Here is a 72,089-nt window from a genome sequence, read left to right as displayed (position 1 = left end):
CTTCAGGAATGAATCACTCCAGGGTTAACAGTAGACCTCAAGCAAGGACTACCATTGACCCTTGTGTGATCCATTCCTGTCGCGGGCGCTAGGCCTACCCACACAAGTGAGGTATCCTTTTTATCGGGAGACTTGGGAGGACGCTGGGTGGAAGGAAATTTGGGGCTCCTCTCAGATTCCAGAACTTTCTGTCACCGAAATGTGAGGAAAACTTTTTTTTTTAGCCACTTTTTGAGGTTTGCAAAGGATTCTGGGTAACAGAACCTGGTCAGAGCCCCGCAAGTCACCCCATCTTGGATTCCCCTAGGTCTCTAGTTTTCAAAAATGCACAGTTTTGGTAGGTTTCCCTAGGTGCCGGCTGAGCTAGAGGCCAAAATCTACAGGTAGGCACTTTGCAAAAAACACCTCTGTTTTCTTTCAAAATATTTGATGTGTCCACGTTGCGTTTTGGGGCATTTCCTGTCGCGGGCGCTAGGCCTACCCACACAAGTGAGGTATCATTTATATCGGGAGACTTTTGGGGACGCTGGGTGGAAGGAAATTTGTGGCTCCTCTCAGATTCCAGAACTTTCTGTCACCGAAATGTGAGGAAAACCTGTTTTTTTTGCCACTTTTTGAGGTTTGCAAAGGATTCTGGGTAACAGAACCTGGTCAGAGCCCCGCAAGTCACCCCATCTTGGATTTCCCTAGGTCTCTAGTTTTCAAAAATGCACAGGTTTGGTAGGTTTCCCTAGGTGCCGGCTGAGCTAGAGGCCAAAATCTACAGGTAGGAACTTTGCAAAAAACAGCTCTGTATTTTGTCAAAAAATGGGATGTGTCCACATTGCGTTTTGGGGCATTTCCTGTCGCGGGCGCTAGGCGTACCCACACAAGTGAGGTATCATTTTTATCGGGAGACTTGGGGGAACGCTGGGTAGAAGGAAATTTGTGGCTCCTCTCAGATTCCAGAACTTTCTGTCACCGAAATGTGAGGAAAACTTGTTTTTTTAGCCACTTTTTGAGGTTTGCAAAGGATTCTGGGTAACAGAACCTGGTCAGAGCCCCACAAGTCACCCCATCTTGGATTCCCCTAGGTCTCTAGTTTTCAAAAATGCACAGTTTTGGTAGGTTTCCCTAGGTGCCGGCTGAGCTAGAGGCCAAAATCTACAGGTAGGCACTTTGCAAAAAACACCTCTGTTTTCTTTCAAAATATTTGATGTGTCCACGTTGCGTTTTGGGCATTTCCTGTCGCGGGCGCTAGGCCTACCCACACAAGTGAGGTATCATTTATATCGGGAGACTTTTGGGGACGCTGGGTGGAAGGAAATTTGTGGCTCCTCTCAGATTCCAGAACTTTCTGTCACCGAAATGTGAGGAAAACCTGTTTTTTTTGCCACTTTTTGAGGTTTGCAAAGGATTCTGGGTAACAGAACCTGGTCAGAGCCCCGCAAGTCACCCCATCTTGGATTTCCCTCGGTCTCTAGTTTTCAAAAATGCACAGGTTTGGTAGGTTTCCCTATGTGCCGGCTGAGCTAGAGGCCAAAATCTACAGGTAGGCACTTTGCAAAAAACAGCTCTGTATTTTGTCAAAAAATGGGATGTGTCCACGTTGTGTTTTGGGGCATTTCCTGTCGCAGGCGCTAGGCCTACCCACACAAGTGAGGTATCATTTCTATCGGGAGACTTGGGGGAACGCTGGGTGGAAGGAAATTTGTGGCTCCTCTCAGATTCCACAACTTTCTGTCACCGAAATGTGAGGAAAACTTGTTTTTTTAGCCACTTTTTGAGGTTTGCAAAGGATTCTAGGTAACAGAACCTGGTCAGAGCCCCGCAAGTCACCCCATCTTGGATTCCCCTAGGTCTCTAGTTTTCAAAAATGCACAGATTTGGTAGGTTTCCCTATGTGCCGGCTGCGCTAGAGGCCAAAATCTACAGGTAGGCACTTTGCAAAAAACAGCTCTGTATTTTGTCAAAAAATGGGATGTGTCCACGTTGTGTTTTGGGGCATTTCCTGTCGCGGGCGCTAGGCCTACCCACACAAGTGAGGTATCATTTTTATCAGGAGACTTGGGGAAACGCTGGGTGGAAGGAAATTTGTGGCTCCTCTCAGATTCCAGAACTTTCTGTCACCGAAATGTGAGGAAAACTTGTTTTTTTAGCCACTTTTTGAGGTTTGCAAAGGATTCTGGGTAACAGAACCTGGTCAGAGCCCCGCAAGTCACCCCATCTTGGATTCCCCTAGGTCTCTAGTTTTAAAAAATGCACAGGTTTGGTAGGTTTCCTTATGTGCCGGCTGAGCTAGAGGCCAAAATCTACAGGTAGGCACTTTGCAAAAAACATCTCTGTATTTTGTCAAAAAATGGGATGTGTCCACGTTGTGTTTTGGGGCATTTCCTGTCGCGGGCGCTAGGCCTACCCACACAAGTGAGGTATCATTTTTATCGGGAGACTTGGGGGAATGCTGGGTTGAAGGAAATTTGTGGCTCCTCTCAGATTCCAGAACTTTCTGTCACCGAAATGTGAGGAAAATTTGTTTTTTTAGCCACTTTTTGAGGTTTGCAAAGGATTCTGGGTAACATAACCTGGTCAGAACCCCACAAGTCACCCCATCTCGGATTCCCCTAGGTCTCTAGTTTTCAAAAATGCACAGGTTTGGTAGGTTTCCCTATGTGCCGGCTGAGCTAGAGGCCAAAATCTACAGGTGGGCACTTTGCAAAAAACAGCTCTGTATTTTGTAAAAAAATGGGATGTGTCCACGTTGTGTTTTGGGGCATTTCCTGTCGCGGGCGCTAGGCCTACCCACACAAGTGAGGTATCATTTTTATCAGGAGACTTGGGGGGAACGCTGGGTGGAAGGAAATTTGTGGCTGCTCTCAGATTCCACAACTTTCTGTCACCGAAATGTGAGGAAAACTTGTTTTTTTAGCCACTTTTTGAGGTTTGCAAAGGATTCTGGGTAACAGAACCTGGTCAGAGCCCCATGAGTCACCCCATCTTGGATTACCCTAGGTCTCCAGTTTTAAAAAATGCACAGGTTTTGTAGGTTTACCTATGTGCCGGCTGAGCTAGAGGCCAAAATCTACAGGTAGGCACTATGCAAAAAACAGCTCTGTATTTTGTCAAAAAATGGGATGTGTCCACGTTGTGTTTTGGGGCATTTCCTGTCGCGGGCGCTAGGCCTACCCACACAAGTGAGGTATAATTTTTATCGAGAGACTTGGGGGAACGCTGGGTGGAAGGAAATTTGAGGCTCCTCTCAGATTCCAGAACTTCTGTCACCGAAATGTGAGGAAAACTTGTTTTTTTAGCCACTTTTTGAGGTTTGCAAAGGATTCTGGGTAACAGAACCTGGTCAGAGCCCCACGAGTCACCCCATCTTGGATTCCCCTAGGTCTCTAGTTTTAAAAAATGCACAGGTTTGGTAGGTTTCCCTATGTGCCGGCTGAGCTAGAGGCCAAAATCTACAGGTAGGCACTTTGCAAAAAACAGCTCTGTATTTTGTCAAAAAATGGGATGTGTCCACGTTGTGTTTTGGGGCATTTCCTGTCACGGGCGCTAGGCCTACCCACACAAGTGAGGTATCATTTTTATCGGGAGACTTGGGGGAACGCTGGGTGGAAGGATATTTGTGGCTCCTCTCAGATTCCAGAACTTTCTGTCACCGAAATGTGAGAAAAACTTGTTTTTTTTAGCCACTTTTTGAGGTTTGCAAAGGATTCTGGGTAACAGAACCTGGTCAGAGCCCCACGAGTCACCTCATCTTGGATTCCCCTAGGTCTCTCGTTTTCAAAAGTGCACAGGTTTGATAGGTTTCCCTATGTGCCGGCTGAGCTAGAGGCCAAAATCTACAGGTAGGCACTTTGCAAAAAACAGCATTGTATTTTGTCAATAAATGGGATGTGTCCACGTTGTGTTTTGGGGCATTTCCTGTCGCGGGCGCTAAGCCTACCCACACAAGTGAGCTATCATTTTTATCGGGAGACGTGGGGGAACGCTGGGTGGAAGGAAATTTGTGGCTCCTTCCAGATTCCAGAACTTTCTGTCACCGAAATTTGAGAAAAACTTGTTTTTTTTAGCCACTTTTTGAGGTTTGCAAAGGATTCTGGGTAACAGAACCTGGTCAGAGCCCCACGAGTCACCCCATCTTGGATTCCGCTAGGTCTCTAGTTTTAAAAAATGCACAGGTTTGGTAGGTTTCCCTACGTGCTGGCTGAGCTAGAGGCCAAAATCTACAGGCAGGCACTTTGCAAAAAACAGCTCTGTATTTTGTCAAAAAATGGGATGTGTCCACGTTGTTTTTTGGGGCATTTCCTGTCGCGGGGGCTAGGCCTACCCACACAAGTGAGGTATAATTTTTATCGGGAGACTTGTGGGAACATAGAATAGCAAAACAAGTGTTATTGCCCCTTATCTTTCTCTACATTTTTTCCTTCCAAATATAAGAGAGTGTGTAAAAAAGACGTCTATTTGAGAAATGCCCTGCAATTCACATGCTAGTATGGGCACCTCGGAATTCAGAGATGTGGAAATAACCACTTCTCCTCAAAACCTTATCTTGATCCCATTTTGGAAATGCAAAGGTTTTCTTGATACCTCTTTTTCACTCTTCATATTTCAGCAAATGAATTGCTGTATACCCCGTATAGAATGAAAACCAACTGCAGGGTGCAGCTCATTTATTGGCTCTGGGTACCTAGGGTTCTTGCTGAACCTACAAGACCTTTATATCCCCGCAACCAGAAGAGTCCAGCAGACAAAACGGTATATTGCTTTCAGAAATCTGACATCGCAGGAAAAAGTTACAGAGTAAAACATAAAGAAAAATGGCTGTTGTTTTCAGCTCAATTTCAATATTTTTTTATTTCAGCTGTTATTTTCTGTAGGAAAACCTTGTAGGATCTACACAAATGACCCCTTGCTGAATTCAGAATTTTGTCTAGTTTTCAGAAATGTTTAGCTGTCCGGGATCCAGCATTGGTTTCACACCCATTCCTGTCACTAACTGGAAGGTGGTTGAAAGCACCAAAAATTGTAAAAATGGGGTATGTCCCAGTAAAATGCCAAATTTGTGTTGGAAAATGTGGTTTTCTGATTCAAGTCTGCCCGTTCCTGAAAGGTGGGAAGATAGTGATATCAGCACCAGAAACCCTTTGTTGATGGCTTTTTCAGGGGAAAAACCACAAGCCTTCTTCGGCGGCCCTTTTTTCCCATTTTTTTGGAAAAAACGAAATTTTCACTGTATTTTGGCTATTTTCTTGGTCTCCTCCAGGGTAAACCACAAACTCTGGGTACCATTAGAATCCCTAGGATGTTGGAAAAAGAGGACGCAAATTTGGCGTGGTCAGCTTATGTGGACAAAAAGTTATGAAGCCCTAAGCGCGAACTACCCCAAATAGCCAAAAAAGGGCTCAGCACTGGGGAGGAAAAGGCCCAGCAGCTAAGGGGTTAATGTCTTAGGTTGTTGTACTTTTACTTCTTGCATCCTCTGTTAACATTATCAGCTGCTAACTTAATAAACAGCCCTCAATACGGCTGTATAAATACAGGCATAGTAATATAGGCACAGTGAATATAATGCTGTATTCAAATATATTTTATGTATAATTCTGATTATTGGTGTCGTTTTTAAAACAGTAGAAAATGAAAGCATTAGGCAAGCAATTTATGGTAATGGTCACTCAAACGATATTTTGAAGCGCTGTTTTTCAAACATTTTCTTTTATTGTCATTCACGTAATTCTTTCCTTATAATATGTATCCCGTGCATCAATTTCACTTTAAAATACATCAAAAATAGAAAAGACAATGACGCTTTCTGCAGTATTTCTAAAGCTGTTTTAAGTGGAAAAAGGTATTTAGTATTTTTAATAAGCATCTTCAATACTATTGAGTTGGTTTCTTTGTTCATATCACAAGATTAATTATGCTGTCAGGCACTTTCAAGGCCTGCTTAACAAAGATTCAGTGATATAATGGTGTGCTGCGCGTTGCCTTTTTTCTGCATAGCAATCACAATCAGCATTAGACAATTTAAAACCCTTTCACAAGCCGGAAGTTCTGAAGAGCCTTTTAATCAACAAATGTAATTCTGCAAACAACCAGCTACAGCCTCTTTCGTGTTTTTCAGAATATCTCGCAAAGGAAGTATGAGTGTTGCCTTTATAAACTATGTAACCAGTAAACATCTGTGGCAATCTTGCAACATATGCAGAACCCGGATATCCTTGAAAGTAAGATAAAAGTTTTATTTTTTATTTTTTTATTTTTATCGTATCTTAAATCTGACAAACTACTATTTTCCATGGGACGTCCATGCCCATTAGCATTAGCAAAATTCAGAAGCTACGAAGAAACACTTTCCACATAGTAATCATTGAATTCTATATTTTGTGTAGTATCACATTTACCATAAGGAGACAGAATACCCTATATACGACCTCTGCGAGCACAACATGTTACTGATGCCATCATTACTTGAGTAGTCAGTGATAGTATCTCTCGTAAGTACGAATTCCAGTGGCCAGTAACAATCCTTGCGAATAGCACACATCTTTATGAGTAATATATAAACTTTTGGCCAGTACTCACCATTGAGAAAATCCCAAATCCCTGTGGATAGTTAAACTCCCAGTGTACAGTTCACACTGCTTAAGCCTGTAAAAAGACTTGCAATTATATATCCCAGTGCTCAGTGCACATCTATGTCACAAAGGGACATCCCAGTCACCTGTACATTGTTCAGTGGTCAAACAGATGCCTGTCAGCAGGCATACTCAGTTAATCAGCGATCAGCTCTGTTGGAAGTGGAGATATAGCTGGGCAGTACGCCGTGAGCCAGACAGATCCTTTGCTACTGTCATTTGATTGGCTCTCATCAATGAGAATTATGCCACTCCTTCACAGAAGGTTTGCAAACTGGGCGTGTTGCCATGTGATCCTGTGTCTTTCCATGTTAAGGAAAGAAAGGCACCTTCAACTTTCACTGTCTTCTGAGTGGGATTCTGTTCTATCATTGTGGATCTTTCTTGATCTTTTAGGATAATGATTATAGATGAACACAAATATCACCCTTTCTGAGTTTGGGGTTGCTGCTTTTGAAGGAAGGTCTTTTGGTTGCTGTTCAGTGCACTTTTTATTCTTTTGGTATACTCCATTTCTTCAAGATTTGTGCCTAATTTGAGCACTTGGGACAAATTGTGCGAAACACTGTAGCAAATACGAAACAGGCCTATCCTTAGGTCGGTGACCCATCACTTTTGATCTTCTTAAATAAAACAAGTTGAGGTCCAAGCAAGACCAGTGCAAATAGATAATGTTTGGGGTCCAAATGAAAAATAAAGGGCCAAGAAAAAAATAGTGCACGAGGGATGACCTTATACATCAAGAAGCATGTTGCAAGAGATTAGAAAGCCCCTCAGATTGCTAGATGTTGTAGGCTGTAGATAGAAAACATACACAACAGTAAGAAGACCTCCTTGATGTTGAGAACATATCAGATTTCTAAATGGGAAGGGTCAATCAGGAAGGCTTGCAGGTATCAACAGCTGAGTGTGCCAATTTTGGAGAAAAGTGTTGCAGGAATCCATAGTTGTTGACAGTGAAGTTTGAGAGCGTTCTTTTCACTCCCTAATTACTCTTCACTCTCCCTCATTAGTTTCTTTAATTCCGGAAACTTTTCTTTTTCCATAGTGAGAAATATGACGACACAGTACTGAAAGGTCTATGTGGCATGTAACCTGGCAATGTATTTATCAGGTTGTGCAAACAAACATATGGGGGAGGGGCAGTCCTGTTTGTTAGAATTTGATATTTTGAATAGAGAAAATGTGTTTTCCATATCCGTCATTGAAAACTAGGCTTGTTTTTAAAATGAATATGATTTTTTTGAATTAGGATAATTTAACAGTATTTCCATATGGGAACTGTGGGGCAGTGAGAGAAAAATCCTTAGAAGCCTTAAGGGAAAAAATGATCCATATTATTATTTTAAATATCATGCAGTAAATATATACGATGTGTAATGAAAATCAGCTAGTCTACAGAATCACACAGTAAGCATATAGCAGAAAACATATCTTAATATACCAGGTTGTGATACGTTTTATCAAACTTACTGCAACATATCGGGTTGCACAATCTGTAAGCCTTCAAGCATAAATACAAGCTATTTCTCCTGGTTCCTCTCTAATCCAAAGAAGGATTTGGAGTATCTTTTTTTAATATCACTGTCACTCAATAAAATCATAACCTGTAAACTAACCCCTCTTTGAACAAAAAGTACACTGCAATCCCTGGCAAACTTTAACATCAGAAGTAAGACTTAAATAGAAAGCTATTTTACACTGCATAACGTGGGTGCCATTGTAAGGTGTTGCAAAGTCAACATAGTATTACAAATATCACAGGGATTCCATGGTGCTGCTGCTGCCGGCCCTTCATCTTAATACTCCACAGGTGAATGAGAACAGGCCCTGAGTGTGTGTTTGCCAAAAAGGATTGGAGAAGTGAGCGCTACTGCATGCCTACCCTTGCATTTTCATTCTCCCCTGTATTTGTTACATAATATGAAGCATGTAGAATGATTGGACTATACCACTGATCTGTAAGTCGTGTGCTTGACTGGATAGTCCTGGTGGAGGATGGGTGGAAGATGGGCATTGCTTTGTAGTCCGCCTACAAACAGCTCGAGCTGACTTTAAAAAAGTTCAATTAGATGAACAGTGAGTTTTGGGTCAGCTATTAGGTTTCACTTACTTTTTATCGTTCGCATTGCTTGCATGAGCGGTTCAACATTTTGTGGATGAAAACATGTTCCCATCTGTTTTCCCCTTAGGTCGGACATCATGTACTACTGTAGCTATGACTTAACTAGTGTCTTGCAATTTTTGGTCAGGGTGTATTCTTTGATGTATTTTCTTTGCTTGCACAGCAACATTTTGATTTCATGATTTATGGTCATTATATTTCTGCTTTTTGTTCTCCTCATAAACAATGCACATCAAAGCACATGCCATATTATGTAGTAATGTAACAAAAAAATAAAGCACACTACCTTTAAACAACTCTGTCTATTGCCTCGGATGTCAACAATGTATTAAACTAAACAAATTAGTAGCTATACCTATTAGTTTATTTTCATTTAATGTCTGTATATATTAAATGTACTTTACTGCACCTGCCACTTTAGTTGTTACTTAAAAAAACAACTGTACCGCTGTTCATCCACGTCATCAAATGCATTGCATAGCACGTATAAATCCTAGTAAAATTCACTAGTAACCTATGTGTTTATAATTCGCTCTTTCCTTTCAATGTGTTTATGGCAAGTCTAAAATTGTGCCACATTTCCTATCATCTTTTCCAATAGAGGAACATGAGAGGAGAGTGACTTGCACCACATAAATGTTTAGATGTATCACTGTTTAACCACTGCGATGTGTTTTGCATGTTCACTTTCACTTAAAACTTTAAGAAATACAAAACAAACATGGAACACAAAGCCTTACTCACAAAGTCAACATGATTGTAGCGCTAGTGTCAGATGCACAGAAACAGTGGGGGAGATGTCTCATCTTCACGAAACTTCTCATAGTATAGATTACCGCACCATTTCTTTCACTGTTTTTGGGTGACACATTTCACGTTTGCGTCCATTACTGACACAGATTATCTTAGGCAAGGACCGTATTGGATGGTAGTTACAACGAAACTATCCACGGTGGTGTATTTGGTTGTGTGGGCCCTTTAAGAACGCCATTTTCAATGTGAAGTTCACCTTTTGACTTCTTTCAATAATACTTTACTTTTCGATACACTTTTCACAACACTTTGCTATGTTTTTCACTAATGGTTTCTGTTCCATAAAGTGACCACGCTTCAGTGCACACAAGCACTCCACACACGCTCCTCTGACCTATTGGCTTTGTAAAATATTTGTATATTTTGTAGATCAGTGGAGTAACAAAGCACCCAGAAACACCTCGGTGCTGGGGGCGGGAGGGGTGCGAGCTCCAGGGGTGCGGGGCCCTCAGCACAGAAACAAGACCTGAGAGCTCCTGAGGGAGTTCTGGGGGGAGGGCACTTCATGTATTTTGCATGCCCCCCACCCCCTCTTAAATTTCGTTAGGCCACTGTTGTGGAGCTTGGATGGGCCTTCTTGTGAGAGGTTTAGTAGGGCCACATAACATCAGGATTATGTTTAATGTGTTGTGATCGGATTAAGGGGAAGCTCGAGGCACATGCAGACTGTGGCAGAAGCCCAGGTAAGTTTCTCTTCTTGCATGCATGGGTTGGAGAGAGAGCCCTGGGGACAATAGACATCTCATGTTTACACACTTTAGGGAACGCACAGAAAGGTATCGCTGTCAAGATGCCTAATATACTTTTTTTTCTGGTTAGGGGACTGCAGGGAAGCTGACAGCTAGTGACTGTAGCACAATTGTAATTACTTATTACTTTGCTTTCTGGTGAGTTCAGATGAAGGACCTGTAAAAACGAGAGGGTACTTACACCACAAAAACGTCGGCACGTTTCAACATAAGTGCAATTTACATCTCATTGCAGTGTGTGTCGTACACAAGTTTGCCCTTGCTTTCTATGATGTCATCTAGGACACTGAAGTCAAAAATAACCCGTAGATACTAAATCCACTTGAAATTATATATAGCAGCGAAGTGCTAAAGAAGGTCCTTTAAAACTGTTATTTCTTAAAGAAATGTCTTTAAAACTGTTATTTCCGTCTCACTTTATATATTAATTCGCAATTAAAAATTCTGAAAATGACTCTGGGAGTGATACACTAGTTAATTTAATTACCTTAAAATTTTGAACAACTTCCTTTAACGGACATTTGAAGCATGACATTTTGATGTATATTTTACACTTTTGCAGCCGCAGAACCTCTGAGGTCTCCACAGGAAACAAACGCAGCAGAGGCTTGTGTTTCTAGCATTGCTGCGCGTGCAGTAATTAACAACCGCTGCCTGGTTTTCTCTACCCTGAGCCTCCCTGGCTTGACACTATCCCAACCCCAGGGAGAAGTGACCAGGAGATATGACACCACAGGACAAGGCGCGCAAAGCCTGTCACGAGAAATAACAGGGTCACGAGACTCCGCTAATGAAGTCATAGCAACTGGTGGAGAGAGCCAATCAGGGAGAGCAACAATCCGTAAATGAGGATATAATTAGCAGGAACAAAATAACAAGGTTTGGTCGTATATACTCGAGAAGTAATGAAAGCATTGACTGGGTTCCGAGGATGACTTGGAAAAAATTGGAACAAACAGAGAGCAACAAAAAATACCTAATTAGCAAAAAGTGGATCCGCCTTTAATGAGAGGGGGTGTACATGAGTGAGTGACATAGAGCTATGTTGTAAAAAAAAAAAAAAAAGAGCATGAGCCCTCGGGTAAGTCTGTCGAAAGTGGCCTCCTAGCTGAGAAAAGTACAATTTAGCGTTTTACATCAAGACGATCATGAAAACGTCGCGAACCCAGTGGACATTTTCAAATTCAATGTAGATTATGCATACACACATATGTTTTGTGTAATATGAGACCTGCCTGAAGATTACTTGAATGTATTATCAGCAGAATTACCACAAAATCCCACATTTTCCAACCTTTCTTTTTCTTTTTGATTAATCAGTTTAGTAAGGTAAATTACAAGACATTTGGATTTTATTAGTTTGTAGAATTAAAAAAAAACTGAACATTTAACCTTCTTGAATACAAAGAAATTAAGCACCTAGAAAATATTCAGTTTGCAAAAATTGAGCACACAGGTTTAAAAATGATACATAGTTAAAAACTGCAGTAAAAGTGTAGATGAAAAACCGAGCGCATACAACCAAAGAGCTACGTTTGTTCATTTTAGCTCAATAAACAGCGTGGCTGTGATGCCCATCCTTATTGTTATAGTTAAATTAGTCTGCAATAATGTCGCTTGTGTTATGCATGATACTTAATTGTGATAATTAACTGTCTGTGTCTCACCCTACACTTAAAAATATCCTGTCCATTTCCTCGTGTACAGATTAATTTCAGGATGCGATATAATTTATTACCGCATACTGTACCTTTTGAATGTCTATAACATTAAAATACTTATGGTACAGATTTTTTTAATTAAAACTATTCATCAAAGGAAGGGCAGGTAGCCTATGCCTCCATGTTTGCAGTGGGGGCTCTGGCATGAAAAGCAAGCAAAATAATGGTGCAATTAAGCCGAAGAAAGGCAAAAAATGTGTTTTCAGCAAGTAAAAGCTGGATTTAAGAGGAAGAACAAATGTCTATAAACACATTTATTATATAATGTAAATGCGCCTACTCTGGCGTTTCTTTGTAGAATGGGATATAACGCGTGTGCAGGTCTAAACTGGGGAAATAGCTCTCACTTTTTTAAAATAAAATATTATGATACGTCAGTTTCTCGTTTTCACTCTAGATCTAACACATCATATGTGTTTAATGGTGAATACATTTGTTTGTGTGGCTTGAAACCTTTGGTCATTTTTCAACAAACACTGAAGATCACAGTGTTGGTCTGCCTTTTGGATAGGTTAGCGCTATAAAATGGATATACATACCTACATTACATGTTAAAATAAGAGTGATTTTTCTGATCATTTTGCTGCTCTGTGCCGCAATGCGCGTAGTATGTGACCACTGTATGCAGCTGAATAATGCTCTCTATCGAACGTAAACTATTGTTAAGGCCTAAATCGTACTCCTGTAGTAGCCCGGCTCCCATTAAAAATACAATTTAGCAGCATAATTATGGGCTGAGCCTTTGAATAACACTTTTCTGCAAACAGTGTCAGTCTCCATCACCATACTCCCTTGGGGTTCCGCTGCATAAGTGCGCAATTTCCCTTCAGGTAAGAGATATACATCCCAGTTAAACGTCAGACATGCCCCTCTTGTCTGCCCATTAACCCCTAGTTGGAAGGCCCAGCAATCGCTGCCGGATCTGGGAAGCCGCAACGCTTTGCATTCAGCGCATTTCTAGCAGAGGAAAATTGAAAACGTAGGTCTTTGGCTCCGGTTAAGAGATGGTAACCTTCCTCGTGCCTGCTTCCGCTTGACTGAAATATGGAAATCCTGCCGCAGACGCAGAGTGAAAGGAAGGAATAGGATTCTGCGGTTCGGGTTCAGAAGGCGAGCAGGTTTATGTAGTGGTCACGAGAAACAAGACTGCCACGTAAGCTACTAAAATAAATCTTACAGGCGTCGGTATTCAAAGCCATGTTTAATTTTCTCTAGGTGTGCACAAATACCGGAAAAAAAGAATCTCCAACTGTCTATCAAAATCAAAGTACTTTCATTCTCTTTTTCCTTTTAGAGCGGCCCTTTACTACTATTACCCTGATATGCCACAACTAGTTTTATTTTTTGATTCATGATCAAGAACCCATTGCTATTTCCTTGCATTTCAGTGGTACACCCCACTGAGTCACAAGATTTATCCAATTATTTTTTAGCTTGAATCTTTTTATTGTTGTCAAGTTTTCCATTTAACATTTTCGGGTGCAAGAACAGTTCGAAAACCACAATATAGACATATGCTTTGGATACAAGATTTGCACATTTAAATCATACTTACATACAATAAGTTTAGCGATGAACCGTGTGTGGTGTACATGGATTATATCCGCGTGCATAAGCAAAATATTAGTGGGTTGATTGTGCATGGCAAATATACATAAGACAACATTAGGCTGAAATTCAGCATTCCCGGCCTATCAGTTGTTTTCTTATAAATCATGAGCTCTCACGAGGCAGCTGCTCAGTAGGGTTTGCATGTAAATAGCAGCATATAAACCTGTAGATGCAGCTTGTTTATAGGCAGAATAGTATAACTGGTGAAACAGTTAACAAACATGGAATCCGGTCTTAACACCCACCAAACCCCAGCCCAGGCAGGCCTCCCATCGCCGCTGCTTATTTGTCGCTCTGTTTATACCCAAGGATCATCGTTGACATGGCTTATTAGTAGCTGAACTAGACTATCAGTAACCCTTATAGGTAGGCACAATGGCAAAGGCTATTTTATTAGCTCCAGTGTTAAGTCTGCGATGTGAACAACTGCATTTCTGTCGACTACATCCTGTTCCGGTTCGTGCAGTAGGTGGAGCATCGCATCCCAACTAGCAGATGGGAGATATTTACTCATACCCATAGCATCCTCACGCCTCAATGCCATTCCCTCTGCCTCTGCCCATACCAGGAAAGAGTTCTTCCTCGCTATCATAAGTGGAGGTTCAGTAGCTTTCCACCTCCTAGTGATTAAACGCTTGGCCATAAGAAGTCCAAGGTCCAGAAATCTCGTGGAGCCTTTATGTTTCTTGTCTCTCGGGGCGAGGCCCAGAAGACAGGACTCCCAAGAGGATAATAGTGGTTGTGACGTGCACGATGATAAGCACAATGTTACCCACGCCAGTAAAGGTGTAAAGAGGGACAGGACCAAAGCATGTGCAAGATGTCCGCCCCTATCAGTTTACAGCGGGCAGCGCAGTGGGAATGTGTACTGTGTGTGTTCTGAGTGCGTCAGTGAACCACATATCAGGTGACTGCCCTGTCTCATAACTTGTAGCTATTAGACTAGTAAATGTGTTGGGGATTCAGTTGCCATGTCCCCCCACCTGCGCGACAAAGTCGTTATCAGCGAATTGTACAACAAAAACTGTCCCGCTGGTAGTCCCGTCTCTGTTGTCAGTGTGTTAAATGTTATAAGTTGCCTGTCATTATATAGGTCACACAGCGTGTGTAGATCAGCAGCGTGCCAAGGCCCCAGCTCGGTAGTGGACATGGGGTGTGAACCACGTTGTGTGCCCAGTAATGCCAATGCCGGGACATAGGGAATAGTCATGCTTGTAAGACGCAGACATCCGTGGTAGCAGTAATGTGCCACATTTAGTAAAAGCTCTCCAGGTGTCTTCGCTTTCGTGAGGGGGTGAAAGAGATTCAGGATTTGTGAAAGTGTCCAGGGTGGCAAACTAGTTGCTGTGTCAGAGAGCTGATGGCCAGATATCCAGCGCCACCCATTGAAGCTGTGAGGCCAGGTAATACTGTTCCATATTGGGTACCGACATGCCGCCATGGGTCAGAGGTGAGTAGAGAATTGTGAACGCCACTCTGCATTTGCCTTTGTTCCAGATAAACTCCCTTATTCTGGGCTCCAACTCTCTAAAGAAACTGGCTGGGACATAGTACGGTAAATTGGAGAAGAAGTATAGCAGATGAAGAAGTACCACCATCTTCAGGAAGGCAATCCTCCCCGCCACTGAGAGTGACAGCGTCTGCCAGAAGTGCATCTGGGAACGAATAGATGACACTGTCCGTCGGAGGTTTCCGTCATGCAGGCCCTCCTCTTTGTGAAAGATGTGTATACCCAAATCTCAGAATGTCTTGGGTTGCCACGGTACCCAAACTCCAGAGAGGTACAGTCGTGGGTTCGGTAGCTCAGGGTTGAAGGGGAAGAGGCAAGATTTCACCCAGTTGACACGTAATCTAGATAATGTAGCAAATTGCTGCAGAATGTCCGCAATTTCAATTGGGACATTATCAACGTCTCTCAGGTACAGGAGAAGATCGTCTGCATATAAAGATACAACATGGGGGCCATCGCCTACTAGGATGCTCCATGCCTCTCCCGTCCTGTGAAGTTCTGCAGCCAAAGGCTCCATTGTGAGAGAGAACAGCAGCGGAGAAAGGGGGCAGCCCTGCAGAGTGCCCCTTCCCACCTCCACCTGCTCAGAGACACATAAGATTGATCCCATCACAAAAATACTGCATCCACTACATCGACCTGACCACTGCAATGAAAGGTATGTCTACGGAAGGGCATGAGGAGGTAATAATATACTTACATTTGACGATGTACTCGTAGGCAACGTAGTGAATGCAATATTATTGCAGGTCAATTTAAGCCACCTTGATGTAGTAACAGAAATATTTCTGTTGTCAACGTTCGAGGAGCATCTTATATAATGGGACCTTCACCATTGTCAGTGATTTCAAGTTGCTTATGCCTAATTTTCTTTTGAATGGTTCAAACCCATATACTTTAAACATTTACCATCATGGCTCACATAAATGTTAGCTGCTACATTGATAAATGGGTCTTATGTAATTAATAAGCATGTCACCTTTGCTCTTTCTTGATTGACAATGTCATTTTAGCTATCTTTTTTTTAAATTCCTTATATAGTATTCTTCTATTTGATATTTCTCTGCATTTAAAGGAGATGACCTACCACAAAACTGAAATGTAAGCATTGACTGTGCACTGGAGGCAACCAATATTTAGTGTCATGGAAAGTAGATGTGGAGTTAAGAATAGTACATCTTTAATCCCTATGCATGTTTACCGTAATAATATTCTAAGAGTCATCATTTTGGCATCAATAGATGTGCAGGTTGATATTTTGAGCATCGAAGTGCATCACAGAACCTGTGAATATTGGTGGGCTTGAAATGAGGGAATTAGGTTTAATGGGAAGCCAGGAGACTACAATGAAAGCTGATTGACATGACTCAAGCTCCTCACCAACTGACTCAAGTCAAACTTCATGCACTACAATTTGAACCATCCTCCCCAATTTCCACAGAGAACAGCAGAGTTAAGGTGTTAGAAAAACCAAACGGTATAAACTAAGGGTCGTGATGACAGAATGGAAGCAATTTGAGGAATGGTCAAGAGATCAGAAAAGAGTGGACACTAGAAAGTTAACAATTATCAAAACATTTAGAAACCTGTATGATGGACAATTGTTCAAGCCCCTTGCAAGAGTGGGCATGCAGCAACCCACCTGATGACTGAATGGATTTAAGACCTTTCTCATAGGAGCCATCATAAATGATCTGACACTAGCCTCCGCATGCAGTCTTCAAATCAGTTAGCTTGGTTACAGAATTTCCCCAAAAACATTTTATGGTACATTTTTCCACAAATTAATTTTCATACACAAGTTTTTACATCTTCATGACGTTTGTAGGATTTGTCATCCACATTTTTGTTACAACGTCTTGAAGTCAACGAAATTTATGAAGTTAAAACAAATCATGAGAAGGTGGGTGTATGTGAAGTTGTCTCCTTTCACACCACACTTGTTCTAGGAGTAAATTAAAAACATGAAGTCTATTAATTTAGTAATTTACTCCAGGACTGTTTTGCAGATTTATTTTCAATCTTGAATCCATCCAGTGGTTCCAGTCTTCTTGAGCTGCAGCCCTGCTCATGAGGGCGTCCCTTCATGGAAATTTGTGCCCCGGTTTGGAAGTCACTTAATCATAAGGATCCATATAAATGCCACCCTGTCTAGAGATAGGCCTGTGAATGGCACATCATTTAAACTACAAATTAATTCAGGAATGCCTCAAGGAACTAAACACACATACAAACACAACAGAAATACAGCAATATAGGAAAACAGGACTGAGGCGATCATATTCTTCAAAGGAATTGACAAAAAAGGACAAATAAATGTTACTCGAAGAGAAGAGTATTAGTGGAGTTAAAAGCCACAACTTCAGGCATGGGAATCTGAAGAAAAACATTATTTGTAAAAATGCAGACACTAGAAGCAATATATAGTATCTGTTCTTTCTTATATGCTGCAATCTTTTATTCATCACTACCTTGCTAATTTTGTTTTTTTTAATTAAATTTGCTTCAGCCACACATCAATGAGCCTTGGAAAGTCACACTACAAGGGACTGCATCAAGATATTAATCCGGAGAGCAACCCTTCAATCCGTCCCCATATAGCTCAATTATTATACCATTCTCAGTAGAGCTATCCATCACCAAATAAAAGACTGTCCTACATCCCCTTATAGGACCAAACACTTTCAGTACAGAGAACTAGCCCTTCATTCTGCATTATACAGGTACTTTCTGTATGCATTCTAAAGTAAACATGGTGCACATTGTATTAAATATAGAAAACCCACAGTTAGAATATTAAGTATACCATGAATTTATCACAAGTTATCCTTTCTTTTGGATTCAGAACTTAACTCCTTATTTGGCAGGCTGGACAAGAAGACGACACAGGCCATTGTGGTGTACGCTGGTACATGTCTGAAGGCCAAATTCTCTACTGGCAATAACTGCATATGCAAGTTAAAATACAGTGAGGACAACTTCAACAATGTAAATCCACACGCAGAGGAGGTCAAATTCAAGTTATCCCACGTACAGACATACCACTCCACACATCCTTTCTCAGATCTTCTCCACTATTTGTAATTCAGACTCATCTTTATGTGCACACACGCAGGCCATAGTGGGCACTTTAGCTGTCTGCAGGGTTGGACTTGCCTATATGGCAAACAGACAGTGCTTGATGAGCTGGTGCATCAGGTCAGTGTGTCATTTTTTTGTTGTTCGTTGTTTATGGACCTGTTTTACTGTCTGGTGGGCCAGTTTTCATTGTTGGCTTCCCTAATATTAAAAAATATAATGCCTGTAGTAGGTTCGAGTCCATGTAGTCTTCCATACCTTGCAAAGCATTTATACAGTTTTTCTTTACAAGTACCAACCTGCCCCATTTTTTAAACATGGGACATTTTTTAGCTTTCTAAGTCACTAACGAGGCCACTTTTATTTTGGTGCCTGGGCCTTAGTTTACTCCCAGTCCGAACCTTGCTGTCTGGCCAGTGGCTGGCCAGTGTGCAAATTAATTTTTTGCAGGGCCCTGAAGCTTATGAGAACAGCTGAGAATGGATGCTTCCCAACACATGATGAGAGACTGTACCTTCTCTGCCTGTGGTTTCTCTCACACAGCTATTTTGGTCAGTCAGTGGCGATGTTTCTGGGAACTCAAGTATCAGGTTCCACACAGTTTCAAAGATTAGAAATGCTGGATCACTACCCAAAATCTGTTTAAAAAAATAAGAAACTTGGTATGTTTGATTCTAAGTTGTCCTTAAACCTACAGGTCAAGTATGGAAAATCTCATATTCATGCAAACTGCCTATCACTAATGGCACACACTAGACAATAAACACAGTGAAAAACTTGGTTCATAGTTAGTGTAACTGACACTGCCAGTTAAAATGAAACGTTACAGATTATGGGTGTAATATTTTGGCTGGCTATCAGTTAAAAGTAATCAGCAAAGAGGCTTTCTATATATTACACACAGCTTGATAAAGCCACGGATGTTTATCATCACACAAAGCAGCAATTTATCATCTAACCGGAGTCTTATTTTTCATTTTCCAGAAGCCCTTGGTCGTCTGCCTGTATCAGAAAACACATTATGGATCGTGAAAAGTTTGTGTGTGTTGGCAATTCATGACATACTTTCCCCAGGGAAGCTACATTGTTAAAAATTAGGGAATCTTCAAATGGAAATTGAGCAAAAAATGAATAGACTTTGTAATATTGTATCTTACTAAATCTACTAACCACAGTTTTGTAAAAATCTTAACTGAGTTTGTGATCATAACTGAAGTCAGTAATGTATATCTGATTGTATGCAAAGAGGGAGAGGTCACAAAAGTAGGAGTACTCTATTTGAAGTCCTTTACAGCAATTTCTCTCCGTTACATTAAGATTTGCCAAATGGAATTGCACCAAAATTACTATTAAACTATGATTTTTCTTAGATGTGTAACTTTGCTTTGTTTGGTGTACATTTGTCCACTAGTTTTTGAAATAGTGGCATGATAAAAAGCTGTTAAAGTAGTTTTAAAGGGTACATTGCTGATCTATGTGGACCATTAATTCCCAGATTCATATGATTGGTGAATCAAGTGCTTAATTTGTGCGTGTTGTTTCCAGTGCTGTCACCGGCACTTATTTGTGAGGGCCAGGGCTTATTCTTATGCCTCAAGCATTTGCTGCGAGCAAAAGGAACATATGGGAAAGACGGAAGAAGGAAAAACTGAAAAGCGTCATAAAGGGAGAAAGTAGAAAGTTGCTGCATGAGCTGAAGGGGCAGGGGTGGCCGTAAATGGATTGAGGAGGCCCGAGATGGCTTCAGGATTACACTGCCTCAGTATTCAGTGCTGGTATCAATCAATCAATCAAAGGCATTTGTATAGCGCACTGCTCACCCGGAGGGTCTCAAGGCGCTGGGGGGGGGGGGGGGAAACGCTACTGCTCGAACAGCCAGGTCTTGAGTTGCTTCCTGAAGGCGAGATGGTCTTGCGTTGTCCGGAGGTGGATGGGGAGGGAGTTCCATGTCTTGGCTGCCAGGTAGGAGAAGGATCTTCCTCCGGCGGTGGCTCTGCGGATGCGGGGGACGGTGGCGAGAGCGAGGCTGGCGGAGCGGAGCTGGCGGGTGGGCTTGTGGAAGGTCAGGCGGCTGTTGAGGAACTTGGGGCCCAGGTCGTGGAGGGCCTTGTGTGCGTGGGTGAGGAGTCGGAACGTGATTCTTTTGTTGACGGGGAGCCAGTGCAGGTCTCTCAGGTGTTCGGAGATGTGGCTGTGTCGGGGGATGTCCAGGATGAGTCGTGCTGAGGCGTTCTGGATCCGTTGGAGTTTCTTCTGGAGTTTGGCGGCGGTGCCGGCGTAGAGGGCGTTCCCGTAGTCCAGCCGACTGGTGACGAGGGCCTGGGTGACCGTCTTCCTGGTCTCGGTGGGGATCCACCGGAAGATCTTTCGAAGCATGCGCAGGGTGTTGAAGCATGAAGATGAGACGGCGTTGACTTGTCTGGTCATCGAGAGGGAGGAGTCCAGGATGAAGCCTAGGTTGCGAGCGTGGTCCGTTGGCTTGGGGGTGGCTCCCAGGGCGGGGGGCCACCAGGAGTCGTCCCAGGCGGATGGTGATGATCCCAGGATGAGGACCTCCGTCTTGTCTGAGTTCAGTTTCAGGCGGCTGTTCTTCATCCATTCGGCGACGTCTTTCATCCCTTCGTGTAGGCTGGCTCTGGCGGCGTCCGGGTCGCTGGTGAGGGAGAGGATCAGCTGGGTGTCGTCGGCGTAGGTGATGATCTTGAGGTTGTGTTGACGTGCGATGGTTGCGAGGGGGCTCATATAGACGTTGAAGAGGGTGGGGCTGAGCGATGACCCTTGTGGAACTCCGCAGATGACTTCGGTGGCCGCTGACCGGAACGGGGGGAGGCGGACTCTCTGGGTTCTTCCGGCGAGGAATGAGGCGATCCACTCCAGGGCCTTCCCCTGGATGCCGGTGTTGTTCAGGCGCTGTACCAGGGTGCGGTGGCAGACAGTGTCGAACGCTGCGGAGAGGTCCAGGAGGATGAGGGCCGCAGTTTCCCCATTGTCCATTAGGGATCTGATGTCGTCTGTGGCTGCGATGAGGGCGGTCTCCGTGCTGTGGTTGGCTCGGAAGCCGGATTGCGAGTGGTCGAGGGATCCGTTGGTCTCGAGGAAGGCAGCTAGCTGTCTGTTGACGGTCTTCTCGATGACTTTGGCAGGAAACGGGAGGAGCGAGATGGGGCGGTAGTTCTTGAGGTCGGAGGGGTCTGCAGTTGGTTTCTTCAGCAGGGCACTGATCTCGGCGTGTTTCCAGCACTCCGGGAAGGTGGCGGTGTTGAAGGAGGCGTTGACGATGTCACGGAGGTGGGGTGCGATGATGTGGTCAGCCGTGTTGAAGATGTGGTGTGGGCAGGGGTCCGTGGGGGATCCGGAGTGGATGGTGTTCATTGTGCGTGTTGTGTCTTCGGTGCTGACTGGGGTCCAGGTGCGGAGGGTGGCGGTGGGGGGCATCGGTTCGGTGGTGGGGTTTGTGGTTGGTGGGCCGAAGCTGTTGTGAATGTTGGCGATCTTGTCGTGGAAGAAGGCTGCGAGGGAGTCGCAGAGGTCTTGCGAGGGAGTGATGTCATTGTTTCCGGCGTCGGGGTTGGAGAGCTCTTTGACGATGCTGAAGAGTTCCTTGCTGTTGTGGGTGTTGTTGTCCAGTCGTTCCTTGAAGGCTGTCTTCTTTGTGGCGCGGATCAGTTGGTGGTGTTTGCGGGTGGCGTGTTTGAGGGCCGTCATGTTGTCTGTGGTCTGGTTGGTGCGCCAGGTGTTCTCCAGGGAGCGGCAGTTCTTCTTGGAGGTGATGAGCTCGTCGGTGAACCAGGAGGCTTTCTTGCTGCTGCGTCTGCTGGGGGGGTTCTTCTTCAGTGGTGCGAGGGCGTCTGCGCAGTTGGTGATCCACTGTGTGAGGTTGTTGGCGGCTTCGTTGGGGTCCGTTGAGCTGGTGGGGGGGTTCTGGCTGAGGAAGGTGGTGAGCTGGTCGCCGGTGATCTTGTTCCAGCTCCTGCGGGGGGTTTGTTGAGGGTGGTGGTGGGTCGTCGTTTTACTGAAGCTGAAGTGGACGCAGCTGTGGTCAGTCCACTGGAGATTGGTGGAGTGGCTGAAGGTGACATATTTGCTGGATGAGAAGACTGGGTCAAGCGTGTGGCCGGCGTGGTGTGTAGGGGTGGTTACCAGTTGCTTGAGTCCGAGGTTGGCCAGGTTGTCCAGTAGAGCAGTGGTGTTGCGGTCCTTGTCGTCCTCCAGGTGGAAGTTGAGGTCCCCCAGGAGGATGTAGTCGGTGGAATTGATGGCGTGGGGGCTGACGAAGTCTGTGATGTCTTCGCTGAACTGTGTGCGTGGTCCCGGTGGTCTGTAGATGAGGGTGCCTCTGAGCGTGGTCTTGGGGTTAGTGTGTATCTGGAAGTGGAGGTGTTCGGCGGAGGTGAAGGTGTCATCAGAGTTGGTCGTGATGCGGATGGTGTTCTTGTGGATGATGGCGATGCCTCCTCCTGTCTGGTTGACGCGGTCCCTCCTGGTGATTTTGTAGCCTTCTGGGACGGCGATGGCGACGTCGGGTGCTGAGGAGGCGTTCATCCAGGTTTCTGTCAGGAAGGCGATGTCTGGTGCTGTCGAGTCGAGGAGGTTCCAGAGTTCGACGGCATGCCTGTGAACGGAGCGGGTGTTGAGCAGGATGCACATCAGGTGTTTGTTGCTGGGGCTCGGTTTAGTAGGTGCAGTGTTGGGTCGTAGGCTGGTGAAGCGGCAGGTCAGGCAGGTGAAGGGTCCGTGGGTGCGTCTCGGGGTGGCTCGGTAGCAGGCGGTGTTTCGGCCGGCGTTGAGTGCGTGGAGGGTTCTGGCATCGTAGCTGTGCAGGGTGTGCTGGCGAGGGCGAGGACCAGGGGGTCTGGCGCTGGGCGCGGTCCAGGCGCGGACGGGCGCAGACGGGCTTACCTTTGGCGCACCTTCGGCGCTCAGTCGGAGCTCCCGCTGCGCGCGTCCGCTGCGCGGTCGCTCTGGGGGCGTCATAAGTAAGGAGCCGGGAGGGAGGAGCAGCTGGGTGGCGGGAGCGGTCCGGCGAATGGAATCACAGGGGGGCGGGGCCGCAGGGAGGCAGCGGCGGGAAATCCCAGGAGCAGCGAGCGAGCGAAGGAATCTGCAGGCAGGAGGCGGCAAAGGCAGGCAGGAGCGGCAGCAGTGAGTGGGGCGACCAAGCCCTGTGGAGGGCTGAGCGGTCACCGCTAGATTTCATTACAGCAGCCTCGTGTTTAAGAGAAGGGCTTTGAGCACGGCACCTCTTTATTTACAAATTAAGCACTGAGTGAATCTGCACAAGACTGATGAATCCATTTAAAACTATAAGAAGATGCCGCTGCACCTGGTGTGCTGCTTTCCAACTTCCCTATTGCGGTTTCATTGGTCAGGAGCTGGATCGGTATATCCACCTTCTCTGACTGGCTGGACTCCGGAGATAAAATCCTTTTTACCCACCATTGCCCAAAGTGAACGCACTTTCAAGGACCTCGGGGAAAAATGAAATAAGATAACAAGGTGAGCATACCCTGAGCTCCAGGACAATAGTGAGGTTGGCAAAAACAGCCCCGATATTTAAAATACTATTTTGACTTTGTCATGGGATTCTCCGTGAACAACCACCACTGACCACAACAAAGGCTTTGGGCAGTGGAAATCGGGTGCATTGGGTGTTTTGGCTGAGGACCAGACTACAAGTTAGTACCTGTGAGCAACATCCCCTGTTCTTGGTTGAAGGCATGCTCTTTCAGGCTTGGGTACCTTGCGGGGGTTGATCCCATGCAGTGTTTGGGCATGGGGCGCTTTAGCTAACCATTAATGTGCACAACTGACAGTTGCATACAGGGCTGGGCAAGGGTGGGGACTGAGGCCATGTGGGGACAGAGAGTGTGTCGACTTTGGCCTTTAGCCATGGACAGCTGTGGTTGTGTCCATGCAGGGGTTGAACACAGCCAATGGCCAAAAGCTACGTCCTGCAGCCTACCTCCATGTTTGCGCACAGTAGGTTCATCCTAACAAAGAAGTACGCAGTATACCATCAAAGACCCATACAATCACTGAAGACTCCTAAGTTAAAGTAAACGTATGGCTTGATCCCCTCCTAATAATGTAAGTTAAAAAAACTTGGAATTCACTTATATATACTGTTACATTACAATTTATCTATATTTATCTCATTTATAATGTTCACAGTAAAGTCATATATCACATCACCTGATTAAGTCTTTTATGTAATTTGTGATGTGATCTGTCATATAGTGGGTGAAATGAAATCGAGGGCATTGGAGGAAGTGTGTGACTGATGGTTAGTATGGCTAGTGTGCAAGTGTTGTATCGCTGAGCTTAACACAACCGGGCTATTCTAAAGTTTTAAAGATTGAATTCAATACCAGTGTTGAGTCACTGAGTAAGTGGAAATTGTGCTGCTTCTTTGTCCAAAAAATGTTCGTCCAGGAGCACATTTAATATACTCCACTTGAGTTGGAGTAACCTTTTTGATGGAATGCCGGGGGCAGCTTTGCAGTCACTTTTTAAGATGGCTACTTATTCATTCATACGCACACACACATTTGCGGCCCACTACAGATTCAATGCAGTGTTTTGGCTCATATCAATTTGAAAGAGCAGCGCAGAGATGAAGGTGACACTAAGGTTTAATATGTTTTAACTTTCATTAAAAAAATGATTGCCTACGTAGAAGATCCCAGTTTCTGTTGCTGCCCAGCCTTCTTGGTAATCTTAGAACTGGAACGTCCTTAATAATTTCAGGTCGTCTTCATTGCACTAAGCCATCATCTTCCTTATCCCAGTCCTTTGCCAATACTATTGGACACGATGGAAATGAATATGCACAGAGGAAACAGTTCTTGGGTATGGCACACTATGTGAGAATGGAGGACAATTGTTATATACTGTTTAGAATGAGGGACCCTATAGATATTATTCATGTGATACGTGTACTTTAATAGACATCAGGAGTGCTGATCTGAGTAGAAAAGCCATCCTGATTAGGTGGAACAGGAATCAGTATAATGAAGATTCCTAGGGGCATATTTATACTCTGTTTGCACTGGATGTGCGTAATTTTTATTATGCAAATCTGGCGCAAACCAAACTCCATTTTTATACTTTGGCGCTAGAGCAGTCTAGAGCCATCTAGAGCCAAAGTTATGGAGTTAGCGTAATTTTTTACCTGCAGAAAACTACCGTGCGTCAATGAGATGCAGGGTAGGCTTTCCTGGGCAAAAAATTACTCTAAGGCCTTAGCGCCTTATTTATCCTCCTGTGCAAAAATCACGCACGGGAGGAGGAGGGCCTTAAATAATGGCACTAAGCCTGTTTAGCGCAATAATTTAACGCCTTGGTCAGGGCAGGCATTAGGGGACCTGTGGGCTCATTTCCATGGTCAGAGACCATGGAAGCAGTCCACAGGTGCCCTTCCCTGCACCCAGGGACACCCCCACCCACCTCTACCCACACCTGGAGGACACCTACGGATGGGGGGGCCCATAGCTGGTAAGTCCAGGTAAGTATTTCTATATTATTATTTTTTAAGTGCCATGGGGGGGCTAACTTGGGCCCCCCACATGGCATTGTGCATAATGGCCATGCCCAGGGGACATTAGTCCCCAGGGCTTGGCCATTGGGCAGGGGGCCATGACTCCTGTCTTTACTAAGACATGAGTCATGTCCATGGGGGTTGTGCATCAAAAAATGACGCTAGTCAGGATAGAGTAATTTTTTTGACGGTAACCTGACTAGTGCCATTCTTTCACGCACAACCTCCAGTCTTCCCTGTGCCTCCCCTACCCGGTTTGCGTCATTTATTTTGACACTAACCGGGCCTTATCACTCACTAGCGTCATTCCTTAAATATGACGCCCGGCTGGCTCATAGGAATGGTGGTAACCAGCGGTATACTTTTTGACGCAAACCTGCATTATCCCAGGTTTGCGTCAAAAAGTATAAATCAGGGCCCTAATGTGTAACTTGGTCATTACCTATACTAAGGTGTTAAACATCTCATGTAGAAGTCAGAACAGTAATAAATATTGGTGTGAGTATTTTTTAGTGCATATTCTTTGTTATGGCAATTTGGATTTAAGCACTAGTTGAGTGTCATTTGTCGCCCATTTTCCCATATAAGCAGAATTTAGGAGACAAAACTTGGTGAAAGTGTGGAGTAAATGTAATTTCACTGGAGATGGTTTCTGTTTATCTACATGAGTGCATAAATGGCATAGCCTCATCTGAGACTTAGACAAGAACTTATCCCAGTAACAAATCTAAAGTTTTTCACTTATAACCTTATTAGTCACAATGCAAGGATTAGGCTTAAAATCATTTTTAAAGCGTATGCTGTCCTCATTTGCATAGCATGTTCATTTTAGTAAGGTGTGCTAAAAATATAAACCTGTGCTTACATCTGCCTCCTAAATGAAGCAGATCAATGAGGCGAATGTCTCTGAAACTTTTTATATGACATGGAAACTTAGATAGTGAAAAGGTGGAGGCAGCCATCATTTAATACATTCTCAATGTTTTTTTAATTCTTGGTGCACATCTTGACTAGGAGTAATAAAATGATGGAAGTCAAAATTGAACATTACCTCCACATCCACTAAAAAGAGAGAGTTTTCAGAAAAGCCCTAGATGCAGATGTTTTAGATAAATAGCAGATGTTGATCATTAATAGGTCGGAGCTTGTCTGTTAGTTCAAGGTTTTTCCGACATTAAATATGTATCTTTGCCCTCTGACCCTTCACTCATTTTAGGGTTGGTTAGATTATAAACGTAGCTATGGTGGTCTTGTTGAAAGTATTGACATGGATGCTGATATCGGCATGGCGCCTCGGTATGACCTGGAGATTGGATGCAGACAGCCAAGGCGAGGATGCTATCCACTCTTCAGACTTGTGTTGGCGTGGAGCCAATCAACTAGAAACCGATAGTCATTTATTTGTTTTTATACATTTTATTCTGGAATGCTTCAGGTATGCACTCCACATCTCATGTGTTTACAGTGCTAAACAATATATTCTGTCATTACATAATTCACCAGTATGCAACTTAGGCAGACACACATCTTTACACCTTTATGGCATTTGTGTACAAATACCCTTACTAAAGATGTGGCTTAATCGAAGAAATGTATTGAGACCCGATTGCTACACGTTTCTGCATTCGCCTATATTTGTCATGATGATGTCTCAGGGATATTCCATAGGTAGACACCACAAACAAATGGCTATTGGTGCACTACTAATATAATTGTGGAAAATCGTGTGGCAAAATTCTTACTGCTATTCATTCTTCATTTTTGCACAGGAACTGTAAATCCTGAGGTAATATCATGTGTGAACCTGATCACTGGATCAGGATTTAACCGCAGATTTACCTCTAGGTGCCAAAAGGGGGCCAAAGTAGTGTAAACGCCTTTCCTTCCACCAGGTAGCTCATCTTGCGGTAGCTGGGCTCGCTTCCTGTTTACTTTCCAACGAGGATCGGAGGATGCCTCGGTTTGTGCACTACATTCACTGCAACATGATTCTAAACGATGTGCTGGCCCCAGGAAACCCCCCCTAAAGTCTGCATTTGCCAAAGAAAGGTCCGTCTTATTTCTGAGGAAGACATACGGTTCTCAGCGAAACCCCTTAGAGACAAAGGAGGATCACCTTACTGAGTCCTCAGGGGCTACTGGCGATGCACTGACACGGTACAGCATGTTGTAAACACGCCGAGGTTGCTATTTTTAAGTCTGCTGCTCTTGTTGACTTACAGAGCTGGCGTAGGTGTCATGCTGTTAATAACAAAGGCTTTTCATCAGAATAGCTACTGTGGTGAGATCTGTTAATGAGAAACACCTAAGTAAGTGCAGAGATTAGCAGTGTTCTAACATCATTCCTCCTGTCACTTATGATAAAGATTTTTGTGTGGGTTTGCAAATTATATTATTGTTCCTTTTATTTCAAATTTCACAGCTCGCCATCGATTATTAATTAAAATGTGCTAAACTATGCTCAGAAGGAGACGTGCACACTTTCAAATGCTCTAAGAGTGATGTCATAGACCACTAAACTTCCCAAGATGTTTCCATCCTGGAAACAACTCGAGCTTCCCGCCGAGACAAGGAAAGGCCGACAACTGTTTCATATAAGTCATGTTGTTTGCGCTCACATGCAAGGTATTTGGCCCCAGAGAAGACATTTAAACCTATGCGTTGTGCGTACAACTTTTAACACAGGACACTAAGGCCCATATTTATACTTTTTGACGCAAAACTGCGCTGACGCAGTTTTGCGTCAAAAATATTACCGCCGGCTAACGCCATTACTGTGCACCGTGCGGGCGTCAAATTTATACTTTGAAGCACGGCGGCGGAAACCACATGTGTAAGACATTTTTTTTTACACACACCGCAGCGTCACGTCGTAAAGGAAAACGACGTTAACGCAGCGGAAATGACTGTGAGCCGATTTACGACACCGCAAACCGGATATGCAGTGCAATGGATTCCAGATGCCTGTACAGACCCCAGGAAGATGACAACAGACCAGGAACCAGCCAGGAGGACCCACACAAGGACCAGGACAGGGAGAAGAAGAAAAGGAAGTGTTGCTTCAGATTGTTGACAAGATTAACGGTGTGGCAGAAGAACGCAGAACAGTCCTCAAGTGCAAGAAACGCTCGCATGACTGCAAGCGCAGGACCAAGGAAAAGATGGTCAGGAACAGGAAGGCAGCACTGCAGACTGGAGGTGGGATTCCAGCACACCAGGAGCCCCTGGACCACGTGGAAGAGATGGTCGCAGCCATCATCCCTGAGGAGATTGTCACAGGGATTCAAGGACAGGACAGCGCAGACTACCAGGAGACAATGCACATGCAGGGTAAGTCGCATGGAAAACTAAAATGCACTAATGTTAACTGCAACCGGTGGGGGGGGGGAATACTGACTACACAATGCATGTAAGCCATAATATACATGGAGTGGCATGGGTAAAGGGGTACGACACGGGGGCATGGCCGGTACAGAGAAAAGCTGGGGCACACCATAACACAACACCAACAACAGTTCCATGGGGGTATGCTGCCATGCCAACGATGTAGCAAAGGTAAAGCCACACCAGGAGGGAAGGGCACAACGTCAAACTGACATCCCATCACACGTCAGCCACTATACCCCCTACATTAACTAGGGCCCAATTAACAACCTCTAGCTGTACCGACAACTGGAATGTAACATTGACAACAGTTGCCACTACCACCTCCGCTTTGTGTGCAGCTCAAGTAGCCAATGGCAGTAACGTCCTCATGGATCATACACACCTAAATTAGAGGGTTTAGGATGACAACGTTAACAATCCTCTGAAACAAGACAAATGTTCTAGTCCTGTCAAATGTGAATGCCCATAGTTGCAGCAAACATCAGCCAATGTCATCAACATTAGGAGCTACACAGCACTAAGATCACACCCATGCTGCATATGTCAGGGTCCATCCTGTTCCCGGGTCACAATGCAACATCCCAAATGTCATACTGCTCAGACAACAGCATTGAGGGGGAGGACAAATGCAACTGGTCACTGAAATACACCTGCACAGTCAGAGGAGGAAATAGGACACTGCTACGACTATCAGGGCAATCCAATGTACCACACATTCCCCTACATCAGCTGTATACATTACCAATGCTGACATCCATATTGTGCTATAACAATGCTATGCATAGTATACGCTAAATTTCAACTACATATAAGTGGATGTGAAAGATCAGAGACTGGGGCTGGTCCAGATTGTTAAGTGTGCTGATAGTGCCATCAGAGCACCCACAGCCAGTGAAAGGTCTCACCATGAGAATGGAAGTAGACGGAGGGTTGAGTAGGACAAGAAGGTGGCAATTCACTATTTGGCCAAAACCAACACCTAGAGGAGATGATGCCGACAAGTCTAATAACTGACCACAATACATGTGACATGCAGGTGGGGCATAGGCCTGGGAGAATGCTAATATGAAAGACAGGAACAATGAACAGGAACCAAGATCACAATGTGAAATTATCACAAGGCAGGCATGTCACATCACAAATGCCACAACACAGACACACTAATTTTACCCTATGTCATTGCAGAGGATGATGGATCTCCTGCGGATATGCCTGTCCAGGACTACCCTGATGACATTGATGACGAGCTGACAAACATCAGCCACCAGACCCCCCTAGATGTCCTTGGAACCGTCCAGACCCCACCTTCAGTCACAAGGAGGTGCACAGAACATCCATCCATCACAGAGGACCCACCCACCACCCCAATTGTAAGACCTGCCAGCTCCAAAACAGCTGAGGAATCAGACGACACAGGCACCAGCTTTGAGAGGACTGTAGTCGGAGTACAGTGGGAGCTGGCCAAGGAGGTGCAGGTGGGGATGAAAAATATGGCAGCCAGCCTTGAGGGGATGCGTTTGTGCATGATGTCATCTGCAGATCAGGCAGCAGCCATGCACGCGCTAACATCCATCCTGCAAGGACTACAACAAACTGTAAAGGAAATCACCACTGCAGTAAGGGAGTTGCCACAACACCTCGCACCCCAAACCTTCCACTGCATGCACAAATGCGATCATGACCCCCTCAGGGCCGACCTGGCTGCCTACCATCATGATGTGGCTGCTATTCTTAAGAATCAGCAGATCCTCCTTGCAGCAGTACTGCCCCTAAGACCGCCACAGGTAGCAGCTACCGGGATGTCTGACTCCACGTCTACACACACTGAGGTGTGTGTTGCCCCTTCACAACCACCACCACCAAGGAAAGAGGAGGCAACACACACATCAGAAGATGAAGACATGGAACAGATCACCTTCACACGTAGAAGTACCCGGAAGCACTAGTCCCTGCCACATGGCCACCTATTACCATGTCCTGCGCTTCGTAACATGCCAGTCTTGCAACAACTGTACTCAATGAGCACTGTTCTGCAAACCACTGTCTATCTTGTCAGCCTGCCTTGTGATTGTCTCTCACTAACTCATTGGCAAATCCTGTCCCTCTGCACTGTCTGACACATCACCCCAGCATGTCCAATGAATTGTCCTTTAGCACTTGTGTAGGATCACAATGGAAGATGTCACTATAATGGACTCACAATCATGGACAATGTACATATAGCACTACAGCACTTTTCAATAAATAGCACTTACACAACAACTTTGTCTCTGCGTAATGTGACACAACAACCGTGCAGTAGACCACTGAATTTTGCCTCCTGTCAAATTACATAGCTTGTCAATACAACTGTCCTGAAATAATGTATGCTGCTAACTATGCACAGTGGCCTGGATTCTACCATACTCTGCCCTTCCTGAAGGTAATATCTGAGGAAAAAATAAACTATACACCATAATGCTGAGTTGGACAGAATAATGCTTCCTCAAGGGATATCTAAACCATAAAATAGTGCCTTCAAAACTTTGCCTCCATGCAAAACTAACACATGTAACATAGCCCACAAATCTAAGCGAACAGTCTCCATACTGCATGAATGGAGGTGTATGAGTTTACATCTGATAACGCGTCCCTTTATGATATTTTATTGCACATCAGGACTTGTTTTAGGCCAATGAATCTTTTGACCCAGTTGAGAGACACCGTAGGACGAGATAGCTAATCAATATATCAATCTATACATCAATAATATCATCAATATTTATCACGACAATGCATTTCAATTTAGTCAAAATCATTAATCAATTCAAAGACGCTACCATGACCTTTCAGCCATGAATAACCACACCTTGTTTAGTAGAATTTTATGAGTTTTATTCCCTATTAATTACAGTCTAATAGCAAATGCGTTAATCTCAACACCAAGAAACATAATAGCGTAGTCAAAATATGGCAACTTTGATAAGCTTTCATTTAAGCGAGAATTACAAACATCAGAACATAACACGGAGTGAACATAGATCAATTTAGCAGAGTGTCAATAACGCGTCAGTTCAACAAAGCATAATCTTGGTCATTTATCTATTTGCGTCAGTTTGATGAACACCTGTCCTAACCACTGATTAGCATTCACATGTTGGGCCTCATGCAAAACAATTTAGAACACCAATTTGGAAAACACCTAGCTAAGGTCTCGGTCAAGAGCAAGGAGTTGGTACCTAGAAAGGAAAAGCAAACAGACAAATTACAATTGCATTGTCATAATTACCCTCCAAAGTTTAGGTCAGCGCACAGGTTCAGTCTTCGTCCTCAGGACTTCAGTCAAATCGCCATCAGTCAAAACTCAGCTCCGTGGCAAAAGGGCACTTTCCTCATAAGGAGGTAAAGTGTAAAATGGACAATCTAAGGGCGAGGATGGTTTTAAGTAACCCACCAAGTCACCAAACTGAGTGACAGAGTTTCTGGATAAAATCAATAGCATTCCCTAACCCACCTAAATGACTCCCCGTGACATGGGTTTTTATCTCTTTTTCAATGTACATTACCCCAAATTCTATTGGACATTTGCTATACCCCACTATCTTTAACCTATCATAAAACACATTAGGTAGTCTAACTCTTCACCCCATATTATTTTACAAGTCTTGATTGGTCTTCGTAATTGACGTCTTCAGAGATGGTGCATCCGGTGTGATTTCATCCTTCTGTAATTCTTTGCACATCTTTTGGTCAGCAGTTCCATTTTCTTCACCGGTTTGAATGACCTTGTACATTACATTAATTTACATTGTTTCAATTCACTTTTAACATTTATTTTGCAAACGAGAAGAAGCGGTGAGAAACCGATCTAACATGGTTAAATTCATCTTCCAAGTCGAAGGAAAAAGATTAAAAAAAGGGTCATGGCCCCTTGTGAGTCAGGACACTGGAAAATAGAAAATGCATTTAATATGAGAGCCAGGTGATTAAGCAACGGCTCATGCTAACTTAAGGCCTATGAGGTTTTCAGTACAGATTTATTAACGCAAATGTTAGTGTAAACCTATTTAAACATAATATAATCACTTTGGTCATTATTATTAGTCTATGTATACATTTCAAGCGCACGCCTAAGCATAATTGCTGTTATTATAGTTTTTATGTGGCAGCATCACACCTTAATTCATAAACATTTCATGTTAATATAGATTATATAAGCTACGCACTCTCAGTCCCTCCTCTGATGACGTTCGTCATAGCAAACCTTTCCTTTAACCTTTCACTTTTCGCATAATTCGCATTTCAACATCTTGTCCCTTGTGTGAACTCTCCCAAATTTCATTAAACATTTTCTCCCTTTCACTTTCCTCATTCCTTTTGCTTCTCTTTGTCCAATTTCTTTTGATTTTATCATTTATTTTGCATGCTCCCCGCAATCCTAATAGACAGGCCAGAACAATTAATAGACCCCCTAAAAGTTTTGCAAGTACCCCATTCCAAATGTTGCTAAACCAGCTCCCTATTCTGGCAATTCCTTTTCCCAATTTCTCCCACACTCAAGGTTCTTTCAAATCCTTCAGATCTGCACTATCTTTAGTTAGGTTAGTAAGCATACCTCTAATCTTTTTACTATTATCCGGTATAAATGAGCAGCAATGACGCTCGTTGAGCATCTTGCAGACTCCGCCACTCTTTGCTAAAAGAATGTCTAAAGCAAGCCGATTTTGAAGAGTCATAGCTCTTTCCGCAGCAAGTTCAGTATCCATCAGGAGAATAGCCCCTGTAAAATTTGTCAGCATGTTATCCACAATAGTAGACAACTTTTGAATCTTTATGGAGTTTAAAATAACCCCTACTGAAAGAATTATGGCTCCAAATATGTCTCAAACGACAGCAGCCGCTGTCTCTCGTTTTTGTCTAGCATGTTGTAATTTAGACGTTTTAGGTATTTGCTTTAAGTCATCAATCTGATAAATCTTTGGGAAAACTATTCCCAAATAACATGTCCCATACCATCTCTTAGGGAGACGGTAATAAGCATTAAGTCTACAGATATAATAAATCCCAGGGATCGCTGGAGCCTGTCCATTTAACATAAATGTCCGTTTACTTTGAAACAAAAACACACGTCTGCATTCACTCGCTGCCATAAATAAAGTGTCATGTTCAGATTTTGGCCTATATATACAAAGCCTTCCTAAATGTAATGCATCTATAGCTAGTTTGCCTTGTGTCTTTATTGCAGTGTAAGCATAATCATTTGCATATGTGCGTTTCTCTAGCCCCTTTTCTAATCTTTCTTTCAATGCTTTGCGTCTATCATCAGTGTGATCTAAGAAGCTTTTCTCTACAGGTGTCAATAAGCAGGTCAGATTGTTGCGGTGTGCATAAGCTGTCCCAAATGTAAGCGTCGGTTCCAAGAAACCTCTCACTAACTTTATACTATGTTCTTTAGCTAGCTTGTTCAGAAACTCAATCACAGGCACAAAGGAAAACACCACATCTAAATTTGAAAATAAATATTGCACATGCTCTTGATTATTGAATCTTGTTAATAGCAAGCTACAACTTATCCCGTATGTTAGTGGAAGGCTATGGTAGGTGACCCCTTCTTGCACTGATCATGGAAACTTTGTGCACACATAACAGTTTTTCGCATCCATGGTCTCATCGTACTCATTCACCAGGTGATAGAAGACATTAGTGGAAAGTTCCCCCTTTGAGTTAGTTCCCTCTTGCAAGTGTTTTGCATCCTGCTCAAACTTTTCCCACGGTGTTAGTGTTGTAGTCTCAGGTTTTGAAGCATTGTTAGTTGCTTTCTTATCCAACCACGGCATTCCCACATTCACACCTACAATTATTATTGCACACACAATACCTAATATAAGACTCAACCAACCACACACCTTACCCTTCTTGTTACTACCTCTATTATAAGCCATGTCTGTAAAGAATCAGATAGCAGAACAATAATCAACTTGAGGACGATATAAACTTTTTTCTCTTTTTTTTTTCTTAATGCAAAAGTCTCTTTCTCTCTTCTGCGTGTATTTACAGCGTTTCACTCACTCCAGGACCCCTTTGTCAAATCAGGTTAGCAGCTTATCATGATCAAGTTCTCAAAGTCAAATCAGGTTATCAGTGTTGCATCCGGTAATTTATAAGTTTCTTCATCAGCTTCTCAGTTTTCAATTTCAATTTTTTTTCGTTTTAACAAAGTCTCTTTCTCTGATTGATTTTCAGGTACCGTAATACTGGCCTGGTACTTCTCGATCAAAACAGAACGCTAAAAATTCTTGTTGCCATTCAGATGTTGTTGCATATGCCCACTCAGGACCTGCATACCTTCTATTTGCGATTCTTTTTCTTTTCAGTCTGCATTCACCTTGCAATTCTCCTTCACTCAGGTCCTCTATTCGGGATGTATCTGTTTCTTCTGTTATTGTTTCACCTGGTACGCTCCTTTCTTTTGTAGTTTGTTTCTCTGGCCAGTTATTTCCTTTATGCGTCTTCTTCCTGTTTGTCCTTTCAGGACACTGAACAGCACCCTCCTCTTGTAATATGGTGTTTTCTCTTGATGGACCTGCAACTGGCTCAGGGGATGCCAGTGTACTTTGATCTCTTTCTACTATTTCGCCTTCTTCTTCTTCTTTTTCTGGATCTGTAACGGGTTCAAGTTCTAACCCATATCCGTCTGCTTCTGGGAGAACCTCTCCTTGATTTAGTTCTCCTGCTGCCTCTACTGAGATAGGCACACTGTCACCTCTTTCGAACTTGTTTACTGTTTGAGGGACCAGGCTGTTCTCAGTGGGCTCTCCTGCAGTCTCAGTTCCCTCTTGGCTGTTTTCGGGCCCTGAAACCTCCCTCTCTGGAACTGTTGAGCCGGAAACTTCAAGTTCCTCTTCAGTTGGACACGTTACCTTCTTTGTGTGACTGGCATGTATCCAGTTTAGAACGCCTGCACATTTCACAGCAGTGGTTGTTGTCAAGATTACTTGATATGGCCCCTTCCAACGCGGCTCCAAACACGACTTTCTCATGTGCTTCTTGACAACCACCCAGTCACCGGCTTGCAGGGTGTGACCTGGATCACCGATGGGTGGCAATGTGTTAGCTTCCACCTGGTGAGAAAAAGAGCGAATCACATCAGCCAAACCTTTGCAGTAAACCCAAACCTAGGTATTAGTCCCCTAAGCAGCAGCTTTGCAACTGTGAGACTATCATTTCTACGTGTGGGGTAAGCTTCAATCCAGTGACTGAAAACACACACAATCACCAACACGTACTCCGCAAACAGGCATTTCAATGAAATACATTTGCTTCTTGCTAAATGGACCACCAGCTCTTCCTATGTGGCTCAAAGTTACCACAGTCCATTTTCCGGCATTCATCTGTTGACAGATGATGCACCTGTGACAGGTAACCTCTGTGGCATGTCTGAACTTTGGGTTAAACTAATCTATTTTAAATGACCTGATCATTGCATCTCTTCCAAGATGAGCCTGTCCATGATAGAGCCTCGCAAATTGTGACAGAAGACTGTTTGGTAAAACAAATTCCCCTCTTCTGAGACCCACAAGTCATCAGCCCTTTGTACACATTGCATTCTCTGCCAGGAGCCTTTTTTCTCTTTGCTAGCACGGTGTCTTTAGCTCATCTAGTGTATCGACCACCCTTAATGCAAGGTTTAGGCATATGTCATTTCCAGTCTGCGGTAACAATTCCCACTGATCCTTGAACGAAATACAGTTCAATGCGCAAAACCTCACAACTTGATCTGCATAACCGTTTCCCATGGACACAAAGTCTTGTGACTTAACGTGAGCATTGCATTTCACCACGGCAATTTCAAGAGGTAACTGAATTGAATGTAACAAATCCTTAATTTGTTCACCATTTTTCACAGGGGAACCAGAGGAGGTCATGAAACCTCTCTGCGACCACAATTGGCCAAAATCATGTACAATTACTGCTGTCAGTATAGATAGTGACCCTCAGATTTTCAGCTGCGTGGCATGCCTTAGTAAGGGCAATTAGCTCTGCCACTTGTGCGAAACACACTCTCTCGAGCCAGGAAGCTTCGATGATACCAGCTATGGTACATACAGCGTAACCTGCTCTCAGCATTCCGACTGAGTCTCTCAAACAGGATCCATCAACAAACATAATGCAGTCATTTTCTTTTAACTGCGTATCTTGAATATCAGGTCGGGGCTTGGTACATAGTTCTGTTACCTCAAGACAATCATGCTCCACTTCCTCTTCATTATTAATCTCGGTATTCTCAACAGGAAGCAGAGTTGCCGGGTTTAATACAGTACATCGCTTCAGTGAAACATTAGGTGACCCCAATATAATTGTTTCATATCTGGTAAGTCGGGCATTTGTCATGTGCTGAGTTTTGGTTTGAGTCAACTAAATTTCAACTGAATGGGGAACCATTACTGTCAAGGGATGTCCCATCACTATGCCTTCACACTGCGTGAGGCTTTGACCAACTGCTGCAACTGCCCGCAAACAACCCAGTAAGGCTGCTGCAACGGGGTCCAAGGTAGCTGATAAATATGCTACAGGGCGGATTGCACCTCCATGGACCTGTGTTGAGACAGACAAAGAACAACCATCACGTTCATGACAAAACAGTAGAAACGGCTTCGTATAATCAGGTGTACCCAAAGCTGGTGCTCTGCACATGCACTCTCTCAATTCCATGAATGACTCAAGCTCTTCCTTGGATAAAGCTATAGTATATGGCTCATCCTTAATCTCTTTGCCTGTCAGCTTTATCAATGGTTTTGAGATAATCGAGAAGTTGGGTATCCACTGGCGACAGTAGCCCACCATTCCCAAAAACATCCTGACATCTCTCTTGGTTGTCGGAGGGTACATTTGCAAAATAGCAGTCACCCTTTTCTTCGATATTCTCCTGGACCCTTTCTCAATCAATTGTCCTAAGTATTTTACCTCTTTCTGACAGTACTGCAGCTTCTTTGGCGACACTTTATGTCCGTTCTTTCCCAAATGATTCAGTAAGGCGATTGTATCATATTTGCAATCATCTTTTGTCCTGAACGCAATCAGCAAATCGTCAATGTACTGTAATAGAGTTGAATTGAAAGGCAGTACTAGGGACTCTAAGTCCTTTTTCAATATCTGATTGAAGATGGACGGTGATTCAGAAAACCCTTGAGGAATTCTGCACCAACTGTACACTTTGTCTAGGAATTTGAAACTGAATAAAAACTGGCTGTCTTCATGAAGAGGTATCGAAAATAAAGCTTGTGACAGGTCTACAACGGTGAACCATTCAGCATCACACGGGACCTGAAACATAATCACTGCTGGATTGGGCACTATGGGGCAACACTTTACCACAATCTCGTTATTTTTCTTAAGCCCTGCACAATTCGAACCTTCCCACAAGGCTTTTTCAGACCCATTATCGGTGAATTACAAGGGCTGCTCAATACTTTCTTCAGGACTGCTTGCTTTACAAAGTCCGCAATTATTTGTGCCACTTGGATAAGAACATCTTGTGCCATGTGATATTGTGGCACCTGGGGAAACACTGCATTTGACTTCACTTGTACTTTAACTGGTTCTACTCCTTTTATCAGTCCCACTTCTTTTCCTGTCAAATCCCACACTTTCTCTGTCACCGTTCCCTGTAACTCGGCAGGTAGGTCAATCACTGTAAGCATCGGGAACAATGTAATCAAAGGGTAATCTTCATTTGTAGTTCCTGTCTCTAACTCTGCGAACTGACCATCATCTCCTTCATCATCACTGTTTGTCTGCACCTCAGTTCCATCATTGGAACATGTATTCGAACATTTCGTCTTGCACAGTAAGTCCCTTCCCAGTAGGGATACCGGACTTGAGTCGCAGACTATAAACTTATGCAGTCCCTGGAAGTTGCCGATCTCAACTTGTACTGGATCTGTAATCGGATTTGTCAGGTACTGGTTTGCTACTCCGACCACCCTTATGGTACGCCCTGAAAGTGGTAATTTCGGAACCTCTGCACTTCTGACTGTAGAGCGTGTAGCTCCGGTATCAACCAAAAATGAAACCTTGTGACCCATTACTTTTCCTTCTACATAGGGTCCCCTCTGATCTACTTCTAAGGACGCTGCAAGCCTGCACTCTTCGCTGTCTGAGCTGTCATCCGACCATTCCTCATTCATTCCATCTTCACCTCACAATGGGAACTGTTGTACTGTATTATTTTGACTCAGCACTTGACCTGTGACCTGCTGAGGAAGCATCACCTGTTGCTGTCCCATCGGAGTCATTGGTAATTGCATTTGCTGTCTAGGTACCATGGGAACCTGCTGTTGTACTTGCTGCATTTGCACTGGCTGAACACGCGGCATTTGCATTTGCTGTATGGGCTGTAACCCTTGCATCTGAACCATGTTATTTTGAAAGTTCAGGTTTTGATTTCTCAACTTTGGACCTCTCATATTTTGCAATGTACCGACATTAGTGCTTTGTTGAACGACACCATCTTGCACCACATTCGGGCATTCTCGCATCCATTGCCCCACGCCCCCGCACGAGTGACATGGTGACATCCTTTTCATCCCTTGCACGTCATTTTGAACCACAACAGTATTCCATTCTGGACCGCGATTCACAAAACCTCGACCTCTTGGTTGTGCCTGAAAGACGCCATTCCCTTGCGGTTGCTGCTGTATCATTTGTTGAATTCCATTTCCCTGCATTCCTGCCTGTGCTGCCCTTATCTGCAGCACCATCACTTTCTCCTTTAACTTTTTCTGCTTCAGCTCAATTTCATCACTACAGTATTTTGCATACTGCAACACCTCATCAATCGGCTTCGCTTGCCAACAAATCAAATGATTCTTAATCATCTGGCTAACTTCTGGTCTCAAACCTTCAACAAATCTGAACACGAGATGGTTCATGTCTTTCGGCTCAATGGTCTCAGTAACACTGTAATGTTTGAATGCCTTTAACAATCTCTCATAGTGAGCAGGTATTGATTCCTTAACCTCCTGTGAGGTCCAGTCGATTTTCTGCCAATCAGTCACTTTCGGCGACACTTTCTGCTTAAAAAACTGAATCACTTTATGATAGTACTTCATCACCTCCTCAGAGGGTGCTCCGGTCACCTTGTCCCTTGCCGGCTCCTTCGTCGGCCAGTCTACACCTCTCTTGCACTCGAGCCATAAGTCGGGCGGAACAATAATCTCAAACAGGGTATTCAAGTCTTCCCAGAGACACTTTGCAAGTTTCACGAACCTATTTGTTTGTTGGTACCACTCAATCGGTTTCTCCCTCAACCTGGGATAATCATTAGCAAAAGATAGGATGTCTCCTCGGGACCATGGTACATGAATTAAAACCCCACCAGCTGTTTCCCTCATTGGTAGTATCTTTACTGATTCCATATCTGGTGTAGTTTTTGCTTTACTAGCTCCTGGGCTGTCATCTTTCTCCTTGTCTCTTTTCTTAGCCCATCTGCCTTCCCACTTTTCTAACGCTCCCCAGATTTGAGCACTTTGCAGTATTTCCTTTAAATGCGCTTTCATTCCGGCAGATCTCATATGCTCGAAGTCTTTTGAATCAAAGTCTAACCTGCAACTTCTCTTCAAATGTTTAGTGTTCTTAATGTCGATATCATATTTGTCTGCCAGGTTCGCTAATTTCTGATGTACTTTGCCTACTTCTTTAGTAATCTTAGGGCACAGGTATCTCAACTCTGCTTCTGTGTATGACTCTAGCCTGTTCACCCCCATTGTTCCTTCCACTAATTCAGCAGCTTCCACGCCCAGTCTCACAAAGTTTAGGTAATCATCTCTCTCTGACCTTTCTGGTTCTACTGCTGTTACTGTAGTCTTTTGCATAGTATAGGTCTTTTCTAACCACTCATTCAACTGTTGTACCGTAAAACCTTGCAGTGAATGTTCCCCGCATGCATCATCGGCGACTGTGAAGCGTTCGTACTTGTTGTCTGTGGGGTTAACACCCTTAGCCCTGCCTGTCTTATTGCTTCCAATGGTGCTTCAACTGGGCTAAGGTCTATCAAGGACCTTGGTTTTCCAACCGCTTGTTCTCCTGGGGCCAATAACTGAGGGGTTCCTATGGACCCTCCTCTGAGCACATCTTGGGCCATTACTCCCTGATCACATACACCAGGCTTACCTTGTGCATACAATGGCACCGGTGGACCAACAGTAATTGGCAATGATATTGCAGCTGGTGTCTGACCTGGTCCCAAACCTCGTGGAGCAGTGACTCCAAAGGTTTGATCTAGTGAAGCCGGGGCAGGTATTAATGGAGGTCCAGCTGCTGGGTTATATCCCAGTATCAGTTGTGGCTGCGGCTTGGGCAGCAATTGCGGAGTCGACTCAATCTGCACTAGCCTCGATTTTGTATATATCGGGTCTGGCGGCACTATCAGATTGGTAGTCGTCTCTAGTACTGGGACGTCTGGATAGATTCTCTGTCTCTGCGGTGGAGGTTGCAACTGCATCTGCATGTCTGGCGCAGTGGGTACACTGACACCATTCTGTATCAAAGCCGTATCACTAGTCTGTGCTGTATCAGTAACTCCCTTCTCCTGCGTCGGGTTCCCAGGACCCGTACTAGTGCTCGGGACATTATCGCTTACTGCATAAGGTGGCGGGCGATCATGTAATATCCGATCCATAAATTCTTCATCGTCTGAATCATCTTCTTCTTCCCAAGATCTATTAGTTTCTTTAAGCTTACTAGAGTCTTTGTCTGTTTTACAGGTGGCTTTCTTTCCACGTGTCTCATCTCCCTGTGTAATAGCTAGGAATAATTTTAACCCATCAACTATTCCCCGTCTCCACATTTTGCTTTCAATTTCCCATTTAGCTTCCGCATAAGTCTTTTCTGCCCTTTTTATTCTTCTTTGGAATTTCTCTTGTCTCTGTTTAAGGGCCATTAAATCCCAAATCGCTAAAGCCTCATACTGAGCTGGCGCCGGAGGTGGTTTCTGTACACTTAACATCCACCTCAGATTTTCTAGCACTCTCGTATTGAACGTCCCATGTTCTGGGAACGCCAAACATCCCTCTTTTTCTGTCAATTTACGCCACTGTTTCATCCATAAACAAGGCGCGACACCTTTTTCCTCCATAACTATGTAAGCCGGAGTTCCCTCATGCGGTGTAGGCTCCCCTTGACTCGCCATAATGTATGCATCTCCTTTCAGAGCACTCTTAAAAGCCTTGACAAAATTCATTTTTGCGTTTTCTCTTATTTGTATTTAAACAGAAAGTGACTTTAGTTCCCAGGACACTCTTCACCCACCTTCCTCAAACTATTGCCTCTCACGAACGGCAGCCAATCCGTGCGCGACCCCTCTCGACAACTGACCTATCTCAGCGCGGCACCAATGACGTCACACTCACACACTGCAGCTGACAAAGTCTTGCGGCTCGTCCGCCCCTCACTAGATTCACACTAAACTTATGCAAAATTACGGCGAGCACCATTAACAACAACACAAATTTGCCGGTTTACTACAGGAAGGGTAACACATTAGCTTCAGAACTTTACAGAGATATCACTTGAAGCCTCGGCCGCTACTCTCTCCTTCTCAATTCCCGCACACGCAAGCAGAATTCGACCCGCAAATCCTACTCTCGACTTGTCAATGGTTCGTTGTAGTGCACTTTAGAACTTGCCAAATCTCCATCGAAGGTTTCACACATACAATTTGACTCAGACTCTACTTGTCAATCACGCCCGATTGACCTATTAAACCGCACAAATTACAACATAAACCCAAGTGTCTCCCACACTTGTCAATATACTCCGGAGTCTTAGACCACGACGGGTCCGTACATGAACAACCAACCACGTGGATAATTTTGAGCACAAAGCGCCACACTCATATGAAGTACGCCGACTTCCCTACTCACATACTGCGGAGTACGCCCACTCCTACTAAAACAACATTACCTGGCCTAAATACACACAAACTTCACAATTCACCTGCAAAATGCATGAGCTGAGCAAGCGCAAATCCTGCACCACACATGCTATGATGCCGAGAACATTCCCAACTCACTTAGGCAGGCTCCGAGATCCCGGGAAAGTCATGGTGAATTTAGAAACACATCATACCTCCAATTTGTATTATCTCAGAAAAACAATTTAAACAATGATTGTCCGTCCTAGGGCCCCACAGGGCCAAACCGTCGCTCTGCTACCAGAACTGATAATGCGTACCTTTATGATATTTTATTACACATCAGGACTCGTTTTAGGCCAATGAATCTTTTGACACAGTTGAGAGACACCTTAGGACGAGATAGCTAACCAATATATCAATCAATACATCAATAATATCATCAATATTTATCGCGACTATGCATTTCACTTTAGTCAAAGTCATTAATCAATTCAAAGACGCTACCATGACTTTTCAGCCATGAATAACCACACCTTGTTTAGTAGAATTTTATGAGTTTTATTCCCTATTAATTACAGTCTAATAGCAAATGCGTTAATCTCAACACCAAGAAACATAATAGCATAGTCACAATATGGCAACTTTGATAAGCTTCCATTTAAGCGAGAATTACAAACATCAGAACATAACACGGAGTGAACATAGATCAATTCAGCAGAGTGTCAATAATGCGCCAGTTCAACAAAGCATAATCTTGGTCGTTTATCTATTTGCATCAGTTTGATGAACACCTGTCCTAACCACTGATTAGCATTCGCATGTTGGGCCTCATGCAAAACAATTTAGAACACCAATTTGGAAAACCTCTAGCTAAGGTCTCTGTCAAAAGCAAGCAGTTGGTACCTAGAAAGGAAAAGCAAACAGACAAATTACAATTGCATTGTCATAATTACCCTCCAAAGTTTAGGTTGGCGCACAGGTTCAGTCTTCGTCCTCAGGACTTCAGTCAAATCGCCATCAGTCAAAACTCAGCTCTGGGGCAAAAGGGCACTTTCCTAATAAGGAGGTAAAGTGTAAAATGGACAATCTAAGAGCGAGGATGGTTTTAAGTAACCCACCAAGTCACCAAACTGAGTGACAGAGTTTCTGGCTAAAATCAATAGCATTCCCTAACCCACCTAAATGACTCCCCATGAAATGGGTTTTTATCTCTTTTTCGATGTACATTCCCCCAAATTCTATTGGACATTTGCTATACCCCACTATCTTCAACCTATGATAAAACACATTTGGTAGTCTAACTCTTCACCCCATATTATTTTACAAGTTTTGATTGGTCTTCATATTTGACGTCTTCAGAGGTGGTACGTCCGGTGTGAATTCATCCTTCTGTAATTCTTTGCACATTTTTTGGTCAGCAGTTCCATTGTCTTCACCGATTTGAATGACCTTGTACATTACATTAATCTACATTGTTTCAATTCACTTTTATCATTAATTTTGCAAACGAGAAGAAGCGGTGAGAAACGGATCTAACATGGTTACATTCATCTTCCAAGTCGAAGGAAAAAGAATAAACAGGGTCATGGCCCCTTGTGAGTCAGCACACTGGAAAATAGAAAATGCATTTAATATGAGAACCAGGCGACTAAGCTCTGGCTCATGCTAACTTAAGGCCTATGAGGTTTTCAGTACAGATTTAATAACGCAAATGTTAGTGTAAACTTATTTAAACATAATATAATCACTTTGGTCATTATTATTAGTCTAGTATACATTGGTGGCCACTCATCGTGGTCACAATTTAAGCGCATGTCTAAGCATAATTGCTATTATTATAGTTTCTATGTGGCAGCATCACACCTTAATTCATAAACATTTCATGTTAATATAGATTATATAAGCTATACTTTCTCACATCCAAATAAGTAATCATGCTGAACAGTGTAACAAATGATCTATGTGAGTCATGTACACTATACTACAAGAGAACTTACTACGACTCACCTTATAAGGGTTACCTTGGACATCAGACTGCAGTCAGACATAACACAGTGTCCCCAATCATAAATCTGGAAGCACTGTATGTGACATTGAAAACACATGTAATGAAAAAAACACTTTGGGATCCATAGTAACTGTGATTGGTGGTTGCAATGAATGGTCTAATCTTTGCAAGGTAGCTTTGGGGTAGCTGCCAATATTACAGCTCATTTGGGATTTGTTTGCAGCATAGGACACAAAGTGTAATGCAAAAGAAACACTGTACACTCATGCCAAGGCACTGATCTACAAGCATGTCACACATACTGTAAAGGGTTTACTACATATTTATTAAACTGTAAAAACAGAAGTGAAAACTCAGGGAAAAGCCTTACCTACCCTAATCTACTCTAACTACTCATTACCCACAACTGTCCCTAACTAACCTAAGCTAAACTTACATATCACATTTAACGAAACGTTCTAAACATCAACCCCCACCCCCTTATGAGACGGGACACATGGAGGACAACAGATACTAACCTAAACACATACTATCCTGTACTAAACAAATATATATTTTTTAGTAATTTTTTAACTTTTTTTATATATATTTTTTTATTGTTTTTTTAAACTCACTAGAACCCCAACATTGACCCCTACCCACCCAACCACACAATCAAAAAGAACCAGTAGAAATATTCAAGACCCCCCACCCACTAACACTAACTAAACTAACATCCTATACTAACCTAACACTAAGCCCCCTAAACCCACAAAGTATAAGAATCAGGAAAGAGGAGGGCGGGGAGGGAATCATGTCCATCAACACTGCTACAGGTTCGCCCTCCGGAGGGTCCTCTTGATTGACCGCACCCGCCGGTTTACATGTCGCACCTCCTGCCGCAGTCGACTCATTTTACGCAGGACACGGTCCAATTTACGCTGCATCTGTACAAAAGCAGCAGGCTCAATAGCTGGGGTGGTCTGGGTGCCACCTGAGGAAGTGTGGGGCCGTGTAGTGTCCATGGCTGTGGGCTGCCCTGCAGGTGGTGCTGTGCTAGGGCCTGGAGCACTTGCTGAGGTGGTTGCCGCAACGGACCCAGCTGCTGGTGGTGCCACTTGGGTGGCAGTGGTGGTGGTGCTGGTGGTGGCTGTGGTGAGCAAAGAAGGGCCGCCTTGTGGGAATGCCCTCCAGGCTCCGGAGGCCCATTCGTGCTGGTATCTGCGGGCCATTCTTCGGTACCCAGACTCTACCTGAAGTATGTGCTGATACCTCATTGCCCGCCGTTGAAACTCCCTGACCTGGATGGGTGTCATATTTGCAGCTGTGAAGACAAATAGAAAAACTAACATTAGGAACTGCATTGTGTGAAATGGCACAAGAAGTAAATCAGACAATACATCTATTGTACTTGTAACAGTTCATATCATCATACAGATCATTGATTGTCCCAGAGGAAGTACATGGCAAGCCAGCCTACAAAGGTTCTATCACACATAGCACATCCAAACCCTACAAGATGGGTAACAACTGGCATGATTTTGGCATCATAGTTCTGCCAGTTGTCAGCTAACAATCATGCAGCACATCCTCCGCCAATGCCAGGGCTACAAATGTCATTGTACGGGATGGAAATCTAGGGCCACATGATCTGAAAGTTGTAAATGGACTTGGTAGTATAGTACTCATGCGGGAAAAATGAGTGTGTATACTAGGTTCAGACAAAAGATTCACTGATTTACATGTCTGTGTACCAAACTTGTATAATCAGTCCTAGGTACACTATTCACAAACCCATGCCAGTGTTTGAGGGGGGGGGGGGGGGGGGTGAACTAACAGCTAACAATTTCAAACAACATGGACACCCAGGAAGCTTAATCAATCAATCAATCAAAAAAATGTATAGAGCGCGCTACTCACCCTTGAGGGTCTCAAGGCGCTGGAAGGAGGTTGGAGAACAGCCATGTCTTGAGGCTCTTTCTGAAGAGCAGGAGGTCTTTGGTTTTGCGAAGGTTGGTTGGGAGGGAGTTCCAGGTTTTGGGGGCGAGGTAGGAGAAGGACCTGCCTCCTGTGGTGGTGCATTGGATGCGGGGTACTGTGGCTAGGGCGAGGTCGGCTGATCGGAGGTTGCGTGTGGGATTGTGGAAGTTCACTCTTTCGTTGAGGTAGGTTGGGCCGGTGTTGTGGAGGGATTTGTCAGCGTGGATGAGGATCTTGAATGTGATTCTCTCGTCTATGGGGAGCCACTGAAGGGATTTGAGATGTGGTGAGATTCGTTCGTGGCTGGGGAGGCCAAGGACGAGGCGTGCGGCTGTGTTCTGGATTCTCTGGAGTTTGCGTTTGAGTTTGAGTGTGGTGCCGGCGTAGAGGGCGTTACCGTAGTCTAGTCTGCTGCTGATGAGTGCATGGGTGACTGTCACCCTGGTCTCTGGGGGAATCCATTTGAAGGATTTTTTTAGAGTGTGGAGTGTGTGGAAGCAGGAGGAGGTTAGGGCATTGATTTGCTGTGTCATGGAGAGGGAGGGGTCTAGGATGATGCTGAGGTTGCGTGCGTGGTTTGCGGGGGTGGGTGCGGGGCCTAGAGCGGTGGGCCACCAGGAGTCATCCCATGTGGTTTTGTTGGGGCAGAAGATGATAATCTCGGTTTTGTTGGAGTTGAGCTTGAGGTGGTTAGTAGTCATCCAGCTGGCGGTGTCGAGGAAAGCAGCGTGTAGGTTGGTTTTGGCGGTGGTGGGGTTGCGGGTGAGGGAGAGGATGAGTTGGGTGTCATCTGCGTAGGAGAGGATAGCAATTCCGTGTGCTCGGAGGATGTTGGCTAGGGGGATCATGTAGATGTTGAAGAGTGTGGGGCTGAGGGAGGATCCTTGTGGGACTCCGCAGATGATCTTGGAGGTGGTGGAGTGGAAAGGTGGGAAGGCTTTGTGGCGAATTCCTATGTTGTGGAGGCGTGTGCGGAGTGTGTTGTGCCAGACGGTGTCAAAGGCTGCGGAGAGGTCTAGGAGGATGAGTGCGACGGTCTCGCCTTTGTCGACTTTGGTCCTGATGTCGTTAGTGCATGCGATGAGGGCGGTTTCCGTGCTGTGGTTCTTGCGGAACCCGGATTGTGAGGGGTCAAGAGTGTTGTTTGCTTCGAGGAAGTGGGATAGGCGGGCATTGACTAGTTTCTCGGCAACCTTGGCGGGGAAAGGGAGGAGGGAGATGGGGCGATAGTTGGAGAGGATCTCCGGGTCGGCTTTGGGTTTCTTTAGGAGAGCGGTGATTTCCGCATGCTTCCAGTGGTCTGGGTAGGTGGCGGAGTCGAAAGAGGAATTGATTATGCCGCGGAGTATGGGTCGATGGTTGGGCTGGCTTTATTGTATATGCGATGTGGACAGGGGTCGGAGGGGGATCTGGAGAGGATGGAGTTCATGGTTTTTTCGGTTTCTTCGCGTGTGGTGGGGGTCCAGGTGTTGAGTGTGGTGGGGGAGTCACAACAGGGTGTTGGGTTGGGCGAGTGAGGGGTGTTTGCGGTGGGTGGGTGTGGTATGAAGCTGTTGTGGATGTCCAGGATTTTGTGGTGGAAGTGGTTGGAGAGGGCGTCACATAGGGGCTGTGTGTGTGAGGGGTCTATGTTGCTGGCTTTGGGTTTGGCAAGTTTGTAAATGATGGTGAAGAGTTCTTTGCTGTTTTGAGAGTTGTTGTCCAGGCGTGTCGTGTAGTGATCTCTTTTGGCGGTACGTATGAGTTGGTGATGGGTGCGAATGGAGGTTTTGAGGGTGGAGAAGTTGGTTGTGGAGGGTTCTAGTCGCCATATTTTCTCTGCTTGTCGGCATTTGCGTTTTGAGTCTTGGAGTTTGGGGGTGAACCATGGGGCATTCTTGATGTTGCGGGTGGCGATGTGTTTTCTGAGGGGGGGCTAGTGTTTCTGCGCAGGTGATGATCCATTTGGAGAGGTTGTGTGCTCCTGTGTTGGGATCGTTGGCGTGGGGGGGGTTGTGAGCCAGTTGGGAGTTTAGTCATTCTGTGGGGATCTTGTCCCACATGCAGTAGGGTGTGGACACCCAGGAAGCTTAGGAAAGCTGGACATGTGTTTGGATCAACACACACATCACAGGTAAGGAGTATCTACAAATAGGAGACAGCAAACCCTTGAGAAATCCCAGCGCCACACATGTCTGGAAATGCAGACCTTTGTCCACATCATATACTTCCAGTAAGCCATGACTTACACCAAACACAGAGATGCGAGAACACCCCTGGCTATGAGTTGCATGCACACCTAGGCCATTGCACTCAAGTGCCACATAATCGTAGCACTACATGTGGAGCTACATGCTGCTAGGAAGTTCAACCTACAGTTTAATAAGTACATTAGTGAATTGGGAAGCAGAAGTCTGTGGGTAAGCATTTAGCAGCCCCATTCTGGGAGAATGTGGGTCTGACAGGCTGACTAAATCACAAATTAGGTCCAGTGCGACTCTATCTGATACAACTGTTATCCACATGACTCATCCCCATTCACATTGCAGGGCCTACAGGACTGACCTAGAATTGCTAAATAAGACAATAGGATAAGGATTGGCCAACTCAAAGATGGTGATAAAATGAAATTTCACTCATGGAACAAAACAAATGATTGGCCGGCGCACCACACCTTGCTATGTGTTCAACACACAGGAGTCCATCACACATCACCAGCAAACACAACACATAACAGACATATCAACACTTACTGGAGTTGTCTTGGTCCTCGAATCTAGTCACCTCACCAACAGTGTAGGGTGCCGGTCCACCTGTAAGGCATGGAAGGGAGAAATGTGCTCAATTTCTGTGCACTGTCCAACAATTCCAAAGACAAATACTATGTGTAAGATTACATAAGTAATTAAAGCCACTCAGATATGATGATACTGCATCCGATATAGCACGGCTAACATGTACATACCATGGGTCTCCAGTGAGTGTTCCACACATATCTGCACACATGCAGGGGCCCTAACTATCATGTGGTGGCAAACCTGCTCCTTCATTAGTGAGCAGACATAATAATGGAGTGTATTCATCTCATCATGTGTATACAAGAGAGACATCCAAAGCCACTTTCCTTGAGGAGTGCATTACCAGTCAACCAGCCATTGTGCCTATGACAAATTTATGACACACAGGTACAATGTACAGAGGGGCAGGGACAGTTGTTAGCCCTCATGTTGTTACAGTTTCTTCATTTGATGTGGCCCAGTTGCACCAACCATAGAGATATGAACCCATGTGCATACCTTTGGCCAGCCATCCCTAAATGAAAGGTGGAACAAGAAACACCAAATACCAATCTAAGATGTTAGCTGAGGGCAGCTAGAACTTGTTACCTATGTCTCCAAGTCCAGATCTGAGATGTATCCGAAATGAAGAAGGGCCACAATAATACGTAAGATTTTTGGAATTTCCGTGATCGCTTTCCTTACACACTCACCAGACACACCTGATACATATGATTGGGCCACATTGCTATCATCAATTGACGTGAAGCCTGCACTCATTTTCAGCCTCATGCAGTGTTTCAAAAGTCAGTCTAGCTGTGCCGTCAACAAATGTTGGTAATGAATTGGAAATTTCAATACCTCACAGGCAAATGTGACCTATATCTATACATAATTGGCTCCTGATTTGTGTTACTGTTTGACACAAAGGTGGCACAAACTTACATAAAGCAAAAGTATTCATTAAGTTTGCAGAGCTCTTGCTTCCTAACAGCTAGCAATTGTGGTCCTTAACATAGTACATAAATGACCCTGTATGTTTCCAATGCATTCCACACACTCAACAACATTGCCAGCAGATATTGTACAAATCATCTGATGTCACTACAAAGCATTTAATCGTGCACATTTACATGATTTGTACTCACCAACAGGGCCACCAATCACAATCCCCAGGTGGTCCAGCAGATCTTGCTCCCTGGAGATGAGGTCAACCCAGCGGTGCTTCAGCTGGTGGTCATTCCTTGGTGTCCGATAAATGCATTGCAGGTGATGCAAGACCTTTGCCCACAGGAGCGTACGTGCCTCAGTCTGATACCCCTGTATCACCCGCCCACCTGCCTCAATCACAAGGGGGAGGAAATGGCACACCAGCCATATAAAACCCCCCAGCTCCTCCTCACCCATCTTGCCAAGACAAGGCCTACCCAACAACTTAGCAGCAAAAGATAAATAGGGGATAAAGGGGAGCAAAGGACAATAGGGGGAAAGTAGAATATGAAAAACTTAAACTAAACAACTAAAACAGCCCAACTAAACCCAAACTAACACTACCCACAACAGACTCCCAACAAAACGAAGACAATACTATACAACACAATTGTACACAAATGACACTCAGACATGATACAACAAAAAAAATGTATTCACAAAATGACAAGAAATGGACCACACAGGAGACAAAAGCACAATTTGACCAGACAAAACTCTCAACACTGCCACACAGTCAGGAAGTATCACAGACTGCAAAGTGAAAGTGAAAGTCAACCCACTGTACATGATCTGTAAACAGTATATCCTATTACATCACTTCCTGCCTAAAATGGCGTCCGTTTTTATCGCTATGCGTCAAACATTTTTGACGCATACAGTCTGGGCGTCATTTTATTTTACGCTCAAGAGTAGAAATGATCCCGCATCCATATGTTATCTTTTCTAATGTTTATCATTGGGGGAAGCGTTCGGCCACTGCCAATATTAATAAATATTGCCTAAAAGCAAAAGTGTTTTTAGGTCTAAAAAAAATGCACATTGCGTAGTAGTCTTTTTGTGTACAAATGTGCTCCTTCTGAAAGAGAAGAATGCTGTCACTCACAGTGAGGTTAGCCAAACTCTGCGATGGGCTTGTCTGATGGGTCAGTGTGTGGGCTGTTTTGTTCCTCCTTGTGTGCCTGTGAAACGGTCTGCTGCACTGCTGGTTTTTACTGTTGAAGTACCTGTCTTTAAAGAAAACATTGTCTGCAACTATTTCAAATCCATGCAATCTTCCATAACTTACAAAAACTCTACACAGTGAATTTATGCATTGAAATCTGCCACAATTTGCAAACATGGAACACCTTTTTAGTTATCTAATTCCCTAACGGGGGCTTTTACTTTGGTGCCTGGGCCTATTTTCTGTATGAGCCTGACTGTTGGACCTTGCATCTTCTGCAAAGTCATCCCCAAACATTTTGCCTTCCTCCTGCTCTTTTTCCTGAATTAATTTTGCTGGCTTTAGGAGTCTTTGCACTTTACCACTGCTGACCAGTGCTAAAGTGGAGGTGCTCAGTACTCTAAAACATGGTAATATTGGATTCTCCACAACTGGTATATTTAGGGGCATATTTATACTCCGTTTGCGCTGAAATTGCGTCGTTTTTATTTACGCAATTTCGGCGCAAAACTAACTCCATATTTATACTTTGGCATCAGACGCGTCTAGCGCCAAAGTCCATGGAGTTAGCGTCATTTTTTAGCGTGGACACCTACTTTGCGTTAATTATATATGTAAGGTAGGCGTTCCCGTCTAAAAAATCGACTCCGAGGCATGTGCGTCGGATTTATAATCCCGGGCAAAAATCACGCCCGGGAGTGGGCGGGTCAAAAAAAATGACGTACGGCCGCTTTTGCGCCGTTTTTTAGCGCCTGCAAAAGGCAGGCGTTAAGGGACCTGTGGGCTCTGAAGGAGCCCAGAGGTGCCCTCCCATACCCCCAGGGACACCCCCTGTCACCCATGCCCACCCCAGGAGGACACCCAAGGCTGGAGGGACCCATCCCAGGGACATTAAGGTAAGTTCAGGTAAGTGTTCTTTTTTAAATTTTTTTGTGGCATAGGGGGGCCTGATTTGTGCCCCCCTACATGCCACTATGCCCAATGACCATGCCCAGGGGACAGAAGTCCCCTGGGCATGGCCATTGGGCAAGGGGGCATGACTCCTGTCTTTGCTAAGACAGGAGTCATTTCTATGGGGGTTGGGAGTGAAACAAAATGGCGCAAATCGGGTTGAGGCGAAAAAATTGCCTCAACCTGACTTGCCCCATTTCTTGACACCCAAGCCCCATATCCCCCTACGCCGGCGCTGCCTGGTGTACGTAGTTTTTTTTAACGCACACCAGACGGCGCCGGCGGCTAACGCCGGCTAACGTCATTCAATAAATACGGCGCCCGCATGGTGCTTCAGAATGGCGTTAGCCGGCGCTAATTTTTTTGACGCAAAACTGCGTTGGCGCAGTTTTGCGGCAAAAAAGTATAAATATGGGCCTTAATTTGCTTGTAAGTCCCTTTTAAAGTGCACTATATGTGCCCAGGGTTTGTAAATTAAATGCTACTGGTAGGCAGGCAGCAATGATTTTGCCACCCACTACAGTAGATCTTTAATAATGTATCGGGCCTGCCACAGCAGAGCCTGAAAGTGCAGTTTTAAACCATCATTTCAAACTGGCAAGTGCACCCACTTGTCATGCTCAAACCCCCCTTAATATTACATATAGGTCACCCCTAAGGTAGGCCCTATTAAGCCCCAAGGGCGGTGTTGGACTTTTTTGCTTTTGCAGGGTCATCCCCAATCTTTTTGCCTCCTGCCTCCTATTTGTTCTGACCTGTTGCTGTTGGCTTTTGAACTCTGAGCACTTTACCACTGCTAATCAGTGCTAAAGTGCATATGCTCTCTGTGTAAATTGTATGTAATTGGTTTACCTATGATTGGCATATTTGATTTACTAGTAAGACCCTAGTAAAGTGCACTGGAGGTGCCAGGGCCTGTAAATCAAATGCTACTAGTGAGCCTGCAGCACTGATTGTGCCACCCACATAGCTCTGTAATCATGTCTCAGACCTGCCACTGCAGTGTGTGCAGTTTTAACTGTAAATTCGACTTGGCAAGTGTACCCACTTAGCAAAAACAACAAGTGATGGACGGAATGCCGAACATTGTCAAACACTCACCCCCAGTCATAGATCTGGGTTTAATCCATCATTCTTTTGCTCCCCATGCCACCCCAGTTTGGACCCAGCCATATGCAAATCAGTCTTTACCCTGTTCCTCATGGGAACAGTCCAGACCGAACTGCCCAGCCAGGTCCTCACTGGACCGGAAACAAGCATCCTGGGACCGGTTTCGGGGTTTCACCCCTCATCAGCCAGGCTAGCTTGAATCCAGTGGCATGGGAAGCAAGGGAATCCACGTCTGGGCATACCCTTTCCACTTAGGGCGACAAAGCAAAAACAACAAGTGATGGACGGAATGCTGAACATTGTCAAACACTCACCCCCAGTCATAGATCTGGGTTTAATCCATCGTTCTTTTGCTCCCCATGCCACCCCAGTTTGGACCCAGCCATATGCAAATCAGTCTTGACCCTGTTCCTCATGGGAACAGTCCAGACCGAACTGCCAAGCCAGGTCCTCACTGGACCGGAAACAAGCATCCTGGGACCAGTTTCGGGGTTTCACCCCTCATCAGCCAGGCTAGCTTGAATCCAGTGGCATGGGAAGCAAGGGACCCACGTCTGGGCATACCCTTCCCACTTAGGGCGACAAAGCAAAAACAACAAGTGATGGACGGAATGCTGAACATTGTCAAACACTCACCCCCAGTCATAGATCTGGGTTTAATCCATCGTTCTTTTGCTCCCCATGCCACCCCAGTTTGGACCCAGCCATATGCAAATCAGTCTTGACCCTGTTCCTCATGGGAACAGTCCAGACCGAACTGCCAAGCCATGTCCTCACTGGACCGGAAACAAGCATCCTGGGACAGGTTTCGGGGTTTCACCCCTCATCAGCCAGGCTAGCTTGAATCCCACTTGCCAGGCCTAAACCTTCCCTTTTCCTACATGTAAGGCACCTCTAAGGTAGGCCCTAGGTGGCCACAAGGGCAGGGTACAGTGTATGGTTAAGGTAGGACATCTAGTCATGTTTTTTTATGTCCTGACAGTTAAATATTGCTAAATCCGTTTTTCACAGTTGCAAGGCCTGTCCCTCTCATAGGTTATCATGGCGGCTACCTTTAAATCTGATTAAAGTGTAGATTTCCTTTGGGAGTGAATGGGCATGTGGAGATTGGGGTCTCTGAGCTTACAGTTTAAAAATACATCTTTTAGTAAAGTTGATTTTAAGATTGTGCGTTTGAAAATGCCACTTTTAGAAAGTGAGCATTTTTGTGCTTATACCATTTCTGTGACTCTGCCTGTTTGTGGATTCCCTGTCTGGGTCAGTTTGACATTTGGGCTGGTTGCACCTCACACTAGACAGTGACACAAAAGGAGCTGGGGTGTAGTCTGCATTTCCTGATGAGCCATCCGTGCTAGGAGGGAGGGGAGGAGCGGTCACTTACACCTGAAAGGGCTGTGCCTGTCCTCACACAATGCAGTCTCCGACCACCTGGTGAGTGTCTGGGGCCTGACCTGGGCAAGGCAGGATTTCACATTCAAAAGAGACTTTACTTTGAAGTAGGCCTACTTCAAAGGAGAAATTGGGTATAAGAAGGGCACCCAAAACCCCAGACTTTAGAACACTTCTGGAAACAAGAGGAACCTCTGAGTGGAGAAGAGCTAAGAGCGGAGGAAGAAGAGCTGCCCTGCCCGTGACTGTGCTTTGTGGAGCTATCCTGCAGTTGCTGCTTCTGCCAGAGTAAGAGGGCAAAGACTACTCTTTGTGTGCCTTCCATCTAGTGAAGAAATCTCCAAGGTCTTGATTTAGAGCTTGCCTCCTGTTGTTTGAAGTCTCAGGGACAGCAAAGACTTCTTTCTGCCAGCACCTGGAGTCTCTGGAGAGACTCCTGCTCTGACAAGTGGTGCCCTATCCAGTCCCTGGGCCCTTGAAAGGAAAGCTAGTGGAAATCCAAGGAAATCGACTTCGGACGACTTCGGACCAACGCCGCTGCTGAATCCGGTGACGCCACCTGCAACCGACTCCGTGATCTTTGCTGGAACACGATGACCTTCGCAGGCCCGATGCCGCTACAGCCCCGCTGAAGTCTGTGACTCCATGGAAGTCACCGCACTACATCGTGACTGACACCGCTCGAAGTGCGTGGAATCAATGTTTCGCACAGACGCCGCGTTCCCCGACTTCGCGCATCGACTTGTTTTCACTCTTCACCAAAGGTACTGTACTTGGGGGTCAATGCGACTCTGTGTCCGGCACCGCTGGTGTCGGCTTGTTGGGAACGACTCCGTCACTACGCCGTGTTAACACCTCATCAAAGCATTTTGTGCTTCTAAGCGCTATTTTTGAGTTTAATCTTTAAAAATTCATAACTTGACTTGTGTATGTCGGATTTTTGTTGTTCTGGCCTTGTTTTGTTTAGATAAATATTTCCTATTTTTCTAAACTGGTGTTATGTCATTTTGTAGTGTTTTCATTACGTTACTGTTTGTGTTGGTTCAAATACTTTACACCTAGCACTCTGAAGGTAAGCCTACTCCTCTGCCAAGCAACCAAGGGGGTAAGCAGGGGTTAGCTGAGGGTGATACTCTTTTACCCTGACTAGAGTGAGGGTCCTTGCTTGAACAAGGGGTAACCTGACTGTCAACCAAAGACCCCATTTCTAACAGGTGGGGTGTAGTGTATTTAAAAAGTTTAATATGTACATTTAAACGTAACATGTCCTGGTAGAGAAAATCTGCTAAATTTGTTTTTTACTACAGCAAGGCATATCTCTCCCATATGTTAACATTGGGGGTTCCTTAAAGCACCCTTTAAGTGTAACTTCCAGTTGGGAAACAATAGAAATTTGGAGTTCAGTGTCTCTGGACTAACAGATTAAAATCACACCTTATGGTGAAACCTGAAAATACCACTTTTAGAAAGTTGGCATTTTCTTACTTTAACCATTCTGTGCCTCTGTCTGTCTCTGAATACACATCAGGGGTAGATGGCAGCTGGGTTTTGTGCATTCCTTCTAGACAGTCACACACGAAGGAAGCTTCGGTGTGACATTTGTCCGGTGATGACCCATCACCAGGTTGATGGGTCTTCCTGGGCTAGGTAGGAGAGATGACCTCACACTTACACCTGAATAGGGCTGTGCCTCTCCCCAAACAAAGGACTGCATAACCCCCTGTAGAGTGTCTGGAGCCAGGGAAGGAAGGATAGGGACCTTGTGCACTTTAAAGGCATCTCTTTTAAGTTTACTCCACTTCAAAGGCTCAATTGGGTATATGTCATAGACCTCAAACTCCACCAAATCAGAACTTTGCAGGAACTAAGGACAGTGTACCTGGAAGAAGACTGTTGTGCTGCAGGAGGGACTGCCACTTTGCCACCTGCATTATTGTGTTGGCCTGCTATCTGCTGCTTCTTGCCTGGGAGTGAGAAGGACTGGACCTGCTCTCTACATCCTTGAACCCATGTTTCTCCAAGGGCTTGCATTTGTGCCTTCTGTTCTTCTGCACTCTCAGGGACATCAAAGACTGCCTGAAACTCTCCTGGTGCTGCTGGATTCTGCCATCTGTGAGTCCTACTGGTCCCTGTGGTGACCCCTCAGGTTTAATGTGCAATTTTCTCACCTTCCTCTTGCTACAGATGAACTGTAAGTCATTTTCATCAGACACTGATTTGCCAGTGGTTGCCCTAGGTTCTTTATCATATTAAATATTATTGGACTTTTTAGATGGTGGGGTGCCTTTGTGGCTCTTACCACATTTTTCACCCATAATCCCTTGCAAACCTCAAAATGTGTCTAAATACACAATTTCCTCACATTGCTGTGATGCAAAGGTCTGGAATCTGAGGGTAGCCACAAACATATTTCCCCAAGTCTCACATTAAAAATGGTACCTCACTTGTGTGGGTAGGCCTAGTCCCCACGACAGGTAATGCCCAAAACCCAATGTGGCCACATCACATTTTCCACTGAAAACTGACTTTATTTTTGCAATGGCCTAGCTGTGAATTTCTGGCTCTAGCTTAGCTGACACTTAGAGAAACCAGCAAACCTGCACATTTTAAAAAACTAGACACCACGAATAATCAAGGTCAGGGTGACTTGTACGGCTCTCACCACATTTGTTACCTAGAATCTCTTGCAAACCTCAAAATTTGTCTAAAAAAACACATTTTTCCCACACTTCTTTGATGGAAAGTTCTGGAATCTGAGCGGAGCCACAAATGTCCTACCACTCAGCATTTCCCTCAGTATACACATAAAAATAATACTCACTTTTGTGGGTGGGCCAAGTGCCTGCAACAGGCAAAGGACAAAAACGTGTAGAGATTAAGGGGGCGCATTGTTCATAAATGCAATTGATTTTTTAATTCATTTTTAGGCTGATTTTGCTTTGGACACTCACACAAGTGAGGTATCATTTTTATAGGGAGAATGAGGGGTACACTTGGTGGTAGGAAATGTTTGGTTCATTTATGTTTCTGGAAGAATATGGCACAGAAATGCCAGTAAAATGTGTGATTTTAGTCACATTTTGAGATTTTCAGGGCATCGTGGATAAGAAAACCTGTTGGGATCCACGAGAGGCACCTGGGTGTCTAGTTTTCAGTCATATCTAGAGTTGGCATGCTGCCAAGTCTCTTGCTTCTGTGATGTCCCAAAAACATAAATTCTGAAAAAAATACCCTTAGGTTTTGTTAAAAAGACCCCTCACCTCACCGACCAACCCAGTTGGTTGGCATGCTTCATCATTGGAATCCCACATGATACACATAGTGACTCATTATGAGTTTGGAGAAGGTGATTACTCCATCCCAAAAATGACAGATATTAAAAGTTCCAAAATATCCTATGGAACTTTTTAAACGGCTGACGGGATATCTGTCACTTTTGGGACGGAGTAATCCCCTCCACCAAGGTCATAATCAGGCCCATAGCATGTCAGGGGTGTACTCCAATGTCTGATTACAGCAGAAAGTGATTTTTCTTGAACTGAATTCCCAACTGAGAGGAGAAGTGCAAAAATAAACGTCCTGTGGCTACCCACCATTATTTTTACATATGCGTGCTGGTTGGATTTGGCAAGAGGGTGAGTGCAGGTTCAATACATAAAAGTTTATTAAAAAGAGATTTCACAAAAATGAATTGCACTATTAATAATTGAAAGGTCAAAAAACTCAAACAATGTCTCAGCTCCTGTACTTTAAAAATGTGGCAAGGCACCAACCATTTTACGGGCCATTCACACTCCTTTCATAAGTGACACCTTTCACACCTCCAGCAGAGGGCCCAGCACATTACAACATTCAGAACAAGAAACATAGTACACCCTGGCAGAGAAAGACAAAAAAGAAAAATATTACTGCACAACCATATATTCATCAAGTACACAGAGGTTTAATATCTAATATTTTATTAACAAGAGATTTCACAAAAACGAAATGCACTGGTAATATTTGAAAGTTAAAAAAACTGAACCAATGACTCAGCGCTCATGAGCTGTAAAGCTGTGTGAAGGCAACAACCGCTTTACAGTCCATTCACACACCTTTCATATATGACACATACAAGACCATTCACGCCACCAGCCATGGACGCAGCACATTACAACACTCACATCAACAGACAGTGCTATTCAAGGGTCCATCACTTTCATATTCCCACACGCCCCGCACAGCAATCACACCAGCTAATGGAGTGTGTGGACTGGGGGTTAGCTAGTAGTGTGTGTAGTGACCAGCAACAAGTCACTACTCACACACCACCAGCCAAGTGCCAGTCCATGCACACCACCAGCCAAGTCCCAATCCACGCACACTGCCAGCCAAGCACCACTCCACATACACCACCAGCCAAGAGCCTCACCATGCACACCATCAGCCAAGCATTAGTTCACACGCACCCCCAGCCAAGCTTCAGTGCACACATGTTAGGGTTTGTACACAGCAAAGAGCATGTCCCCTCTCACTGCACTAGTGGGTTCTGTAATAGCTCCCTTTTAAACTTACTATTGAAAGCCTTTCTTGTTATCTCACCTTCCCCCCCCCCTAGGCTTCTGTGTATGTTGTTTAATGTGCTGTTTTGTTTACACATTGGGCCTTGCTTTTACCAAGGCTTCTTTAAAACACTCCTCCCTAGGCCATGTGTTAATCCAACTCATTTGCATAATAACTGAAACTCTGCACACCTTTCAAGAACATGTGCAGCATGTGAGGACCACACCCAGCTCTTCAAACCACACCCAGCTCTGCACACCTTCCAAGAACATGTGCAGCATGAGAGGACCACACCCAGCCCTTCAAACCACACCCAGCCCTGTCTATAAAAGGCATCCCCCGAGCCTCACCCAGTGCTTGTGCTCGTCTACCTCCCGCTTACCTGAGAACAGATCCCTCGGCGCTGGCACTCCTGCTCTTTACAGACTTTCATTGACTTCAATGGGCGCAGCTTCTGGCTCTTCCTTCTTCCGGTTTCCGGTTCCTCCTTGCCTCAGCCTCTCTCCTATGAGTATCCTGCAAAAGAGAAAGAAGACAAGGTTAGACTGATCCGTATCTCTTGCCAGCAACAAGTAAGTGCAAAACCTTTTATTACCCGAAAGAACTTCGACAACAATTTCTGGATTCGTGTATAGACAATTTGAAACGAAATACCTTCCACGAACATTGTGATTCAAACTCTTTGTTACAAGAATATTTTGCAGAACTTTGTGAAGCAAACATTGTTTTTTCTCATGGAACTTTTAAGAATCGAACAGTGGAAACCATTAACAGCAAGGCAAACAGTAAATCAAGGACTTGCACAAATTACATGCTGCATTTTGATGTAAAAGTACAGTATTTGTTTTGTAAAAGATTCTGGAAATATGGGAAAAAAGTTTTACAGTAATAGAAAACACATCCCAGAGCAGTAACACATTCCAAACCTGCAAACTAGAGACCAGGATCCAAGAGGTACTTTTAGAAGAGAATTTCTAATAAATAGAGGGATAGTCAGGAACCCATTTAGGAATAGGTTGCACTTATCTGTTCTTTGTTTATGTTTCATTAGGCACCAGTTTCTACAGTAGTCAGAAAGGGCCGCAGATTTCTGCAGCACTTCAACAGTGGAAACGCAAGAACGGTGTTGTCTCTCTTTTTTTTTATTTTATCCACTTCCCCCCTTCCCTTGAGCTTCTGTTCTTAGTGCACTGTTTTAAAAACTAGTGTGCTGGAACAAGCAGTTTCAGGGTGGGGAGTCGGATTGTCTTCAACCTCCATCAGAACTGAACAAGAACTCAGGTGAGCTGGGCTTTGACAGAAGCACAAGCCTTTAAAAAATTTCAGTTCTGGTGGACGATGAATACCGGGGAAGAAATAGAGGGCATTGTCGTCACGGATATGGCGCAGGCCCTAAATGAGGACTTGGCTCATAATGAATCAGTGTCTGGCATCTTGCAACATATGCAAGAGGAAATAGAGAGATTAAAGATGGAGAATACCTCTTTAAAACAGGATTTAAGCAGGTATAAATTTAGGGGATCTCAGTGGAACACAGCTTCTACGCCTTTGTTTAAAACCTCCTCAGAGACAGGGGCGCCATCAAAACATACAACTTTGCCTTCCCCAGTTGAGGTTACTGTTAATGTTCCTAATGTTGTGCCCTTAGCAGCACCTGAATGTTTTCATGGAGATAGTAACAAATTCCATGTTTTTATCATCAATGTCAATTACACTTCATTTGTAAGCCACAACAGTTCCCTACTGATGATACGAAAGTGGCATTCGTCTTGTCTTATTTGGGTGGCACAGCAGCCAATTGGTCAATTCCTTTCGTGGATAGAGATGATCCCATCCTCCATAATTGGAATCAATTTAAACGTACCATGACCAGCCTTTTTGCAAAACACACTTTCATGCAGGCAAGTGATAATGAGCTTTTAAATCTTAAACAAGGTAACAAGGATTTATTGACCTATCTCACTAGTTTTAATCGTTTACTCACCGAGACACAGTGGCCAGAAGAAAAGCGTGTCTCCCTTTTTTATAAAGGTTTGAGAGACGAGTTAAAAGACGCGCTGGCTCATATCGTTGATTTGCCAAAAGACTATTCAGACTTTGTAGATTTAGTTGTGAAATTAGAACATAGACTAGGAGAAAGAAAGGGAGATAAATACAAACTGGAATCACGGTTAACTTTTATTAGACACGAGAAGAAAGACACAGATAATAAACTCCCTGAACCAGAGCCTATGCAAATAGGGACACTCAGAGGTCCACTCACATCAGAGGAAAAAGAAAGAAGGAGAAAATTTCAATTATGTTTATATTGTGGCAGGGCAGGTCACTTTGCCAGAGAATGTCCAGTAAAGCCTAAAACTCCACGAAAGGGTGCTGTTTCCTCCACCTCCTCAACTGAATCGGGAAACGATTAAGCTCGACAAGGGGAGAGGTTACTTGTTCGAGAAAACATCTTAATCAAACCTCTAATGCTGCAGCCTTCAGGGTACCGCACATACCTAGACATTTCATAATTCAGGTCGTTTTAATTGTTACTACCCAAGTGAGGCATTCTCCCCCTGTCCTACTGGACTCAGGCGCGACAGGAAATTTTGTGGATAATAAGTTAGCTGAAATCTTAGGACTTCCTATGTGCCTAAAGCCTTGTCCAGAAGCAGTATGTGCAGTGGATGGGTCAGAATTGACCTCTGGATTAATCACAAAACAAACAAGTCCACTTGTTATGGTCTGTCAGAACGGGCACACAGAGGTGATTAGCTTTGATCTGATAGATACTCCTAATTTTGGTTTGATTCTCGGGGTACCCTGGTTAACAACTCATAACCCAAAAATTGATTGGGTGAATAGAACTGTTACTTTGGATTCCTCTTTCTGTAGAACTAATTGCTATCAAGAAGCAGGTACAGAACAGACCACAGTATTACACTGTGCTAGCGTTACACAAGATGAACCAAGTCTCCCTCCTGAATATTCTGACTTTAACGACGTCTTTGATCCAGTAAAGGCTAGTGTGCTGCCCCCACATTGGTCTTATGACTGCCGTATAGATCTTATCCCAGGGGCCCCTTTACCTAATAACAGAGTATATGCTTTGACTGACGAAGAAACCAAATACTTAAGAACCTACCTAGATGACCTACTACAGTCTGGGTTCATCCGTCATTCCACATCTCCGGTGTCATCTCCACTCTTTTTTATCCCGAAGCCGGATAAATCCCTGCGCGCGTGTATCGATTATAGAGGACTAAATAAGGCTACAATAAAGAATAAATATCCTCTTCCTCTAATACCTGTGTTGTTGGATCAATTAAGACATTCTACTGTATACACTAAACTAGATCTGCGGGGAGCTTACCACCTGGTCCGAGTAAAAGAGGGGGATGAGTGGAAGACAGCTTTCAAGACAAAGTTTGGTTTATTTGAGTACACAGTAATGCCCTTTGGGTTATGGAATGCCCCTGCGGCCTTTCAGTTCTTTATAAATGAGGTCCTACACGAATTCCTGGACGTTTGTGTCATAGTATACATAGACGACATCCTCATTTACTCTAAGAACTCAGAAGAACATACCCAACATGTTCGTGCAGTATTATCAAAGTTAAAAGAAAATCATCTTTTTGCTAAGTTAGAAAAGTGTACTTTTAATGTCAACAAGATGGACTTTTTAGGATACTGCCTGTCACCTCAAGGAATAACTATGGATGTAAAGAAAATCAGTGCTATTGCTGATTGGCCAGAACCATCCTCTGTAAAAGATATTCAGAAATTTCTGGGTTTCGCCAATTTTTATAGGAGGTTTATTGCACATTTTGCAGACATTGCGGCCCCAATAACTACCTTGTTGCGGAAAGGGCAACGATTTCTTTGGACTGATGAGGCGGCACACGCCTTTCAACTCCTAAAACAAAAGTTCACTTCAGCCCCAATTCTGAAACATCCTGATCCTGACTTGCCCTTTTTTGTTGAAGCGGATGCTTCACAAGTAGCTTTAGGAGGAGTTCTCTCTCAACGAGATGCAGTAGATGGCCAGTTACATCCTATAGCCTTCTATTCCAAAAAGTTATTGCCAGCTGAACAAAATTACACTGTGGCTGAAAGGGAACTACTAGCTATCAAAGTAGCCTTTTCAGAATGGAGGCACCATTTAATGGGAGCCAAGTACCCAGTTACAATCTTTTCTGACCATAAGAACCTACAGTTTTTTGGATCACTTAAAGCACTAACACCACGTCAGATGCGCTGGTTAATTTTTTTTAGCACATTTGACTTTGTTATAACCTATAGACCAGGTGCACAACAAATTCAATCTGATGTGTTATCTAGATACGGACATACCTCAGACATGAAACAAGATAAAATAGGAGAACCCATTATTCCTCCCCAAAAGTTGTTGGCACCAGTACAACAGAAGGATTTCATCACAGATCTATATAATGCACACATGCAAATAGCACCTCAGGATTGGTTAAAGGATTCCCATAACACAATACAACGAGGTTTATTGTATCACGACAACATGCTGTTAGTGCCCACCTCTGAATTACAAACACAGGTGATAATTTGGCATCACGCCTCACCCTTGGCAGGTCATCCTGGTTGGGTAAAAACCCTGGAAAATGTGCAAAAACACTTTTGGTGGGACACTATAAGAAAGGACATTAAGCAATTTGTCACTACCTGTCCAATTTGTGCAAGACATAAATCTTCTCATAAGGCTCCTGACGGCTTGTTAATACCAATGCCAACACCCAAACAACCTTGGCACACTGTGAGCGTAGACTTTATTGTAGGTTTACCACCTGTAAAATCCTTCACAACAGTGTTGGTTATAGTGGATTTTTTATCTAAAATGGCACATTTTGTACCATTACGGAAATTACCCACGACGGCAGAATTTGCCGATATTTTTATAAGGGAAATTGTGCGTTTACATGGTTTGCCAAGCAAAGTGGTTTCAGACCGAGGGAGCCAGTTCAACTCCAGATTTTGGAAAAAATTATGTGAAAAACTGAAAATAGATGTGGCCTTATCCACTGCTTTCCACCCAGAGACAGATGGACAGACTGAACGACTGAACCAAACCTTACTTCAAACGCTACGTTGTTTATTGGCTGATTATTCTAGTGAATGGTTGGAAGCTCTCCCTTTAGCAGAGTTTGTTTATAATAATACTGAGCATTCAGCTCTACTTTGCTCACCATTCTATTTCTTGCAGGGGTATCATCCAAGAGCTATACCCATTTTGTTAGAAGATTCCCTGTTGCCTACAGTAACGGATAGACTAACGAGGTTAGGTGACATACAAGACAAAGCCAGGAAACATTTATTAAAGTACAAGGAAAGCATGAAAAGACAAGCAGACAAACACAGGTCTGAGGCCCCAATGTATAAAATTGGTGACAAGGTATGGCTCTCCACAAAGAACCTAAACATAGAGGGATCCCGAAAGCTGCAACCACGTTTCATTGGACCCTTTAGTATAACTGCCATAGTAAACCCGGTAACAGTAAAATTAGATTTACCAAAAGAATATCCAGTACATACTACATTCCATGTGTCCTTGCTTAAGCCGTACAACTCAAAAACCCGACCTGAACCACCACCTCCACCCATACCAATTAAGGGAAATCTGGAATATGAAGTGAAAAGCATAAAAGACTCAAAAAGAATTAGTGGACGTCTGTTTTATTTAGTAGAATGGAAAGGATATGATGAATCTGAGAATTCATGGGAACCAGCATCATATGTACATGCCCCACAGCTGATTAGACGGTTTTATTTAAAAAATCCAGGAAAACCCCGTCCTGTAGGAGGGCCTTTGAGGGGGGCAACTGTTAGGGTTTGTACACAGCAAAGAGCATGTCCCCTCTCACTGCACTAGTGGGTTCTGTAATAGCTCCCTTTTAAACTTACTATTGAAAGCCTTTCTTGTTATCTCACCTTCCCCCCCCCCTAGGCTTCTGTGTTTGTTGTTTAATGTGCTGTTTTGTTTACACATTGGGCCTTGCTTTTACCAAGGCTTCTTTAAAACACTCCTCCCTAGGCCATGTGTTAATCCAACTCATTTGCATAATAACTGAAACTCTGCACACCTTTGAAGAACATGTGCAGCATGTGAGGACCACACCCAGCTCTTCAAACCACACCCAGCTCTGCACACCTTCCAAGAACATGTGCAGCATGAGAGGACCACACCCAGCCCTTCAAACCACACCCAGCCCTGTCTATAAAAGGCATCCCCCGAGCCTCACCCAGTGCTTGTGCTCGTCTACCTCCCGCTTACCTGAGAACAGATCCCTCGGCGCTGGCACTCCTGCTCTTTACAGACTTTCATTGACTTCAATGGGCACAGCTTCTGGCTCTTCCGGTTTCCGGTTCCTCCTTGCTTCAGCCTCTCTCCTGTGAGTAACCTGCAAAAGAGAAAGAAGACAAGGTTAGACTGATCAGTATCTCTTGCCAGCAACAAGTAAGTGCAAAACCTTTTATTACCTGAAAGAACTTTGACAACAATTTCTGGATGTGTATAGACAATTTGAAACAAAATACCTTCCACGAACATTGTGATTCAAACTCTTTGTTACAAGAATATTTTGCAGAACTTTGTGAAGCAAACATTGTTTTTTCTCATGGAACTTTTAAGAATCGAACAGTGGAAACCATTAACAGCAAGGCAAACAGTAAATCAAGGACTTGCACAAATTACATGCTGTATTTTGATGTAAAAGTACAGTATTTGTTTTATAAAAGATTCTGGAAATATGGGAAAAAAGTTTTACAGTAATAGAAAACACATCCCAGAGCAGTAACACATTCCAAACCTGGAAACTAGAGACCAGGATCCAAGAGGTACTTTTAGAAGAGAATTTCTAATAAATAGAGGGATAGTCAGGAACCCATTTAGGAATAGGTTGCACTTATCTGTTCTTTGTTTCTGTTTCATTAGGCACCAGTTTCTACAGAAGTCAGAAAGGGCCGCAGATTTGTGCAGCACTTCAACAGTGGAAACGCAAGAACGGTGTTGTCTCTCTTTTTTTTTATTTTATCCACTTCCCCCCTTCCCTTGACCTTCTGTTCTTAGTGCACTGTTTTAAAAACTAGTGTGCTGGAACAAGCAGTTTCAGGGTGGGGTCGGATTGTCTTCAACCTCCATCAGAACTGAACAAGAACTCAGGTGAGCTGGGCTTTGACAACACACACTGCATAAATTTTTTTTAACAAAAAAGAAAACATGTAAGTAAATACAAAATTACGAACACAAAAGCTCTCCCTAAATACATAACACTAATGCCAATTGTGATAATGAACAAAAATATAAAACAATATAGAGTAGGCAGTTCATTTTATGCTCATGGTAGCTCCCAATAATTATTTTGGGTGTGGTACATTCTGAAACAAGTGGGCACACACAGCCCAGGTTTAGAAGGACAGTCAGGGCAATATATACAACTCTCCTTCCACGCATCTCTTCACATACAGACTCTACATTTTCTACTGAGAAAGTCTTTTTGGGCATGGGAGGAATGTGATCAGGAAAGCGGCAATCTTTAAATCTACCCACAACCTCCACCACACCAACTCTAGAAATACTTGCCTGTTCCACTACTGCAAGGCTGCCTATTACAGTCTCCTGAAACTGAAAACATGTCATATTAGACTCTGGAGAACAATCCTTAAATACAACAAAAACATTAAAGGTTGCTAAGTGGAAACGATGGATAGATAACTTCTAATACCAAATGTAAGCCTTATGAAGAGCAGTGTAAGGTTCCAACCTCTGATCTACTCCATCAACCCCACCCACGTACCTATTATAGTTTAAAATTCACAAAGGTTTGTACACTTCAGCAACCTGACCCCAAACAGTCACAGGTGAAGTACCTTCATCATGAATGGTAGTCACCATGTAGACATCTCTCCTGTCTGCAAATAGACATCCATCATTACGCAAAGCACTGCACTGTCTCCTCTCTAGTTTTTTTTACAATCAAGCTTGCATGGATAACCTTTATGATTAGAGTGGATTGTGCCATAAGCAACGTGTCCACTTTGACCAATTATCTGAACAACTGCATGCCAGTGCAGAAGATATCTAAACATAAATTGTGACCTTGTTAAAGAGTCCTCTACCAAATCCCAATACAATCTTCTCACTAACTCCAAAAGTGGAAGGACAACCCAGGGGGTCAATACTGGAATCCAACCAGTGTAAACCCTGAAATTATAGACATATCCAGTCCTGCTCTCACACAGCATATACATCTTAATTCCATAACGTGCCCTTATGCTAGAAATTAACTGCCTAACAACTCAATGGCCCTTGAAAAGGCCCAAAGATTCATTGACAGCTATTTTTTCCCCTGGAACACAGATCTCTGTAAAATGATCTACAAATTGATCAACGACAGACCGAATCTTAAAAAGACAGTCGCAATGAGGGTAATCTTGTGGCAACGCTAAAGCATTATCAACAAAATACAGCATCCGAAGCAGAAGCAAATATCGATCACGACACATTGTTGCAGGAAATATAGCCGTTGTCGTCAAGAGACTAGGAGGTCAATATGAAGACCACGACGGCTTTCTAATCAAACCCATCAAAAAAGTTAAACCCAAGAACTTCTTCAAATCATCCAGATTTGTGGGAGTTCACCAGGTTGCTCTAGAGTGGGGCTTAAGCCTGGCACTTTTGTCCCTCAAATACTGTTCAGCATACAAATTAGTCTGCTCAACAATCTGATCATAAAATACATCATCCATAACCAACTGAAAGAAATTTGGAGGCAAACGTTTTCAGTATTCACTCTACACCCTGGGACACCAGTAAAAGCAGGCAACACTGGCTTCACCATGTTTGGGGCAACCCAGAGATCAGCTCTTCCAATGGGAAGCCTTTCAGCCTCAGGCTGCAATTCAGATGCTTCTGGCTGCACTATTGGCACATCAGTGCCCTGCTCTAACAGAGGCACTTCTGCACTGAGAGTGGCTTCATCATCAGATGATTCATCTCGGACAGAAATTTAACTGCCAGAGTCTTGAACTTCTACCTCTACCTCAGATGCAGAGTCATTCTCATGATAATGGTCAGAGGAAGATTTAAAAAGCATAGTAACAACCTGCTGAGCAGTCATCTTGTGGCTAGCCATAATCCTTACTAATAAAAGTAACGTGACACATAAGTCAACAACAACCAACACTGTGTAAAATAAGTAATAAACAAAGACCTATATACTAAAAAATAATACCACTCACTTTCTAAAGACAGCTAGACTCAACAGCACCTACTCTGCACAGACACAACACACCCCAATGAAATTCCACTAGAAAGGAAAAGAAAAAGAAAATTACAGAAAGTACAACACAATACGTGTTGAGCACAAACCCAAAGATAATTTCACATGCAAACAGAAGCTAAATATGCTGCTATTATTACTGCATTTACAAAAAATGCAATTATGCAGGCAATGATACTCATTTGGAATAAACAGGACAAAAAACCTTTTCTTACCAGCCACATGCAACTGCAGATCAACCAGTGCTGAAACCGCAAGCAGGAGTTGCAGCAGAGGAAACACAAGCTTTGTACTGGAAAAATAGGAGAAATAAAACATTCTGATCACAAATGATGACAAGAAGTAAAACAATTAACAATATAAAACAAGATGACATCTGCCCATCACCATTCCAATGCCAGCCACACACATCACCAGCCAAACATCAGTCCACGCTCAGCGCCAGTCCATGTACACTGCCAGCTAAGCCCTAGCCCACACATGCCGACTGGTAGACCTGGCAGCTTTTTGGTGTGTCTCCCCTGTCTTTTTGCCTTCTGACCTCCTGGTTTTATGGTGTACTGGACTCTGTTTTTGCTGGTTTCTTGTCTCTGCACACGTGCAGGTGCTCTCCATATAAGTTGTTCTGTGCATTGGTTTATCAATGATTGGCATATTTTATTTGCTAATAAGTCCCTAGTGAAGTTACTAGAGGTGCCCAGGGCCTGTAAATCAAATGTTACTAGTGGGTCTGCTGCACTGGTTGTGTCACCCACATCAGTAGCCCTGTAAACATGGCTCATACCTGCCACAGCAGTGTCTGTGTGTGCAGTTTTAAACTTCCAATTTGACTTGGCATGTGTACCCACTTGCCAGGCCTAAACCTTCCCTTTTACTACATGTGAGGCACCCCTAAGGTAGGTCCTAGGTAGCCCCATGGACAGGGTGCAGTGTATTTAAAAGGTAGGACATGTACTGGTGTGTTTTATATGTCCTCACAGTGAAATGCTGCCAAATTCAGGTTTCACTGTTGCAAGGCCTATCTACCTCATAGGTTAACATGGGGGCTGCCTTTAAATAACTTTAAAGTGCAGATTCCCTTTGAGGGCAGATAGAAATATGGAGTTTGGGGCTCTGAACTCACAATTTAAACATAAAACTTTTAGTGAAGTTGGTTTTTAGATTGTGAGTTTGAAAATGCCACTTTTAGAAAGTAGGCATTTTCTTGCTTAAACAATTCTGTGACTCTGCTTGTTTGTGGATTCCCCATCTGGGTCAGTTTGACAGTTGGGCTGTTCACACCTCTCCTCTAGACAGTGACACAAAGGGAGCTAGGATGTAGCCTGCATATCCTGATAAACCATCTGAGCTCAAGTGGAGGGAGGAGTGGTCACTTACACCTGAAAGGACTGTGCCTCCCTTCACAGAATGCAGTCTCCAACCCACTGGGGTGCATCTGGGGCCTGGCCTGGACAAGGATGGATCTTGCAAACACTTGAGACTCAACTTCAAAGGCCAAACAGGGTATAAGAAGAAGACCCAAATCCCCAGACTTTTAGAATATTTCTGGAATCAAGGGGAACCTCTGAACAGGAGAAGAGCTGAAGAGCTGGAGGAGGAGTACTGTCCCTTTGCTGTGTTGCTTTGCTGTACTGGCCTGCAGTTGCTGCTTCTGCCTGAAAAGAGTGCAAAGGGTGAACTTTGCTATGTATCCTGCTTGAGAAAGTTCTCCAAGGGCTAGGAGTAGCGATTTCCTCCTGTTGGAAGTCTCAGGGACACCAAAGACTTCAGTTTCCTCGACCTGCAGCACTGGGAACTGTGTGTGCTGGCTGCACCGTGGCCTGGCGACGCTGCACAGAGTCGCATTGCCTGCTTCATACCGTGACCTTGGTCTCACCGACGCCATCATCGGATGACTTCACCGAGCCGCTGCTTGACCACGACCTGTGGGCCCCGCAACTTCGGCATCGCCTCGTCACACCACAGCCTAGGCATCCCCAACACTCCTGCTGGCACCAGCGCCGCTGCCTGCACCGTGGTCTATGGGCACCGCTCGTGAGGTACACGAAGCGCAGTCCCGCACTGCAGCCCCGGACCACTGCTGCCAGCACCATAGACTCCAGTGTCATCACCAGGCATCCCTGCCTGCACCATGGCCTGTGGACACCGCTCAAGAAGGTCACAAAGCACCGTCCCGTCCTGCACTGCTGGCTTGGGCCTACAGACGACAGCGCTTTAGCAACGCCGCTGCCTGCATCGTGACCTGGTGACACCACACGTTGCACTGCCCAGCTTCATACCGCAGCCCTGGTCTCACCTACGCCGTTGGACCCCGTCACCAAGCTGCTGCCTGTACCATGATCTGTAGGCACCAAATGTCGCATCATCCCACTTTGCACCGCAGCCCCAACGCCATCCACACGAGTGCTCCTGACTTCATCAGTCCGGAATTCGATCCACAAGGCATGTGACTTCGAGGGCCTGATGACTCCCGCACCGACTGTGGAACCGACACCGCAACACCAGCAAAGCCATTCTCCTGAGCTCACCGTAAGGATCACGACACCCTGCAAATCCAAAGGTACTGTTTGCGGGTCTTCCCCACACCGTTGCTGGCACTCGAAGCTGCGGTTGGCCTGAACTGTTGGTTTTGTTGATCACGACGCCGTGATAGCCCCAGGTGGCGCTATCGACTTCAAGGAACTGCATTTTTTAGTAAATCTTGCAAAATTCATAAATATCTATTACTGTATGGTGGATTTTTATCTTATTCAGACTTGTTTTATGTAGATAAATATAGGCTGGCTGTCTAAAACTGGTGTGGTGTCCTTTTGCAGTGTTTTCACTTATTACTGCATGTTATGTGCAATTCCTTTACACATTGCTTCTGACATAAGCCTGACTG

Source organism: Pleurodeles waltl, chromosome 12 (assembly GCF_031143425.1).
Source record: "Pleurodeles waltl isolate 20211129_DDA chromosome 12, aPleWal1.hap1.20221129, whole genome shotgun sequence".
In the NCBI taxonomy this organism is placed as follows: Eukaryota; Metazoa; Chordata; class Amphibia; order Caudata; family Salamandridae; genus Pleurodeles; species Pleurodeles waltl.
The sequence above is the reverse complement of the archived record's forward strand: the minus strand, read 5'-3'. Positions refer to the sequence as shown.